Source organism: Aspergillus pseudodeflectus (genome assembly GCF_044049435.1).
Source record: "Aspergillus pseudodeflectus strain CBS 756.74 chromosome Unknown BJX68scaffold_99, whole genome shotgun sequence".
Classification (NCBI taxonomy): Eukaryota; Fungi; Ascomycota; class Eurotiomycetes; order Eurotiales; family Aspergillaceae; genus Aspergillus; species Aspergillus pseudodeflectus.
Window position 1 is genome coordinate 1 of NW_027263875.1, and position 64,259 is coordinate 64,259.

General features: G+C 40.4%; 20 protein-coding genes across 20 annotated transcripts; 11 read left to right on the forward strand and 9 right to left on the reverse strand.

Annotated features, from left to right (window-relative positions):
• Positions 1-260: 260 nt before the first annotated feature.
• BJX68DRAFT_221201 (uncharacterized protein) lies at positions 261-760 on the reverse strand. The gene is made up of 2 exons (XM_071037921.1): positions 455-760; positions 261-376 (listed from the first exon to the last, which is right to left on the reverse strand). Exons 1-2 carry the CDS (start codon positions 629-631, stop codon positions 320-322), a joined length of 234 nt encoding a protein of 77 aa, XP_070892478.1. The 5' UTR covers positions 632-760; the 3' UTR covers positions 261-319.
• Position 761: 1 nt separating this feature from the next.
• BJX68DRAFT_221195 (C2H2-type zinc finger protein) lies at positions 762-2,573 on the forward strand. The gene is made up of 4 exons (XM_071037920.1): positions 762-1,736; positions 1,797-1,850; positions 1,937-2,110; positions 2,196-2,573. Exons 1-4 carry the CDS (start codon positions 891-893, stop codon positions 2,529-2,531), a joined length of 1,410 nt encoding a protein of 469 aa, XP_070892479.1. The 5' UTR covers positions 762-890; the 3' UTR covers positions 2,532-2,573.
• Positions 2,574-2,941: 368 nt separating this feature from the next.
• Positions 2,942-4,348, reverse strand: BJX68DRAFT_221176 (putative mitochondrial folate carrier protein Flx1). Its single transcript, XM_071037919.1, has 3 exons — positions 4,037-4,348; positions 3,705-3,968; positions 2,942-3,619 (listed from the first exon to the last, which is right to left on the reverse strand). The coding sequence occupies exons 1-3, from the start codon at positions 4,152-4,154 to the stop codon at positions 3,033-3,035; spliced, it is 969 nt and encodes a 322-aa protein (XP_070892480.1). The 5' UTR covers positions 4,155-4,348; the 3' UTR covers positions 2,942-3,032.
• Positions 4,349-4,459: 111 nt separating this feature from the next.
• On the reverse strand, positions 4,460-5,272 carry BJX68DRAFT_249773 (mitochondrial import receptor subunit TOM7). Its single transcript, XM_071042170.1, has 5 exons — positions 5,157-5,272; positions 5,046-5,092; positions 4,952-4,980; positions 4,851-4,887; positions 4,460-4,796 (listed from the first exon to the last, which is right to left on the reverse strand). Exons 1-5 carry the CDS (start codon positions 5,181-5,183, stop codon positions 4,775-4,777), a joined length of 162 nt encoding a protein of 53 aa, XP_070892481.1. The 5' UTR covers positions 5,184-5,272; the 3' UTR covers positions 4,460-4,774.
• A 53-nt stretch (positions 5,273-5,325) lies between these two features.
• On the forward strand, positions 5,326-7,029 carry BJX68DRAFT_221236 (U2 snRNP complex subunit HSH49). Its single transcript, XM_071037922.1, has 3 exons — positions 5,326-5,587; positions 5,641-6,016; positions 6,074-7,029. Exons 1-3 carry the CDS (start codon positions 5,568-5,570, stop codon positions 6,752-6,754), a joined length of 1,077 nt encoding a protein of 358 aa, XP_070892482.1. The 5' UTR covers positions 5,326-5,567; the 3' UTR covers positions 6,755-7,029.
• Positions 7,009-7,992, reverse strand: BJX68DRAFT_249779 (DUF2015 domain-containing protein). The gene is made up of 2 exons (XM_071042171.1): positions 7,697-7,992; positions 7,009-7,624 (listed from the first exon to the last, which is right to left on the reverse strand). Exons 1-2 carry the CDS (start codon positions 7,746-7,748, stop codon positions 7,305-7,307), a joined length of 372 nt encoding a protein of 123 aa, XP_070892483.1. The 5' UTR covers positions 7,749-7,992; the 3' UTR covers positions 7,009-7,304.
• A 165-nt stretch (positions 7,993-8,157) lies between these two features.
• BJX68DRAFT_249781 (60S ribosomal protein L28) lies at positions 8,158-9,430 on the forward strand. The gene is made up of 5 exons (XM_071042172.1): positions 8,158-8,315; positions 8,422-8,516; positions 8,595-8,618; positions 8,680-8,804; positions 8,883-9,430. The coding sequence occupies exons 1-5, from the start codon at positions 8,264-8,266 to the stop codon at positions 9,058-9,060; spliced, it is 474 nt and encodes a 157-aa protein (XP_070892484.1). The 5' UTR covers positions 8,158-8,263; the 3' UTR covers positions 9,061-9,430.
• An 854-nt stretch (positions 9,431-10,284) lies between these two features.
• BJX68DRAFT_259622 (malate dehydrogenase) lies at positions 10,285-11,683 on the forward strand (the record flags this gene model as incomplete). The annotated part of the gene is made up of 8 exons (XM_071043732.1): positions 10,285-10,297; positions 10,357-10,388; positions 10,450-10,560; positions 10,618-10,705; positions 10,773-11,150; positions 11,199-11,283; positions 11,338-11,482; positions 11,543-11,683. 8 exons carry the CDS (start codon positions 10,285-10,287, stop codon positions 11,681-11,683), a joined length of 993 nt encoding a protein of 330 aa, XP_070892485.1.
• Positions 11,684-12,147: 464 nt separating this feature from the next.
• On the reverse strand, positions 12,148-15,371 carry BJX68DRAFT_259623 (PINIT domain-containing protein; the record flags this gene model as incomplete). Its single annotated transcript, XM_071043733.1, has 11 exons — positions 12,148-12,276; positions 12,332-12,421; positions 12,495-12,612; positions 12,742-12,948; positions 13,563-13,961; positions 14,014-14,239; positions 14,289-14,394; positions 14,448-14,764; positions 14,824-14,895; positions 14,949-15,158; positions 15,227-15,371. 11 exons carry the CDS (start codon positions 15,369-15,371, stop codon positions 12,148-12,150), a joined length of 2,019 nt encoding a protein of 672 aa, XP_070892486.1.
• A 320-nt stretch (positions 15,372-15,691) lies between these two features.
• Positions 15,692-16,729, forward strand: BJX68DRAFT_249814 (DUF2423 domain-containing protein). Its single transcript, XM_071042173.1, has 3 exons — positions 15,692-15,963; positions 16,023-16,067; positions 16,122-16,729. The coding sequence occupies exons 1-3, from the start codon at positions 15,780-15,782 to the stop codon at positions 16,265-16,267; spliced, it is 375 nt and encodes a 124-aa protein (XP_070892487.1). The 5' UTR covers positions 15,692-15,779; the 3' UTR covers positions 16,268-16,729.
• Positions 16,730-16,746: 17 nt separating this feature from the next.
• Positions 16,747-19,917, forward strand: las21 (mannose-ethanolamine phosphotransferase LAS21). The gene is made up of 7 exons (XM_071037924.1): positions 16,747-17,162; positions 17,217-17,261; positions 17,315-17,603; positions 17,654-17,781; positions 17,831-18,201; positions 18,256-19,230; positions 19,284-19,917. The coding sequence occupies exons 1-7, from the start codon at positions 16,960-16,962 to the stop codon at positions 19,841-19,843; spliced, it is 2,571 nt and encodes an 856-aa protein (XP_070892488.1). The 5' UTR covers positions 16,747-16,959; the 3' UTR covers positions 19,844-19,917.
• Positions 19,918-21,028, reverse strand: BJX68DRAFT_221658 (uncharacterized protein). Its single transcript, XM_071037925.1, has 2 exons — positions 20,474-21,028; positions 19,918-20,397 (listed from the first exon to the last, which is right to left on the reverse strand). Exons 1-2 carry the CDS (start codon positions 20,692-20,694, stop codon positions 19,992-19,994), a joined length of 627 nt encoding a protein of 208 aa, XP_070892489.1. The 5' UTR covers positions 20,695-21,028; the 3' UTR covers positions 19,918-19,991.
• Positions 21,029-21,046: 18 nt separating this feature from the next.
• BJX68DRAFT_249822 (putative meiosis protein MEI2) lies at positions 21,047-24,421 on the reverse strand. The gene is made up of 14 exons (XM_071042174.1): positions 24,026-24,421; positions 23,581-23,971; positions 23,095-23,529; positions 22,683-23,033; positions 22,596-22,631; positions 22,481-22,547; positions 22,408-22,426; positions 22,316-22,346; positions 22,245-22,262; positions 22,151-22,179; positions 22,054-22,097; positions 21,920-21,999; positions 21,765-21,870; positions 21,047-21,712 (listed from the first exon to the last, which is right to left on the reverse strand). Exons 1-14 carry the CDS (start codon positions 24,214-24,216, stop codon positions 21,480-21,482), a joined length of 2,031 nt encoding a protein of 676 aa, XP_070892490.1. The 5' UTR covers positions 24,217-24,421; the 3' UTR covers positions 21,047-21,479.
• An 892-nt stretch (positions 24,422-25,313) lies between these two features.
• BJX68DRAFT_273121 (Rab GTPase-binding exocyst subunit SEC15) lies at positions 25,314-27,946 on the forward strand (the record flags this gene model as incomplete). The annotated part of the gene is made up of 8 exons (XM_071047370.1): positions 25,314-25,364; positions 25,427-26,419; positions 26,510-26,641; positions 26,687-26,788; positions 26,839-26,945; positions 27,000-27,139; positions 27,233-27,639; positions 27,692-27,946. The coding sequence occupies 8 exons, from the start codon at positions 25,314-25,316 to the stop codon at positions 27,944-27,946; spliced, it is 2,187 nt and encodes a 728-aa protein (XP_070892491.1).
• Positions 27,947-28,225: 279 nt separating this feature from the next.
• Positions 28,226-29,481, reverse strand: hapE (CCAAT-binding factor complex subunit HapE). The gene is made up of 5 exons (XM_071037926.1): positions 29,303-29,481; positions 29,201-29,214; positions 29,077-29,133; positions 28,370-29,011; positions 28,226-28,303 (listed from the first exon to the last, which is right to left on the reverse strand). Exons 1-5 carry the CDS (start codon positions 29,385-29,387, stop codon positions 28,301-28,303), a joined length of 801 nt encoding a protein of 266 aa, XP_070892492.1. The 5' UTR covers positions 29,388-29,481; the 3' UTR covers positions 28,226-28,300.
• An 808-nt stretch (positions 29,482-30,289) lies between these two features.
• Positions 30,290-31,298, forward strand: BJX68DRAFT_259627 (Fcf2 domain-containing protein; the record flags this gene model as incomplete). The annotated part of the gene is made up of 3 exons (XM_071043734.1): positions 30,290-30,453; positions 30,524-30,683; positions 30,918-31,298. 3 exons carry the CDS (start codon positions 30,290-30,292, stop codon positions 31,296-31,298), a joined length of 705 nt encoding a protein of 234 aa, XP_070892493.1.
• Positions 31,299-31,476: 178 nt separating this feature from the next.
• BJX68DRAFT_273124 (purine-nucleoside phosphorylase) lies at positions 31,477-32,800 on the reverse strand (the record flags this gene model as incomplete). Its single annotated transcript, XM_071047371.1, has 7 exons — positions 31,477-31,521; positions 31,580-31,859; positions 31,915-32,117; positions 32,171-32,235; positions 32,312-32,391; positions 32,455-32,533; positions 32,596-32,800. 7 exons carry the CDS (start codon positions 32,798-32,800, stop codon positions 31,477-31,479), a joined length of 957 nt encoding a protein of 318 aa, XP_070892494.1.
• Positions 32,801-33,169: 369 nt separating this feature from the next.
• BJX68DRAFT_273125 (tryptophan--tRNA ligase MSW1) lies at positions 33,170-35,857 on the forward strand (the record flags this gene model as incomplete). Its single annotated transcript, XM_071047372.1, has 10 exons — positions 33,170-33,223; positions 33,277-33,374; positions 33,425-33,469; positions 33,547-33,971; positions 34,028-34,205; positions 34,573-34,852; positions 34,917-34,997; positions 35,061-35,176; positions 35,231-35,349; positions 35,412-35,857. The coding sequence occupies 10 exons, from the start codon at positions 33,170-33,172 to the stop codon at positions 35,855-35,857; spliced, it is 1,842 nt and encodes a 613-aa protein (XP_070892495.1).
• A 1,121-nt stretch (positions 35,858-36,978) lies between these two features.
• On the forward strand, positions 36,979-38,676 carry BJX68DRAFT_222000 (pepsin-like aspartic protease). Its single transcript, XM_071037927.1, has 3 exons — positions 36,979-37,262; positions 37,316-37,634; positions 37,685-38,676. The coding sequence occupies exons 1-3, from the start codon at positions 37,059-37,061 to the stop codon at positions 38,623-38,625; spliced, it is 1,464 nt and encodes a 487-aa protein (XP_070892496.1). The 5' UTR covers positions 36,979-37,058; the 3' UTR covers positions 38,626-38,676.
• Positions 38,677-38,970: 294 nt separating this feature from the next.
• Positions 38,971-40,301, forward strand: BJX68DRAFT_222050 (S-adenosyl-L-methionine-dependent methyltransferase). The gene is made up of 2 exons (XM_071037928.1): positions 38,971-39,344; positions 39,404-40,301. The coding sequence occupies exons 1-2, from the start codon at positions 39,031-39,033 to the stop codon at positions 40,164-40,166; spliced, it is 1,077 nt and encodes a 358-aa protein (XP_070892497.1). The 5' UTR covers positions 38,971-39,030; the 3' UTR covers positions 40,167-40,301.
• The last annotated feature ends 23,958 nt before the right edge of the window (positions 40,302-64,259 follow it).

Sequence of the window (64,259 nt, forward strand, 5' to 3'; positions counted from 1 at the left end):
AAAAAAAAAAAAAAAAAAAAAAAAAAAAAAAAAAAAATGAAAAAGAAAAAAAAAGTGTACATCGTACTATATCTCGTTCGAGATCGCCATTACCAAAGAGGCGTCAGGGTGCAAGGAACCAACAAAAAAGTAAACAATGTTCTTTTTTTAATCCGGATTAATTTCATTCGCTTTTCTTACCATGAGAAAATAATAAAATAAAACAAACTCAGCGGATCGTATTTGCTTATTAGCGATCCCCATTGTCGGGATCATCTTGAGATCAGTCTGAACTTGTCCGTTCACACTACTTACAGTCCCTCGTTGTTGTCACTGCCTGTCAACTTTGTAAGATCGGCCTTGCAATTCTCCTCTTTTGATTTACTCCGGACTGCCTGTGAGCATTCTTCCTCTTCTTATTCTGCTTCGGGTTCTTGCGGTGCGTTGTTGTGGCTCCGGTTTGACAGCTTTATATACTCGGGTCGACTTCCGCCAGGTAGTGGAGACCTTGGATCACTCTTTGTTTCCTCGCGACGAAGTTCATGTTTGTTTTTGAAGATACTGATCGTGCTGGATCCTGATCGTGATATTGACTCGATACCCTATATCTTATTTGCTTGTTCCCGTTCCCTTTGCTTCTTTTCTTCAGCATCAAGATACGCCTTTGTGCAAAGTATTGTCGAAAGCCACGGCCCCGGGCCCGAAAAAGCAAAGCAGGCTGAAGAACATCTCGGCTGGAAGACGATCATTCATCTTCAGCATCTCCTTCATGGTGGGAGTCTCATTGCTGATACCAAGTGCCAGATCGACTTCTTCCCTCTGCTCTCCTTGAAGTCGCATGCCACATCACCAGCGAAACAACAATCGAGATATAGCCATCGCAGCAGTAAACTTCGTATTGACCTGCCCCAATGGAGACCGCAGAGCCGGTATCATACGAGTTTCCCGGCCACCCTGTTGGTGCCGTTGCGTCTCGCCGGATGATGGGCTCCGGCCTCGGTCATAACTTTTCCTTCTATGGCAATCCAACAGCCTCGTTCCCATTGCCATTTCATCAGCCGCCCTCTTCTGCGACGTACGGATTTGGCCATCCACTCGGCAACCATCATCACCATGCCCAGCAGCAGCAGCAGCAGCAGCAACAACAACAACAGCAGCACCACCACCATCACCACCACCACCACCACCCGGGCTACCAACACTTCTTCGTCCCAAACCAGCAGCTGAACACGCAGCCCATGCGGCTCGCATCAGAGCCGCCATCTATACAGCAGGTCCCAGACATCCGACCTGCCAAAAATGCCGTAAACAGGGTGGCCAGAGAACCTGTGATGAAGGCGGAGCACAACGCTGGTCCGCAACCGGGTCTGGCAAACCCGGCATCCACCAACAATACGGCAGTTCAGACAAAGAACCCTAGTCCTGGTGATATTGAATTCTCGACCGAGGTTGATATCCTCATGAAGGCCATTCAAGCCAAGGGAGTCTCCCAGCAGCAGCAGCAGCAGCAACAACCGAACTTGCAGTCGCTACCGCCGCTGCAGCAGTTGACACATGGAGGGAGCAATGGGTATGCCCAGTCGTATGTTCCCCCGGTGGCGAATCCCCGCGCTGCTCCTGTTATTATCGAGGAGCCCCAGTCTCGATCAGGGAAGAAGCGCAAGTACGCGTGTACGGAGCCACAGTGTGGGAAGAGTTTCGCTCAAAAGACTCATCTCGACATCCACATGAGAGCCCACACTGGTGACAAACCATTTGTAAGCCCATCCCATTTTTTTTCCTTGGGCAAAGGTGGCTAACAACAGACGTCCTTGTAGGTCTGCAAAGAACCTTCATGCGGGCAGCGATTCTCGCAGCTGGGAAACCTCAAGGTAAGTCATAGATTACCTGGCACCAAAGAGAGCAGCAATATAACCCCCCAAGGAAAACATCACGGCCTAATCTCGATTTCAAACAGACTCACCAACGACGCCATACTGGAGAAAAGCCCTTTTCTTGCGAGATCTGCCAAAAACGCTTCGCCCAGCGAGGAAACGTGCGCGCCCACAAGATAACACACGAGCACAAAAAACCATTCGAATGTCTCCTGGACCAGTGCGGAAAGCAATTTACGCAGCTAGGAAATCTCAAGGTAAGCTCAAACGGTCAACCCAAGAGAGGTCCCTGTTCAGCTGGGGTAACAGATGGGGCTAACGGAGCGGAATTTAAACTTCCAGTCCCACCAAAATAAGTTCCACGCAACCACGCTCCGAAACTTAACCTTAAAATTCTCGCAAGTGATCGACGGCGAGCACATGAATCCTCATGACCGGGAACTCTGGGAATACTTCGCCAAGCTGTATAAAAACAGTAACAAGGGGATCAAGGGACGCGGCAAAGACCGCCGAATCTCCCCGTCTTCCAAATCCGAACACACTGCCGATGGCCGGCGACGGTCCGGCGTTGACGACAAGGCGCGGCGTGGGAGTTATGAGGACTCCGTTTATACCGGGGCGTCAAGTAGTGACGAAGAAGATACAGAGCCCTACTATATCGAGAGACAGGGGCAATGATGGTATTTCTTCTCCGCGCCATCTCTCCTTCTGAATGTTCTTTCTCTCTTTATGTAATTCAGTTTGGTTGTTGGATTGTTCTTGCTATTTCATTTTGTGCTTCATGCTGCGACGATACCAGGTATGTTCAAGGTGCGAAGTCTTATTTGTTGCGGTTTTCTTTTTGTCTTTTTTTTTTGTTTCCTCTATCATATCTAGCTCTGCAGCGATTACGGATATCATGGCTGCGCAGAAGGGTTGCATGGAAAAGGGCGTATCTCTTAATCTCATGCTGGGTTTGGATAACGCGTCATGATCGGTGCTTTTATATGAAAGAACGTTGAAGATGTGCGGAGTCTATGGTTAGTTTGTATATGTGGGGAGGCTAGTGGGGAGTCTCAAAGATCTAGACGGCTCTGAATAACTAATCTATAATTAATGCTTATCAGAAAAATTGAACTCAATGTTTCCCCAAGCGTCTAGAATCAATTTTGTTTTCAAGGACAAGTTCAACGCATGTCCTCAACTGCCTAACAGTCTCCTTGGTAGATACGATCTAGTATTTTCATACACCAAAAAGGTAACCCAAGTACTGGGCAGCACGCGGAACAAGTTCGGTCCAAGGCCCTTGTAAAATCCACCCAGTCCCTCCGTGACCCAAATCTGCGCAATCGCATCCTGAAGACCTCGATACGCAATGTGCGCATCATACGTCTGCAGCCGCGACCGAAGGACCTGGTACGGATATGTGATGGAGCCCGCAAAAATCTTTGAGATGCTGGACGTGACAAAGAAGTCTAGATTATTCAGCTCGCGCTTTCTCTCCGCCGCGGTAGCTCGAGAGGAAGCGGATTCTTCAGTGTCTAGTAAAGACACGCGAGTCCGATACAGCTTCAGCTTCTCATATGCCATGAATTGCAGAGCACCGTGACTGACCCCGAACAATGACGGTACTAGTCCACGATAGAAGCCCGGGAGACCCTCCGAGCGGAGGATCTGCACTGCGCCGGTGATGAAGGAAGTATATGCACCAGGTGATTTGGAGCCCGTGGCTAGCATACGGGTCTTTATTACCCAGATTGGGTTAGTCAGGACGGAGGTTAGGGCTCCTACAAAAAGTCAGACTCTGTTGACGTTCGTTTTGCAATCTCCGAATTTTGGAGAAGGCTGTTCCCAATAGACAGAAGAACGAACCTGCGGTTCCGGATGCAATAAAGTAGTCGGATGATGTGAGCTGTTGCGGCTGCGATCCACCTTTCGGGGAGTGGCGCAAGCGCCAATTGCTAATCGCATCCTTAATATCTCCATATAGCAGGAAGTAAAGTGCCCAGCTTGTCGAATTACCGATGATGTTGGGTGTCAGACCTCGGTAGAACGCGGCTAACCCGCCTTCATCATGGAAGATTTGACGTATAATTCGAAGGGAACCACCGACTCGAGAGGAATAAGTCCGGTCAACTAGATCAAATTCAATGTTAGTTGTTTGTACAACCTTTGAAACCGATTGCAGATTGGGGTACACGTACCCTGGAGTCGAGTCTTGATCAAATCCAGCGGATGCAGGCAGAGCGTCGTAGCTATTCCTGCCGTGAATCCTGCTATGGTCTCCACCACGGATGACGACCAGCCATCCTTGCCAGTCATGAACCTTTGAAGTGCCGGAGTAGTGTGGCTCACTAGGAGAGAGAGAGGGGGGTACGACGAGTTGGGAAGATGGGCAGAAATGTCGCCTTTTGATCTTCGGTCCGAACGATTTCCCTTGGCGTTCCGAACGCTTATATACGGATGACGAGAGCCAGGGCGAATTGACCGGCACTGCCATAGAGTTGATGTTGTTACCAAAAAGATTTAATTAGAGGTAGATTGGGATAATAGGCGCTGGGAGGATGTTCTTCATTGCTTTACAACGCGGCACATGGATAAATGAGGCGAAACAGACGAAGTGTAGCTCCATCATCAATGTACAAATGGCGAGTTAGAACTCACTAGAATTGTCGAGACATATTTCCTGAGACAGCAAACTGAAATGAATACTTTGATTAACCAGTACTAAAATAAAAGAGACCAATATCTAGAAATACACGTGAATGGATGCCGAGTCGCAGACTTTCACGCTGCGACGTCCACCGAACATGAAAATGCTTATACACCTAGTCGATTCGGTATCGGTGCTATCTGGAAATTAAGATTCAAGGGCGAGGTAGGTTCTCGGACGGGAAAAGGTCGTGTTCGTTATAGGTTTGCCGTAGACCTTATCGACTCGTTTATGCCAGCGGGGAAAACAGCCTGTTCGTTGGGTCAGTAGGGGGCAGAATGTGCACGACGGATCAGAATAAGTACTTGAACAGAGACGGTCTGGGCTCGCTGTAGGTGTAGCCTGTCCAGGTTGATTAGCATAACGCATCTAAGAAATTCGGGGCCGGGAGATGGGAATCCCATACCAAGGTAGAGGATCAAAGGCAGATATCCGCTAAAGTGAGGAGAAACATGTGAGCTATAGGAATGATTCGTTATCAAGCATCAAGGCTGGCTCACTAGTGAACAGCGACTCTGGAAACATCGATGACCTTGGAGATGCGCTCCTGATCAAGAAAACGAAAGTGGTTAGCAACTTGAGCAACGACAAAGTACTCGAGAAGATTGTACCTTGGTTTCTTCGGAAAACTGAACCATTTTGGCGATTAAGTTGAAACGTACGTAATGAACAGAAAATAAAGGTCTGAAATGCGAAGATGTCGAATGCTGGAGTTGAAGGAGGCGGTGGTTGCAAGAACTAAAGGCGGAGACGAGGTCTGAATCTCAAAAGTTTTCCGGAGCTACCGAAAGCCGCGGTGGCCGATAGAGCACATCAAGACTTCGCATGATCAGCAGTACTTCATTTATTGCTGTTTCTACACTTCTTTTACTTCTCAAGGCTTACTTTAGTGCTAAGTTGTAATAAAGGTCCTTGCGCTTTCTCACTTCCCAAGCCAGATCATTCTCTTATACGGGCTCTATCGCAACCCTTGAGATTCACGGACGACCCAAGTCAGTCGAATTCTCCACAAATTCCACGCAATGTCAGGCGCAAGGCATTGGTGCGTGCTTACCACTCCGTGCCCCTGTAATATCCGCCGCTGACTGTCAACAGGGAGCAGGACAAAGAGGCCACCGTCTATATTGGCAACCTTGATGAGCGGGTCACCGATAGCCTGGTATGGGAGCTCATGCTACAGGCAGGGCGCATCGTTAACGTTCACCTGCCGAAAGATCGGGTCACACAGTCACATCAAGGATATGGATTCGTCGAGTTCAACAGCGAGGAGGATGCCGAATATGCGTCTCGGATAATGAATGGTATCCGTCTATATGGGAAACCCATTCGCGTCAACAAAGCCTCCGCCGATAAGCAAAAGTCGGTTGAGATTGGCGCAGAACTTTTTGTCGGGAACCTCGACCCCATGGTCACAGAGCAAGTACTGTATGACACATTTAGCCGCTTCGGCAACCTGGTCAATTTACCAAAGGTACATACCTTCCTCTCGATCTTGCAACCTCTGTCAGGAAGCTAATACGCCTCGCAGATCGCAAGAGATGACAGTAATCTATCCAAAGGCTATGGATTTGTGTCATTCGCCGACTTTGAGTCCTCGGATGCTGCCATTGCCAACATGAATGGCCAATATCTCATGAACAAACAGGTCTCTGTGCAATACGCATACAAGAAGGATGGAAAGGGCGAGCGACACGGAGACCAGGCAGAGCGAATGTTGGCCGCACAAGCTCGTAAACACAACGTACGACCGCCGACGCAAAGTATCCCACCGCCATACGCAGCCCCCGCCACACCTATCGTACCCGGCGCAATGCCCAACGGCGATGCTTCAAGACCAATGAGCGCAGGACCACCAGATCAGGGTATGGGAAGGGGCCCAATCCCTCCACCGCCAAATGTTGGTTTCCCACCGAATATGGCACCCCCATCACAGCCACAGAGTCGGCCAGTACCTCCTCCAGCTTCACTAGCGACTCCTCCCCCAGGTCTCCCAGCGCGACCCCCTCCTTCGCAGGCTGGGTACGGAGGCCCGCAAACTTTCCTCCCTCCCGGTTTCAGCAACCCTGGCCAAGGACCACATTTCCCTGCTCAGACTGCACCTCCACCAGGTTTTGCACCTCCGGGTTTCGGGCCGCCGTCTGGTAATGCGGGTCCTCCGCCTCCATTGCCGCCTGGATTCCAACAGCTAGGGTATGGCCGGGGGCGCTGATTTTAGGGTCTAAAGCGTACTTGGCTAGCTTGTGTATCAGGAGAGAACGACGCCTATGGGGGAATGCATCCCAATACGAGGCCTGCCTGCCGTTTATTCGCGAAACAAAGCGTCTGTATTAAGCCAAGATGCGAAATGCACAGGCTCGAAGGGCTCATCACTGACATACCGCGATATGCATCCCTCGTTCTACCAGAGCAAGGAAACTTGTATTATAAGTTATAACCTATTACACGCAACCTATATCCTAATGCACCGAGAGTAACAAAATGGCCATTTCCGGAGCACTTAGTACGCCAAGTATAGCAATATACATTCAATCAAGTTAGCACCAGATCGAAATCAAATGCGGCTTTCTGGGGGGCTGTGGCCATCATATGCTAGAGTACATAAACAACCTTCAGCTACGATGCATTTCTCAACCCCTACATAAAGGCTAATTAGAGTGAACGTCAAAAGTCTTGGATACTGGCTTGCTTCAGGATTAAGGAAAGAGGATAACCAGAGTACTGAATAAGGAGAGAGAGAATTCAGGTGCACAAGCACAACATCACGAAAACGACACGAATTTCGGGTCCCTGGGCCGGCCATCAGGACCGATGTTGTTTTTGGCGAATCGCTGCTCAGTGTAGATCCGACGTGCTTCATCAAAGTCGACCTTTTGGCGTCTCATGATATTCAAGACCTCGCGTTTTCCCCGAGCATCCAGTCCCGCCCTCTGATCACCGCTCTCGATATTAGCGTTAAGATCGAACGCGGACGATGTTAAGCCAGCGTCTAGATCCCCAGTGAAGCTGGATGGAAGGCGCTGGTATATATGATCAGGGACAGGGAGTAGCGGCAGCCATCGGGTCCGAGTGAGGTACAGCGCTGTCATTGAATTTATCAGAACCATGATTGTCCCAAAGTTTAGTAGCAAAACGATGGGCCCAGGAAGCATACCGGTTCCGCAGACGCCGACAAATAGCGCCAGGAAGTAGAGAAAATAGGCCATTTCGCTTCTTTGAGATGACGTTTGTCTGATTAACTGATGGTCGTGATGTCGGGTAAAGAATGAGATAATCGCAAAGAAGCAGGAGAGAAAGACAGGCTGCCGCCTCTTATGATAAAAGGACGATCAGTGGCTGCTTATAGAGTAAGTGAGACTGTTCAGGCAGAATTCTGCCACAACGAGCGATTCCTAGCACATCTAGTTGGAGAAGAGATGGAAGCTGACCTGTCGAGAACGATGACCCTCAAGCAGTAAGCCACTACGTAGTACTACGGGAAAGCCGCGGAAGAGGCAGGTGGATCGTGCGTACCTGTTTGCTGCCTGTACATTCAGGCTGCAGTATCAGGCATAAGGCACTATTCCTAAAACAGCCCGTTTAGCGAGACTGGCGGCATGGTCACTCTTGGCATTGGCGCACACAATTATCCACGGAATTCAGTGGCCCCAAGCGAGGAAACCGGACTTGCGACGAATTCGACCTCTGCTTTCATATCTCTCAATTCGAGACAGACATCACAATGGCCGCCGAAAGATCAAACGTTTCCAGCGACCTCATCTGGCAGCTCACCCGTATGTGAAGATGATTTCCCACGCAATGGCAGTACCGACGACACCAAATATTGCTCTAACGAATCCGGGATTGATCATGGCAGCTAATTCGATGGACTCTCTACAGGCAACCAGAATGCTTATCTGGTCAAGCGCAACAGCGGCGGTGGTGTCCAGTTCTCGCGGGATCCTCTCAACGTGCTGAACAAGCACTCCTTCAAGGTATGAATTTGACATCCGGGGAGAATCAAACGGAGCGCCTGGCAGGAGCAATTGTTAATCTATATTTTTTTTTTCTAGTACGCCGGTTACTCCAACACCAAGGTAAAATTTGCCAGCCGCCTTTCGATGCCTACGTGAATAGATCGTTGACAGACAGCAATAGGCCGTCGGTGTGCAGGCCACTGAGAACGGTGGCATTGTCGTCATCACCAAGAAGCCCGGTACTGCCCAGAAGCCCGCTCAGAGCCTGGCCACCGTTACCTACGGCCCTAACGCCTCCAACCGCAAGTAAGCAGACACCAGCTGGCTTTGACAGAATGCATCGGAGGGAGTGGATTTGCTGACTGGGTGGTCTCTCCCTATTAGGGTCTACAAGGGTGTTGCCGACCGCACCGCTAAGAACAACTACCGTGCTGATCTCCGTGAGGAGGCTGTCGCCCGTGTCAGCGCTCTCCGCCGCGCCCAGAAGCCCAAGAAGGATACCCCTGCCCGCAAGCCTCGCGGTGCTCAGGCCAGGAAGGCCGCTGAGCAGGAGTCTGCTTAAAAGGTTGCGTATGGGAGCGAGGGACTAGAGATATGATACCGTACATTCGATACAGTGGCTCAGCGCCGCCCAGCGGGAAGTGACGTCCATGTACTTAGCAAAATATATTTGCTATCGATTCACTCCGCGACAATTGGTCGTCCCGTAGTTGGGATCGGGGACGAAACGAGAGACAAAAAAAATCAAGGAAATTGCTTCTCGAAACATAAAACACGAAAAACTCCAGTGCCTCGGGTGGTCGGGAAAATAATCAGCCTCCCTGGGCGTAGATGTAGTCACTTTTGATGGATATTCATCATCTAGAAACACATGGCCCTGGGTGATTAGATGCTTTCACAGCCGGTCGTCGGGCCGAATTGATTGACAGGACTGGGACCACAAGCGCGATGCCGCCATCCATTTGCCGTAGAGGGATTTCGATACCCGCCTTTTCCCGATTTTGCCATGGTCGATGGGTGAATCCGGCAGCTTCACTGTCGGCGGTTATCCAGAAATTGACGAAAACCGCCGGAATCTGGGGAGGAACCGTCTGGTCTTGTCATCGCGGATTCAACTCGCAGCGATTCTCTCTGGCGGATGTCGGCATAAGAAGTCAACTAGTAGTACAATTATTGCTGCTCTGCGTATACCGGCTTTCTTTGAACTATCATGTCGGTGAAGATACAATTGGCCAAGAGCTACATGATAGTAGTATACAGTATATATAGACACTACTGCTAGTGGCAGCATATTGATGTCGTCGAATTGAGGATCCATTCATTATTGATTCAAGAGCTCCTTTTGCAGCCGGAGAGACGGACGGAGAAGGAACCCCCCCACATGTGATTCTCCAGTCCCTCGTCGCTGCTGGTTATCGATATAAATAGAGAGCAGCCATCAGCAAAGTGTCTTTGCTTGTGCTCTTCGTCTTCCGAGTCCTTTCTGTTACGTCCCAGAATCTCCGAACCCTGTCTGTCATTAGTCCAAACACTCACCGACGTAAGTAGCAGGAATAGTCTGGACTTTGTCTCCTTGCTTGTCCCACTCAAATTTACCCCTCAATTTACCCCTCCACCCCTAGCTCCGATCTGATCTTTCCAACCTTTCCTCCACCTCCCCTCATCCCCATTCCCCCCTTCGACTGAAAAGCACTCTGCTTCCAGAATCCAGATACACCTTCTTCTCAGAATCTCACCATACTGATTTCTTCGGCATCCAGCCAAGTCGAATAACCGATCTTACATCATGGTCAAGGCCGGTAAGACAAGCCGAACCCTCTTCTCGCGCAATCCTCCGCCTCTAATAAACCACCTTTAGCTGTTCTCGGAGCCTCTGGTGGCATTGGACAGGTCTGCATAGCTACACCCCGCCGCTCTAAAAGCTTCAATCGCGCCTCTAACCAACGAATAGCCCCTCTCCCTTCTACTCAAGACATCTCCTCTCGTTGATGAGCTCGCCCTCTACGATGTTGTCAACACACCCGGCGTGGCTGCCGACCTGTCTCACATCTCCTCCGTTGCTGTGAGTGGTTCTAGTATGAGAACTACATTAGGCCCGGTTAACTGACACGGACCCCAGAAAATCTCCGGATACCTTCCCAAGGACGATGGTTTGAAGAACGCCCTGACCGGTACCGATATTGTCGTGATCCCTGCCGGAATCCCCCGTTAGTCATCCCGGCCGATTGAGAAACCATATACTGGTATCTGTTAACATGTTCGTCTTGTTTATAGGCAAGCCTGGCATGACCCGTGATGACCTTTTCAAGATCAATGCTGGCATTGTCCGTGATCTGGTCAAGGGTATTGCCGAATTCAGCCCCAAAGCTTTCATCCTCATCATCTCCAACCCCGTTAACTCCACCGTCCCCATTGCCGCCGAGGTCCTCAAAGCCGCTGGAGTCTTCGATCCCCAGCGTCTGTTCGGTGTTACTACGTTGGACGTTGTTCGCGCAGAGACTTTTACCCAGGAGTTCTCTGGACAGAAGGACCCCTCGACAGTGACAATCCCTGTTGTTGGAGGACACTCTGGCGAGACCATTGTCCCTCTCTTCAGCAAAGCTTCTCCCGCGTTCCAGGTCCCTGGGGACAAATACGCCGCTCTTGTTAACCGTGGGTAATCCTGGAACATCGAAAAGTATTATCACTGATGTTTTTAAGGCGTCCAATTCGGCGGTGACGAGGTCGTGAAAGCCAAGGATGGCGCTGGCTCCGCTACCCTGTCCATGGCTTTCGCTGGCTTCAGGTCTGACCCTCAATTAGCATGGAAAAGCGGTATCTAGAACTAACTTAACTCTAGGTTCGCCGAAAAGGTTATCAAAGCCGCCAAGGGCGAGACTGGAATCGTCGAGCCCACCTATGTTTACCTGCCCGGTGTTCCCGGTGGTGAGGAAATCTCCAAGGCTACTGGTGTCGACTTTTTCTCAACACCTGTCGAGCTCGGAGTGAGTATAACCCATGAAAAAGTCTATGATTTTGAACCGCAGCGCTAATTCTAGAAATAGCCCAATGGTGTGCAAAAGGCCATCAACATTCTGGATGGTGTCTCCCAGGATGAGAAGACGCTCCTTGAGGCTGCCGTCAAGGGTCTCAAGGGCAACATCGAAAAGGGCGTCGAGTTTGTCAAGGGCACCGAAGCAAAGTAAACGCGCCCAACCCCGTCCATCAACCCCAGGACTTCATGCATTGATCGATCATTGTCACATGCCGCAACTCCTGCTCCCACCAAAGACATATTGTCTGCGGTACAAAGCCCATCGCCATGGAAAGAGCTCCGCTAATCAATGATATCACGGGAAGATAGGCTCTGAACTGTTTGAAAAGAAAATACTGGTTGCGGGTGGGGGCGGCAATGAAGCGCTTCGATTAGATTTGCTGCTGAGGGGATCAAGACGCAATGCAGACAGAACAAATATGACCCATGTCCTTCTTTCCACCTGCATCCATGCCATAGAACGAGATCGGACTTGGGAGGAAATCGTAGAGTAAAACTCCGGGTGTTTTTACCGATGCAAACCTCACAGGTTGCCCTGCTGTGAGGTTTTGGCGTAGACGGTGTAGATAGTTAGTGGGTGCGTTCTGACGACTAGCGTGTGCATGCGGGGGCCTCTTAGGTCTTGTTTATCGTCTTGATCTGGAATGTCGCTCCAGCCAATTCCGTTGTTTCAGCCTGGACAGTCGTGTTGATACCTAAATTTGACAGCGCACCACGAATAACACCACAAGGAAACCAAAGATACTGAGCCTTGGTTAGATTCAGGAATGGGATGTAGAGGCGAGCAGGTCCGACTTACAGCTTGAGCCATAGCGACAGCTTCGCTTCTTACTGCCATACTCATTCTCGCAAATGGTCTAAAAGAGCTGTCCGTCAAGACATAGACACCCTATTTACCAGGTACCATTAGTTGTGATCTCATTCTGAGGGCAGCGATCCGCCGCGATCAAGCAGGCACGCACGCGATGATTCGTTTTCAAGTTGTCGACTTGCTTCTTAAACAATATTTGCCATAGATCTTTGCAAAGAAATTTGATGACGTCTAGGTTATCTGTGAACCGCGGCCTGTCTCGAGAAAACCTGCAAGGGACAGATGGCTATTAGAACGTGGCTGTTTACCCCCGACCCCCCAACACCGTCGTCCTCCCAGAAAGCACCAAGCTCAACGAGATCCTAGTGGACACAGTCCAGAGTAGGCATATGACTTACCTCTCTGCGAGTCCCTGTCCAACCCTGTAACCCAGTGTTTCTAGCCGAAAAAAGGCCGTTTCCTTCACCTCCTCATCATCAAGGACTCTATCATCCGCTGCGAGTTCTTTCGCTAGCCGCTCAGCCATCGGTACCAACTCAATGAGGAGGAAATCTAGACAAGAGGCGCTGAGGAGGGGATCGGAGGCATTGAGGTGTGAGCTGGAGCTGTCGAACGACATTATTGGGAATGCGAGGTCTGTTGACTGTCTGGAGTGGGTGATGATAGAGCGATATATTCAAGAGCTGTGACGACTAATTTAATGAAATCATGTCCCGCTGGATCTGTAGTTTAGATAATATTATCTTGCGTGGAAATTGAATTGTTGTGGTTATGGAGAATTGCGGAGCGGCTGCATCATGATAAACACTTGCTGGGGCCGCTCGGCCCGCCACAGAACCCAGGCACAGCCTAAAGGAATCATGATATGTGGATCTATCGATTCAAATATATGGATTATACCATGTGGTCACTCACGGGTTGAATTTAAATTATATGTTTTTGAATACTTGAAGCAATTGGGATTATACAAGGTAAGATGATTTATGCCCCTCAACTGTGGCAATTGCCGCTGAACCTGAACCACCTCCAGTTCCCCAAGGGCTTTCGCTCTCTCAATGCAAATACACCCCAAAAAGCAGAACCCAATCACGCCATAACACCCGTAATCATGCCTCGCTAGATAAATCGCATACAGCCACCATTTGTCTTGAGGAAAGTCACGATAAGCCGTCGTCAGAACGTGGGAAGAGAGCCTTGTTCAATGTAAGGGCTGGCGTACGCGTTCCGAGAATCCTGTCGGGGTGGCACATTGATAGCCGGTCTTTTTGGCGGTCGTACTGGAGAATCATCGTCTTCATCGTCGCTTCCAGTGAGGTCAATCACTGGAGCCGGGCGCTTATTAGTGGCTGTAGACCATGTAGATGACTGTTCACGCGACCTAGCTGGCGTTTGTTGGCTTTGTTGTAAGGAGTCTAGAATGGAAAGAGAAAGAGGTTCTTGTTTTACAGGAGTTACCCCGGGTTCCTTGATCTCAATCAAATCATCGTCGTCGGTCGCGGGAGTGATGCTTCGAGGCCCTGCCGCTACTTCGTCCTTGGGATTTGACCATGTTCCATCGGGTTCTATAATCACTTGCTCGACATCTGACGGTGTGGAGCGAAGTATGTCGTCCACGTACCTAGCTTTGTTGTCAATAAAGGGCGCGAGGGCAGGTTTGAGTGTAGGCTTACTGGTCAACATTTAGAGATTCGTAGCTGGTTGCTTTGGCGCAAACAGGGCAGGTCCATGTGGGTGCCTGCTCTTGCAACTGCAAGAACGAGGACGCATCGAAGCACTGGTTATGCGTACATATTACTGAGCGACATGGCACTTCTATGCGTCGCGTGGACAGAGGACACTTTAGCGACATAACGGTCGAAGTGGCGACGATGTCGGCATCCTCCGCTTTGCTTTTCACTAATATTTGTTTAGAAGAATATATATTTCAGGTTTGCGAGATACTTACTTTCTTGGAGCACTTGCTCTTTCGTGATTGTCTTTCTTTGCTTTAGCTTGTTTACAAGCTCTTCAATTGGGGTACATTCAACCAGATTAGCAAGAACGAAGAACCTCTAATATTGATTAGCAATGAAATCCACTCAATGAAACAGTATTTTATTCTTACCTTCTGAGTCAAAGCATAGGTCATCACAACGTGATTTGTATATCCCGCTCTCTTCCGAATAAAGTTAGTTATATCAGCCGGTCGTGTTGTGCCAGGCTTGTTCTTGAGACCTCTAAGGTTAGCCTTGACCTCATCAAGGTTGGCTTTGAGCTCAACTTGATGGGGGAAAGCGATGTCGGACTTGGTGAACTGGTTAAGGCCAGTATCCGCCGCGCAGAAAACCATGACGCGTAGCTTTGGATCAGACTGCAGTCTAGACGCTATCTCCGCACTGAGGAGAACTTTGAGTTCTACACTATCTCTGGTGTGTTCGCGTGCTGCTTTGAACGATTAGACGGTGCTCAAAGCCGACCTGAAAGGGACGAATGCCACTCACCCTTGCATTCTGTAGTAGGGGTGAGTTGGGCCAAGATCTTGTAAAATGGACTTTCCTTGAAGCTAAGCAGACCTGGAAGAAATATGAGAATCTTGTAGCATGACCTATATCAGAGGGGAGCATACCAGGTCCCGATCCCCGTAAAGGTACCGACATCCCTACGGGTGATGGCCTTTGTTGTGGTTGCAGTGATTGATTTGCTGAAGTTTGTGGGTAGTGTGAAGCTGGCGGTACCGATAGAGATGGAGGCAATGAACGCTGCGCGGTTCCATACACAAGCTTTCGGAGACTATCGTAACGCTCAAGTTGACCCGACTGAAAGATTCTCTCCATATCTAAAGTGAGGTGAATTTAGCATGCTTGTGTTTAGAGGAAGACAGGTTGTCAGCAAAGATAGACGAACACTCAATGATTCGCATTTGAAGCGCAGCTTTTACTCCGGAAACTGGTAACCTCTCAACCCTCAAAATTTCCTTGAGCTGCGCATTAGTTAGCGTCTTGATCAAAGCGATCACGCTCTGTAGCTCTTGTGCCTGGCCGGAGGCCATTGTGAAGACTGAGGTTCCTCCAAAGTATGTGTTAATAGCTCGATATATGGGAGCGCGGAGAATCTCGAAGAGTGCAGCTCAACAAGCGAGGTTTCGACGAATTGAATCCATTAACAGACATCTCAAAGTTTGAGTTTTGGAATAGAAAGAAAGGGAAATCAAGAATGAAAGTGCGGCGGCAATATCACTTTGACTCTCTAGCAATCGATTTCATGGCTAGACTCAACAACTGAGGGAGTGCGGAGGTGATCGAGGCGGCTCCGAGCGGATGACATAAGATTTCTTGAGTGGAGTGGAAAACTTTTTTGAATCGACCAACCTGCCTTGGAGGCGAAATCACAACCATTGCCCAACAAGCTTGTTTGATTTTCACTTAAGCGGATAAGATCGGTACTCCCAAGAGCGATAATGGCAAAGAGTGTTCGAGCAAGCGTCCAAAAGCGCAACAAAGCCAAACTTCGCGCTACAGTCTTTGGCCCCGTTGTGGATGCACGTACGGAGCGATTGTCTGCAAAACTGCAAGAGCTTGCTTCCCAACCCAAACCGAATGATCAGGACAAGTCAAAATCGAACGCGGAAGCCATAGAGATTGGTATGTGCTGATTCTCCGCGCCTTCGGGCTTGGTGTAATTTGCTGCTAACAGTATCTAGATATGCAAGACGGAAACCCAGCAATCAACACTGAAAGCAATGAAGGTTGGCAAACTCAAGTCATGCATGTTAAAGCATATGCTCATTTTGGCTTCACAGCGATGGACATCGATACCTCGAAGACAAGCGGCAACGGCTCTTCACGACGGTCAGGACGAATTCAGAAACGTCAGCGCAAAAACCGTTCTTCCATTGTTTTCAAACCGCACCCGTCAAAGACCCGCAAAATCTCAAAAAAGAAATAAGCCAAGAACATCGACTTTTCATTTTGCGATGCTTGAAAAGGCTTCTTGAAACAAGCGCTATTAGATCCCGGCGGCCGCCTCCCTCGGAACTGGATTACTCATTAGAAAGATCGTCATCATAATCCTATTTACGAACCGAACTGTCCATCAGAAACATATTTGCTTGCTTGGAGATAAGTCGAACTTCTAGGCAATTGATGGAACCCAGCGTGCGCAATGAAGAGCCGCTACAGGCCATTGCATATGAATTCTTTATGACAGCATATATCTGAGCGGACGAAAACCGGACTTTCCTACATTGTTAAGAAGGAACTTATGTGACCGAGGCTGCGGGAAATGTTCTTTGACCCAACTACGTTTATGCCACCATGTCAAGTGTCATTCGCACAGATTACGGGGCCTTCCAAGGCCCTGCTACAAGATACCCCTTATAATGTAGCAATTACATCGTATATACTTGATCTTTCTTCAGTTGACATCTCGTCGACAAAAAGTTTCCAGTTTCCATGTTCAGAAGGCGGTAATGTCACGACCGCCTTTTTCGACTTCCGAGGTCTGGGCCCGGTGGAATATTTGACAAAACAATAAGCCGCTCAGTTGTAAATAAATATCGACTTAGGGATGATCTTATAAGAAAGCGTCAACATCTTGTACAGCTTTGCTACCCGTCACCTACTCATCCACGGGGGGAGATGGTAAGGGTGGCGGTCATCTCAGCCAATTGGCTGGTATTTGTGGCCAATCTTCTCATTCCAATTGCCATTCTGGTCTTTTCTCTGGGGTTCTTCCCATATAAACCGCTTCTTTCCGGCCTTGCAACATTTGAAGAGCCTCATAATGCGCCTCCCAAGATCTTCAATAAGGTTGTTTTCATGGTGGTGGATGCTCTACGGAGGTGAGTGTATCTCAACCCCTTATCCCATGTACTTTAGCTAAATGAATTACCAAGCGACTTTGTTTATTCGAACAATTCCGGCTTCTTGTTTACTCAAAGGTTTGCCGCTACCAAAACAACCTTCTGTATAGAGTTGACTTTTGCTCAATTAGCCTCATTCGATCCGGTGCCGCTGTTCCCTTTACTGCCTATGCAGGCTCCCCAACTGTCACGATGCCTCGTCTGAAGGCTATAACGACGGGATCAGTACCGTCTTTCCTTGATGTAATCCTGAATATTGCCGAGTCTGATACCTCGTCAACTCTGGCGCATCAGGATACCTGGTTGGCTCAAATAAAGGCAAAAAATGAGCGGCTTATAATGTATGGGGACGATACTTGGCTGAAGCTGTTCCCTGGGATGTTTAGTAGAGCAGATGGGACAACAAGCTTCTTTGTATCCGTCAGTACTACCCGTATTATCAGAGGTATATCGATATTAACCCTTGCAAGGACTTTACTGAAGTAGACGCGAACGTCACTCGACATGTTCCCAGTGAACTTGCTCGAAATGACTGGTCGGCACTAATAATGCATTACTTGGGTCTAGATCACATTGGGCACAAAGCTGGACCGCAGAGGTAATGTAAGTCGAGGTAACTGACTATGCTACCGTCTGACTGTTCACAGTTCATACATGATACCAAAGCAGCATGAAATGGACTCGATAGTCACGCAAGTATACCAAGCCATGGAGCAAGAGGCTCATTTGCAAACAACTCTCTTTGTCTTATGCGGCGATCATGGAATGAACGATGCTGGGAATCACGGTGGCTCCTCTGCCGGCGAAACCTCACCAGCCCTGCTTTTCATATCACCAAGATTTCAAGGCCTAGGTACCGGTAGACGGAGCCCCGTGGATGCTTCGCGTGACCTCCAGTACTATCGTGTTGTGGATCAAACTGACATCACGCCGACCCTGGCTGGCCTTCTTGGTTTACCAATACCTCTGAACAGTCTTGGCGTGTTCATCCCCGAGTTCTTGGATATGTGGCATCTTGGTAGGAAACCCCGGCGACAAGATGGAGATCAATGTGCTGATGCCCCCTGTACAGGTTCCGATAGGTTAAATTTGCTCCTTGAGAATTCAAAGCAGTTGCTGAGGACGCTCAAGCAAACCTATCCGAACTACAGCTTCGAAGACAATACATGTCATTTGAAGCCACAAAATAGCCTTGGAAAAGCCCACTGTGCGTGGAGTCAGGCTCGAGAGCTGCTCGACCGGCACGATGAAGCCAATGGTAGTGCTCACCAGACTGAGCTTGAGACCACCTTGTTGCGGTTCCTCTGGGCTTCCCAGGACGTAATGAGCAGCGCTGCCAGCAACTATGATCTCAGGTATCTTTGCCTAGCCATATGCATCGCCGGCCTCGCCATTTTGTTATTACTGCCTGCCAGTTACGAGGCCTTGCGGCGATACCAACAGCCCGGGTTGTTTCTGGTGGCAAGCATCTTCAGCTACGGCGCCATGATGTTTGCTAGCAGCTACGTGGAAGAGGAGCAGCAGTTTTGGTACTGGTCATTCACGGGTTGGGCGTTTTACCTCCATGTTAGATCGTGTCAATTCCGACGGGGCTCTTCACCAGCTGGGAGCCAACGGATATCCCATTCTTTACTCAGGATATATGGTGCGGCTGCTCTCACAATATGTCACCGTATCTTGCGACGGTGGAACCAAACTGGCCAAAAATTTGCTGCTGAGCCTGACATTGCTCGCACATACTTTCCGAAGCATCAAGGAGCACTATGGGCGCTCGTGATGGTGGCATATGCGGACATTTACTTGTTCCTCATTCAAAGCTCGTCTCCTTCACCTTTATGGTATCTGACTTGCCTGGTAGTCACAGTTGTGGCTTTCACGTACAAATTGGCTTTTGCTGCGATCGAATCTCCTGAGCTTATCACTGAGTTCGTTCCTAGTCGTATAGCCACTGCCCTCAAGGGAGTACCGTTGGTCCTATACGCGCGACTCGTCATGTTTGGTATTCTCATTCTTTGGGCCATTGGCGCAAAGTTTAGAAGGAAAGGAGGTAAGCATCCACCATCACCTTGAAGACGCAATCGCCATACTGACTTATTATAGCGTCGCCGGGTACAGTGGCCCACGAGGCTCTGACTCTGTTCCTCGTGACTCAGTCGAGAGTCCCAAATATTCCAATGTTCCTTGCTCTCAGACTGCAATTCCGGATTCTGGCGTCATTCAACTTGACTTCAGTTGAAATCACCGTGACATCCCTGTTCATGCAGTACGTCACTTTTTTCGCATTTGGTGGCTCGAATGCTATATCTTCTATCGACCTCTCCAACGCATACAACGGCGTCGGCAACTATAACATCATTCTAGTTGGTATCTTGACGTATGTCGGCAATTGGGCTGGTCCCATATGGTGGGTGTCGGCATCCAAGCTCCTCAGATCTAGGAGGCCCTGGGACGAACGCCAATCGCACATACCCCTTCTATCTTTTTGTGTCGCATGTACACTGCTGTCTGTTATGGTTGCGTGCACCGTCTTGCGGACGCATCTATTCATTTGGACAGTCTTTTCACCCAAATATCTTTACACCATATCTTGGGCCATTATACACCACTTTGCAGTGAATCTTCTTTGGGAAATTGATCTATTTTTCGCTGATGCTTCATAGCAGCACCGCGGATCAGTCAAAATATGCTGGTTTCATATTGTATATTGCTTTATATAGACTGGTGATACCTTCGCCGCTGGATATCATTTGCACATACTTCCTGAATAGGCAGACATTAGCGGCCAAATGCCTGTTCACGTATGATTAATTACAGCAATCCGTCAAAGAGATCGTCGATTGCATTCTTCTGCTTCTTCTTTTTCTTTGTCTTTGTCTTCTCCTGTTTTGAGGTGTCTGATTTCTTTGCCAAACTTGGCTTGCTCGAAGCGGCAAGCCCAGGATCAACCGAGATGGGATGAGGCGCATGCTGTGGACCAGAGCCTGGGCAAATATCTATACCAGCGGCACTCCGCGATAAGGCTTGTCCCACGTCTTCCTTCCCTTTGGATGTCGCCTTATGAGATAAGGGGCGGTGTATCGAAGCCATTTCTGTTGAGCGACGCGATTTGAAATCCTTATCAATTTCGAGTGAATTTGATAGGCGTGCAAGTGTAGCGAGAAGTACGGTACCGAGCGGCGAAAATTGAACATCCGCTACAACTCCCGTAAACGCCCTAATAATAAAGGGGTTTAGTTACTGAGAATCCCTGTTGTATAATATATTCTTTGCTCTCCAGCTTCCAGACTTACACGTAGCACTTCGGTACAATCCACTCCGCGAGATACTTTCTGTAGGACTCGGCAGGACGGAAACCCCCTTGGCCACTGCCCCGAGTCTGTGCTAGATTCCAAACGGTTCGTTTCAGGATCGAAAGCCATTTCCACCATTTTGTCCGGCCATGCTGGTTTCGATTTCGGTGGAATATCAGGTGCAGTAAGTGATGCACGTGTAGAATCTCGTCTTCTTCCATGGTATTTCAAGTATTTTTATTCGAGGAGGCTGCGAGGGATATTCTATCGTATGTATTCTTCACCGGCCACCTCGAGGTGGAAGCCAGCTCATGGATTGTTCCAAGCTCGGAGAAAGGATATAGTGCGGGTATGTTCGATGCGTGCCCCATGAGGTGCGGTCGGGACTCGGGGGAGGTTGTTGGCAATTATATCTACCGAGGGAAGCTGTGAGATACACTTGATAATTGACCCAGAAGAGAAAGAAAGCTTGATGCACTAAGGCTTAAAATGGTTTAGCTGATTGGTGCTTTAAGGGCACTATCCACTCATACTCTGTACTTTGAAGTAACATCCAAATGAACAATGCGAGGCCCGTTAACAGACTTGGTTCGATTTTTAAATTGTTCATAAACAAGATACTAGAAATCGCCAATGCGGTGTTTGCCTTTGATCTTTTCTTTTCCGGTTACTCCTCCATTAGATTTCGACAGCAACCTTCACACATCATGAATTCCAAACGAAGAGGAGCCCAACATATAGACTCAGCCCGAGACACCACAACAAGGCCAACCTGAGCGTAGAGAGCCGTCTTTTATGACTCAAAAAGGAATTGTTGGTAGGGCCTCTTCAAGCCGGCGATCACCCGGAACAAAAACAATGCAAGAAGAATAACATGCAAGAAATCAAGGCACACGTAGATGAAAAGAAAAAAAATCCCCAGCACGGAGCAGAGAGGATATTTTGTTACACAAACAAGCTCATTCGTCGTTTCGACGAAGGGGAAATGGTCATTCCAGACAGAGCATTAGGAAGTCTTGGGACCTTGATCAGGGATCGAATCGTACCACAATTTCATCGCAGGATAAGTGCAGGGTGCGCTTTTCAAACCAGTGCTCGCGGAGCCGAACGGGCGTCTCGGGGCAAGGGTTCGGACGTACACTATCTCCTGCTCCGCTGCAGTAGTCCCACGGTCAAACTGAGACCGACGGCGTCGTTGCTCGTCCCGGTATTGCTGTCCAACCCGTGGCGCGAAAAGCCCTACAGATTCATTACTATGCATGCTACAGATGTGCTTAGGAGCATCACTCACCAATATGTTCTGCGTTCTCTATGCTGCGGCGCATTTTCGAGGGATTGTCTGGTCCGGGGAAACGGTCCTCTGTTCCTGCAAGAGGCCCAGTGCCGGTATGAAAGATCTGCCAATGTAAGCTTTGAAGCACCCCTCTAGGAGACTACTACTCCTACCTTTGGACGAAAAGATGGGTGTTCGAGCATCACCGAGCTATTGCGAAACTTTTGTACCAGGCAATCTTTACCCTGAATGGCTGGTGAACGTCAGAAGAAGGAACCACAATCCGGGGTTCAATGAGCACACTAACTTGCGTATGATACTTCGGCAACTTTATCGCTGTTGAAGCAATTCCTGTGACCAGAGGTCAGTGGTATGATACACTGGGTTATGTTGGTGGATCCTACCAGGTGCGCCCTGCTCGCGCTTTGACAAACTTTTACATAGACGTGAGATTACGCTCATGGAGACTCGTACAGAGAAAAATTAGGGAGAACTGACATCAATTATATCGATTGGCTAGAGTGATCCTGTTAGAACATATACGAGAAGAAAGGGCGAACATTGCTCACATCCTCAAAGTTTATGAAAGCATAGCCAACGCTGAGACATGATGGTCAGAAAGAATGGTAACTGGGGGCTGTAGACAGGTGGAATATCGTACTTGCAATTGTTTGCAAAATCTAGATCCAACGGGTCAGCCAATGAGTTTATTTCCAGTTCGAGTGCGGACTCACCAATGCGCAAATACATGAAATCATATTTTCCGTGGCTTGTCTCATCAACAATGGCCTTGAGCATGGTCTACAGAATTAGTACCAAGGAATCCCGTTATTGGGTTCCGGTGCGTACCTGATCAATCTTGTTGGGAATATTGCGCAGCATAATCTTGTATTTCAAGTCAGATCGGGTGAGGATACCAAGTGCAAAAAGGCGTACCGTGGTGCGGACATCCAATCCGAGGCGGATACGCTCAGTATCCACAGCGTTTTGATTGCTCAAGCGCAAATCGGGGTAGCGAGTAACTTCGCGCCGCGGAGAATGAATGATATTCTCTCCCGCTCTTGTCATCCAATCCATTAGCCCTGCATGCTCACCAGATGGGATCGTAGAGCGGCCTGTAGGGCTTAGTTCCATATACGGAGCACGGCTATGACGAGGCGAAGCAAAAGGTGCGTTTAGCGCATCAAAGCACGAGCCACTAGCCTTCGCAGAGCATGGGCTCCGGGGAGAGGGATATGTTTCACTCTCCACATCTGGCTTGAAGAACGAGACCTCAACAACACAGTCCTAGCAAACGTTTGTCAGCTTCGCTCAGCCGAGGAACTATTTTATCGAGGGCATTACTCACGTCTACAGAAGTGCCATTTAGGGTTGTCATGACATTTTCGGCGTCACGTGTGTTGAAATATTCGATATGAAATTCAGCGACATTTTCCTGGCCAGAGAGTAATGGAGTGAACGTCTTGATGTCCCCAAACGTCATCGCAAGTGTCTCGAGAGAACGTGCCACTGTATGCTGATTCAGACCTGGGTTTCGGCTGTCGTAGTATACAGTAGCGAGCAGCTGGCCTTCGTAATATGAGGTCTGGGGAAGAAGGGCAGGATCCAGTTGTTGCACGTACTCTTTCGGGCTGAGAGGAAAGACTCGCCATTCGGGCCGAAGAAGGCGAACCTTTTCGATCGCCTTTTTCGCTTCGCGGCAATCGGTGAAGGAGACATACACCTTGCCCATGGAGCTCAATCCGGACAGTACGGGACCTTTGAGCGAAGTGAATTCGCGGCGCTTTTCCAGAAAGGTTAGTCAATTTCTAGAGAATGCAGTGTGAAGTCTTACATTGAAAAAAGCAGCCAATGACATATAAGTCAGGTTTGTGGGGACGTTCTCGATGAGCAAAGCTCGAGTATATCCCTCTGGTTCTGGTTTTCTATGGGCAGGGCTAGAGGGAAGGCAATCCCTCAGGTTTCGATCACTCCCAATAGGGCCATAGGCTAGAAGAGGTCTCTCTATGCGGTTCGCTGGTCGAGCTCCTGGTGCACAGGGCTCTGCGTTGGAGTTGGCAGCCAGGAAACTGATATTGCTTGTGGAGAGATCTTTGGCCATGAAATGAGCGCGATTAGCGCTGGCAGAATCTGTTATACCAATGGGCGTAAAGCTCGCTGCCGTGGGAGACAGCTGAGGACGATTCGACACGCTCGTCGAGACGAGAAACGGGTCAGAAGAAGATCTGCAGGTTGTCAATATATTATCATGGGGCGATATCAGTTGTATGTTTACTGACGTCGAGTAGAATTGTCTGAAACCAGTTCTGTCCAGCGGACCGCATGCACTCGAATGCGAGAGACATTTAGTTCGCACGTCCTCTGGTGACAATGCCGTGAGTTTTGTATCTGGAGATCCGTTTGGAGAAGCTGCTCCATCAGTGGAGCTCGGGCTGCTCAATCCACGAGAAGAGGAGTTAGTTCCCCTCATGTCGAGGGTCAGGGTAAGCGATCTGTTAGTGGGTTGAGCTGGGTCCTCTCTGAAACTGTTACTTCAGGCCGTAGATGCAGTTAATTCTGGGTGGTGGCTAAATCTCAATATCAAAGAGAAGGTGGCTTGAAGTATTCAAAGAGCGTGATGCTAGATTAAACACAAGCTTTCTTGACCTGTTGAATTCCACAGAGATAGAATCCTTAGTGAGGTGAGAGAAGAAAGGACGGCTTTTTTCAAAACAAAAGGCGACGCCGAGAGAAGTGAAGACAGGTTGGATATTATGCCTAATACCCACTATAATCACATCACAGTAAATTTCCTGTATAATTAATACCTCTCGTACTTTGATTAATCCTTTAGGTTAGTAAAGAACATCACCGTAGTCTATATATACCTCACAGACTGCTGTACTATAAATCAGGTCAAGGCCCATGTCTCTGGATATTATCATGCGCTGGGGCATACAACCTAGAGAGACCAGCTATAAGAGGTGAACAAGATACGGAGAGCTTTTGAAAGCTATGGAACCTAATGAATGCATGTCGCGTTCCTGGTCCACGTTCCTATCGCCGCTGGCCGTGTCACCGTCACCGGCTCGAGGTGTTGAATAGTCAGAGCGGACCCACAAATTTCACAAACAATGTAGTGGCAGGGTATATCGCGATATTTGCATCAATAGGCACAGAGCCTAGCATATGACGAAGCATAAATGAAATGGATATATTTCTACTCAGGGGAGCAGGCAAGAAGACATTTGGAACATTCATAGAAAAAGAGGAAAAGGAAGTGGACTCGACGCCGCCGCCACGCACCCCAGGCACAGACAGCCGGGCCAGGCTTATCGCTGGTAGGTATGGGTTGCCATAGGTGGGGAGCTACGCCAATCGTTCTTGGCAAGCGCGGAGCTCGCTGTTCCCGGTTGCGGGCTTCTCGGCGTCTTTGCCAGCGTTCCAGTTTATCGCCAGGCATTTTGAACCCACTTCTTCGGACACCTAATGAGCAGCCGAACCTTGACTCAGTCAGACCTATCTTAACTTAACTGCCCTGTCCTGGATCAGCTTTCCCAGGGCCGTTCAGACCTAGACGCTGACGCGATGCCGTCAATGGTCCCGTCGCGGAGCGAATCTTCCTATGTTCTGAACCAAGTCAGTTGAATTCTGTGCTCAGGAAAGGCGAAACACATGTGCTAAGCCATCAATTCCTGCAGATAATCATATCCCCTTCCGATACCGACTATCTAGACCAATTGATACCTTCGATCAAGGAATACAGCGTTGGTAACAAGACTTCCGAGCTATTGGGCTCTCTTTCGAGGTTTGCTAGCGACAAGGAGGCCGAGATTGAGACCATCTGCAACACAAATCATCAGGAATTCGTCTCATCTGTCAATCAGCTTCTGCACATCAGAGAGGGTACAGTCAGCCTAACGGCGGAGATCTTGGACCTGAATCAATCCATTCAAGCGAGCACAGAGAAACTAGCCGAGCAAAAAAAGGCCTTGGTAGACTCAAGGCGGCATCGTCAAAACATTGATGAGACGTCCCGTGCCATACAAGATTGCCTAGAAGTCCTTCGACTCGCAAACCAAGTCCACGATCTCCTGGCGAAAAAGAACCACTATGCTGCGCTTCGTGCCCTGGAAGAGCTTCAGAATGTTCACCTTAAGGGGGTGACGCAATATCAAATTGCTGAAATGATTCAGCGCTCCGTTCCAGCAACTCAGAAGGCTATAGCTGAAGCTGTCATGTCGGATCTAAACACCTGGCTATACAGGATTCGAGAAATGTCCCAATATCTCGGAGAGATAGCACTGTACCATACAGACTTGCGCAAAACGAGACAAAGGGAGAGAGCCACCAAAATGCCGTACCTTGAGCACTTCAAGTTGAATTCCGCGATCGAGCTAGTTTCGGATGAGCACGAGGAATATGATCTGCTTCAGAACGAGGAACTCCAGGTTGATTTTACCCCACTCTTCGAATGCCTACATATCCACCAGTCGCTAGGGCAAATCGAAAAGTTTCGGGTTGAATATGCAAACACCCGCAGTCGACAAAAGGAACTTTTGATTCCAACCTCCATTACCCTAGTCGATGATGATGGGGCAAGTCTACATAATCTTCTCGAAGAAATGGCCGGCTTCGCCATTGTTGAGCGGGCCACGATGAAGAAGGTCCCAGATATGAGGTATCCGGTTGATGTGAGGCTTCCACACCCCCACCACCCCCAAAAAACCCCACCACCAAGTCATTTCGCATTGGGATACTAAGCTTATAATGTATAATCGCAGGTTGATGAATTATGGGAGTCTATGTGCAAGACAGCCGTGACTTTGATATCAAAGGCTCTGTACGAGGTTGACAATGCTGAAAGTCTACTAAAAATAAAAAACCTCATCGCTCTGTTCATGCAGACAATGAACGTAGGTTGTCGCGGATTCCTTTTCGGATCATCGCTGACTTGGTAGACTTGGGATTTTGCTGTGGGGGCTTTCGATAGCCTATTTCTGACTTTATTCAAGAAATATGCCGAGCTTCTCAAAAGGAGATTCAGTGACGACTTCCAAGAAGTAAGGGAACTTTGCTCCTTCACCTGCCTACTGTACTGATCTGTATCAAGATTGTTTCCACAGACGACTACATGCCCATGCCGATCCAAACCCCTGAGGAGTTTGACAAAGTCCTCAATGTTAGCTGGTATAACCCCGATAAGCCGCAAGATCAAGTGTACGCTGTCCGAATCTCGGTGTCACATCAGACAAGCACTGACCTGATCATCAGTTTCCCTTGCGTTCTGCCCTTCTCGCAGATGTACCCATTGTGCTGCATCGACATCCGAAATTTCCTCAATCAATTCTATTTCTTCGCCAATGACGACTTTTCGAACCCAGATATAATCGACGAAACCCTCAAGGATGCAAGTCTTCGCAATCCTTCATCAATAGAATCTAGACCGTACTAACCGCGTTAGGCACTGGACGAACTTCTTTCTGACAAAGTATGCGACACACTAGTAGAGCGCCTTAACTCCCAGTACCTTGGGCAGATCGTCCAGATTCTTATCAATTTGGAACATTTCGAGCATGCGTGTCATGAGCTTGAGCTATTACTTGCGGCGGCTAGGTCACAGAGTTCCTCCAGCGACCCAGTGTGTTTGAGAGCGACGGGGAAGTTCAGAGATAACAAAAAAGCAGCGGAGAAACGAATATTCGAGGTTGTGAATTCCAAAATTGATGACCTTATTGAGACCGCAGAATACGACTGGATGTCTCCTGTTGCGCCCACAGAACCCAGCAGCTACATGCAAACTCTGACCCGGTTCCTTTCAAATATCATGAATTCGACGCTTCTTGGACTTCCAAAGGAAATCAAAGAACTTATTTACTTCGATGCTCTCAGTCATGCCTCCACCATGATCTTGGTATGTGAGCAAGCACCTTTTTTGAGCTTGTCCAGGCTAACCAACAATCCAGGCTCTCCCACTTTCACCGGAAGTGAAACGTATCAACCCCAACGGGGTGTTGGCCCTTGCCAAAGATGTCGAGTACTTGTATCTCTTCGTTGACAGTCTCAATAACCCTATCCTTCGGGAGAATTTGGATGAGCTGCAGCAGACGGTGCAGTTGATGCAAGCAGATAATGCCGATGAGTTCTACGATATCTCAATGCGGAACAAGAAATATGGGCGTGTGGACGCCATCAACGGCCCAACTTTATTGGAAAAGTAAGGCATTCCCAACATACTCTTCTGGTTGACCGTATATTTACCATTACAGACTTACGCACACAGTCCAGAGTCCTGTAAAGCTGGACAAGTTTTCTACACTTTCGTCGAGATTTGGAAAGAAATCTTAGTCGTAACCTCTAGTCGGGCAACATGTATACTCGCGGTGACAGAGGCGCTTTTCCATACCGCGTGCACAGGACCTTAATGCCAGGCAAATCAATAAATTGGGTATGTTCAAGCATGACTGGAATTTAGAGCACAACTAGCAACATCTTCCCTGAAGTCGCACACCTCCTAACCACACGGGTACAACTGCTCAAAACCGCACGAGTACAACTCCTCGCTATGGCTTCATTCACTGAGACGATGGAATTAGCTTACCGGGTAAGGGCTTGCGGGGCTACGGAGATCAAGGTGGACATACCTGCTGGGGAGGAAGGTGAGGATACGCAGTATACATTCCCTCAAACATCTGAGATTGAGGCTGCGCATACGCGGCTGTCGGATCTGACTGCACAGCTCCCCCGTATATAGCTTGCTGTCGGTACTCCGGATCCTGAAGAGGGTGTTGTGTCAAGGAGCCATAGTCCGGCGGTGCCATGTGGTGAGGATGATGCTGGACGCCATGCTGGGCTGGCGGCAATTGACCCGCAGGGGTAGGCCCAGCAGCCCCGGCCGGCGCACCTGCTGTTTGGCTTGACCGCTTTGCATGTGACGTAGCTTCCTCTCGCGGTACTATATCAATCAGGAAATCAAACATATCGGATTTGGATAAAGCGGCTGCGATATCCGATCTTTGTAGTGTCCGCCGCTTGTTGTCTTCGGCGTGAATCCATGCCCGCATGGTCAACTCGGTGATGAAGACGTCGCAGCCTTTGGCAAACAGGATAGGAGCTTCCGCAGAGATCATCTTCACCTCCGGATCGGCCTTCATGACCTTTTTGATCCGGGCAAGCGGGAGTTGATGGATTTTATAATCATGGTTGTCGGATTCCAGATGGTTGATTACGTGCTGCCAGTACGTTGTCAAGATATCACGGGCAGTCCCTTGTAAGCCTTGGTTGACCTTGCCATCACAAGAGTACTTTTAGCAAAGACAGTGCGGGATAAGGGGAGCAGATATTAACCCACATTTGCCCATGTACCTGTATAGAGCTCGGCGACCGGTGCGAATCCTTGTGCGGCGAGCTAAGTAAAAGAACGTCAGCTCAGGGAGCAGGGAGTGCCACATCAAGGGCAGTGTGAAAAGCCATACCGCCGCACTAGCGCCTAAGATTCAATATCAGATTCATGCAACGGCCACGGAGGTTGCGTCAAATGCGCAAAGTATAGGTCCATGGAAAAGAGGAGTAAATACCATAGTGCCCACCATTCCTCGTGTCGTATATGGGCGGCGGCTGCCTGCCCGGCTGTTGTCCAGAACTTTGGGGTGCTTGATCCATTCTCTCGAATTTGGCTGTTCCGTTTGAGGCTAAAATTTTGTGAGAAGAGCTCGAGTCGATTCAACGGTTCACGAATCCAAGGCAGACGATTCAAGACGGGTGTGACAGCCAGGTGCACTTCAGCGTGCGGTATCCTCCCGTTACAAAGCGTGATAAATCGTTGATTAAATAAGTGTAACTTCTTGAGGTCAGGCGCGAACACGATGCAGTGAAGGTTCAGGCAGTACCTGAATCGGGTTATCAAACGAGGCGTCGCTCTGGGTAGCATTTGAGGAGTCAGCGACCCGGCGCAACAAAAGCGCGCCAAGGATCGGGAACTGGTCCTCGGTGACGTTCGCGGCAGAGGTAGCGGAAGTCATCACAGTGGCACTGATCCAAGGCAGACAACAAACTCGCACCTACAACAGCGTAGTATAACTCCCTGGGAGAAGTTTACCCATAATCCTTGCTTCAATTCCAGGTAATTGTTCTTACTGATTGGTGAATCATGAGAGGTGCAAGCGACTGGAGCCTAAAATGTCAGGCTTTCAAGCAACTCGAAATATCACATGCCTCGCCTCATCGGGTCTTACGAGGTTGTTTTACAAAGGCCTGCCTGGTAGTAAAGGGGGTATTTATCTCCGGACCAGCAGGTATTTCAAGACAGTGTCTTTAGATATCAAGATGTGAAGCATTGTGTATAGGTGGCACATTAACTAACAGTCAATAATTAGTAATCAGAATAATTCCTTGAGTGCTCCTACCGTACTCTCCATCTGAGCCCCACAAAGAAAATTTCTCGCGCAAGAAGCTTCCCAGCCAACGAAGCTAGTCGGACTATAAATCACCCTTACCCTTCTTTTTTTTTTCTTCTTTTTCTTCCTTTCCTGGACTTGAAAACTCATCACCGAACGGACTCCGTAATGTCTGGGCCGATTGATGCTCATTCTCAGAATAACAATGTCAACCAGCTAGACGACGACATTATCAAGCTTCTTGCTGAGGCGGAGGAACGGCTGCGCGATAACTCGATCAAACCAGCTGATGATTCGATCGCAGCCTTTCAAGTTCAGCACACTCTTCCTCAGTATGTACACCCTTGCTAAAACGGGAACCTTTCACCATCGCAAATTCCCCTAAACTAACTTGAACCACAGCATTCCAAAAATATCCTCGGGGTCTTCCTTGAAGCCGTACCTTGACCATCAGAACGACCTCGCAGTGATCGATACCGCACGGATAATTGACCCGGTTCTCCGCACCAGTTCTCAGTCAGCGGCTATTGAACGGACGGTCCCCAGAACCATATCTAAGAAGGTGAGCCAGCACCATCAATCTCTTTCGACCTTTTTCTGTTTCTATTGCTATGAGGAAGAAAAACCCCATCGCGTAAGCGCTTGATACAGTCTCAACAGTCCGTCTTGGGCTGCGCTGTTCCAATGAGAGCACTTTTGTTTCATAGTTACTCTGAGCATCACTCTTCAAGCACTCTGTCTTCGGCTCATTTTTTTATTCATGACAAGACGTTGCTTACAAATAATCTTGTCTTAGGAGAAGCCTACGGCAGGAAGCGACTGGTTTGACCTCCCCAAAACAGAGTTGACGCCGGAGCTGAAGAGGGACTTGCAACTTTTGCGAATGCGTTCCATCTTAGACCCGAAACGGCACTACAAGAAAGAAAGTGGCAAGGCGCAACCGCCAAAATATTCACAGGTGGGCACGATCATTGAAGGTCCAACCGAATTCTTTAGTGGTCGCATCGTAAAGCGGGATCGCAAGAAGACCTTTGTGGAGGAGGCTCTGGCCCTGGAACAAAGCACCAAACGCTTCGAATCCAGGTACAACGATGTACAGGACAAGAAGAAAAGTGGCAAGAAAGCTTTCTATAACAGCTTACGAGCTAAAAGAAAGGGCGGCAAGAGCCGACGCTGATTCGCCTTGGTATTGGGATCTTCTAACAGGACAAAAACGATCCATAGAGCGCGAACAGGGCAGCCGACGACGAGATACGACTGACTCCTGTCGCCCTCGAATGGGGATTTCTCATCGGCATCTTGGCATGAAGCTGCTAAGATTTGCTCGCCCAAACTGGCAACAATCCAGGCTTGCTTCAGGTGCTCCTGAAAATATCCGTAACGGTATGGACAACTAGCTTCTGTGGTGACTTTAGTATCCATTCGCGCAGTGGGGCAAAGGCACTTCGAAAGTCCTACCTGCATATCTTGAGCTGCAAGTCGGCCCGCCTCAAGCACTTCTTCGTGGTTGGCTTTCCCTTCCTGCAGAATTGCGTCCAGCTCTTTCACGTCCCTGCCTTGGATGAGATGGTCATCTCCGCGAGGGACAGGTGAAAGAACAGCGTTGTTTGTCACCAGGCTGAATGCAATAATCCGGAGACCGCAGTGTCTGGCGACAATGATTTCGGGTACAGTCGACATGCCAACCACATCAGCCCCGAGTTGGCGGAGCATCCGGCACTCTGCTCTGGTTTCGTAACTAAAGCTGCATGTCAACTCGACTTGAAGCGTTCCGGAGAAGGATTCACACTTACCTTGGTCCGCCGACGAAGGCATACACACCCTCGTGTAATCTTCGTTTGCTTTCCGCGTCAATGACCTTTCCCCAAGCTTCATGTACCTGTCGACGCAGATCGAGGTCATAAGCATCCGACAGAGGTGGGAATCGAGGGCCAAATTCTTCGTCGTTGGGCCCTCGCAACGGATGTGTTCCGGCTAAACCAGCGAGGAAGATATGCTTTTATGTACGTCAGAGCAATCAAATGTCGGCAGGAATCGGGGTTGGCGTACGTCGTTTAGAAGTACAATGTCGCCTACCACATACTCGGGGTTGAGACCTCCAGCGGCATTTGTTACTATCATACGCATCGTCGTTAGTCTTGGAATTGACCAGTTCGCACTGGCGAATGCGAATGATCAGATTTAGCTCACAAATCACCGTATCAACTCCCAACAATTTGAAGACTCGAATAGGAAACGTGACTTGGTCTATTCCATGACCCTCATAATAGCTGGCGCATAAAATTTTAGCAAGAATTCTACCCGGCTCTTTGTCAACGTCGACAGTTTCTTACTGGGCGCGGCCAACCATGAGAACTGCCGGAACTTGCTTGTCAAGAAGCCCAAAAACAAGCTTACCCGCATGACCAGCAACTTTTTGCGTGAGCCAATAGTCCGCCTGTAGTGTAAGATGCAGGGCCAGCTGGGAAACTTACCCGTCAAGCGGGGGAAGTGTGGAATATCAGCATAATCGATTTCTACTCGAAGTTCACTATCGATCGTGTTTGCAAGACCACCTAATCCAGAGCCACAAACGATGGCTACACGAGGAGCTCGCAATTGTGCCGGCAATGACTTCTTGAGAAAAGCAAAAGCTTCGTTGGTCTTTTCAGACGATGAGAGGTTTGTGGTTGTCGCCATAATAGTCGCGATCGTCGTCGTTTGAACTTCAATGGCGGGGCTGGCTGATTGATGTACCTGAAGATGCTGCGATCTGACACAAGAGTAAGCCGTTGGCCCTATGTTAGAAGAGCGGATAGTCCGTGCTAATTGGTATCTCCGAAGCACTGTCAACCTCTCAATCAATAATGCGTTTTTCGCCAGGAAAGATTTGTACTTGGTGGGACCCATAGATTGAGAACAGAGGACGCTGAAGGTCACGGGTTGCTTAGTAAGGAAATTTTCAGGGACGGCCGCATGTAGCGACAGCAGACCAACCCCATTCACTTGATATATTCGAGCAAGAAGCCAGTGAGTGGTCTTAGTGGGGATCAACCCTCTGGCGAAAGCATGTCCTTCATTTCGCCTCATAGCTGTTTGCTTCGAGTGACCAGGTCTTTCCAGGTACTGTTGCTCCATTTTTTTTTTACCCAAGCGCACTAGTTAACATCAACCAGTTTACGGCGACCTCTCGTGCGCTCAGCTCCTCAAGCCGATGGATGAATGCCGCAGATACAAAATTGCCTGTGGCCGAACCGAGTGATAAACTGCAGTCGTCAGTGTCTTTCCAGTATTTCAAGTCTTTGCTGTTGCTAACGGGAGCAGCTTACCGCAATCCCAGCTGCCCGTTGAATCGCCCGTCAAGGAATGGTCCGTCTTTTGCCCTCAACCCAATTCTCAACTCGCTTTTGTACCGTCGGGGAGGGTATCACTAACCGCCACTGTAGGGGCGAACGTCTGGCAGATATCAACTCCAACACCCGATTACCAAGAAGTGTCCAAGCCTTGTACTTGCGGCCGCTCCGGAGAAAACCTGAATACGGTCTTCCAGTGTGCGATCTTCAATTACGATCTTATAGTGTGCGCAATCTGGAGTTTTTTGCAGACTTCGCTATCCGAGCTGCTTATTACCTGAAGCTCCCCGTTTCCGGGCCGGTTCCCTTACCAAAAATTACCGAACGGTGGACCTTTATTCGGTCAAACTTCGTGCATAAAAAGAGCAAGGAGAATTTTGAACGAATAACCACCCGCCGATTGATTCAAATCAAGGATGGAAACCCTCAGGCAGTTCAGACATGGCTGGCTTTTCTACGAAAGCACGCTTTCTACGGTGTTGGAATGAAGGCCAATGTCTGGGAACATGAAAGCCTAGGTAGTCTTCCCATTCTTGCTATCTTTATGCCGTCAGCTAACAAACTTCACATGTAGATATCGCGAAGAATATGGACCAGGCCCTTCCCGCGATCGAAAAGAACCTCGAACCTCACCTTTCACGATTTGGTCGTCAACAAACTGAAACATCTACTGCACAAGAGTCATTATCTGAATTCTTGGGAAATGAGCGCCTATCATTGAAGAAGGGACCTTTGGTCCAAGCTCGCAGCGGGTAAAACAATTCCCTGTGTTGATTGCGAGCCATTTCTCTATCTATGGATTGGCGTGTAATATAGTCTTCATTACTTTGTTGTCCGTATATGTATTAGAACATTATATCCTCTTTCATCGCTTATCACAGCATTTGCACTCTGAAACGACAATGCTATTTTTCGCGCGCCATCATTCAGGTCACGTGGATAGAGAAAAAGTCGCGGATGCTGAACATCGACTTGAACACCTCACTCCTCTCGCCAGCCCTTGTATTTTAGGTAAGATATGCATGCTGTAAGCAGGCGTTGCACCCAATGCCTTGCTGCTTCCAGGGCAGTCAAAAGCACTGGTCCGAAAGCAACGTATTGTTCTAAGAGATGGGAAAGTTCGCAGCCTGCGCAATCTTTCCGCACCACTATTTTCTCTGGAATTCAGCCAACAGGTATACCGCATCTTGGAAATTACCTGGGCGCTTTACGTGAATGGGTCAAACTTCAAGACACCGCCGCCGAAGATGTCAAGCTAATCTTTTCTATCGTCGATTTACATGCCTTGACAGTGCCTCAGGAACGTCGTCAGTTGAGGACATGGAGGAAGGAGGCCTTTGCGACATTGATAGCTGTTGGTCTAGATCCAAATCGCTCGACATTGTTCTACCAGTCTTCTGTATGTCTTGTCTTCACTTGGCCTCTAGTACTTCAACGCTGGCACTCGGCTGATCACATCACAGGTTCACCAACATGCTGAATTGTTCTGGCTTCTCAGTACCGTAGCTTCTATGGGCTACTTGTCTCGTATGACTCAATGGAAGGTGAGTACTTGCCACGGGGTCTAGCAGTGCAGCCCTACGGGAAAAGAGGCTGATTCCGGCTAGAGTAAACTTCAGCTGCCCGAAGACTCGAATCTGGACAATGCAGATGTACGGTCGAAACTACGATTGGGCCTTTTCTCGTATCCAGTTCTTCAAGCTGCCGATATCTTGGTCCATAGGTTGGCTACTGTCCATTCCCAAATCTTCCCGGTGATACTGATTTTTCACGCCAGGGCTACCCATGTCCCAGTTGGGGAAGACCAGAGGCAACATCTAGAGTTCTCGAGATACACTGCAAATAGCTTCAACCATCTATACGGATCAATATTCCCGTCCCCTGAAGCACTCATATGTGAGCATTCCCCCCATAAGAAACCGAAGAGAAGACTATCGCTGACAAGGGTACGCCATCAGCACCTGCAAAGCGCGTGATGTCTCTAAAAGAACCAACACTCAAAATGTCCAAGTCTCATATCGATGGACGTTCGAGGATTATTCTCACCGACAGCCCTGGCGAGATTCGTCGAAAGGTCAAAGTCGCGCTCACAGATTCGGAGGCAGGAATAAGTTATGACCCTGTACGCAGGCCAGGAGTGTCCAACCTCATAGAGATCATAAGCCACTTGGACGGGAAATCGTGCCACGAAGTCGCCCAGTCCTACGAGTCAGCTAGCCTAAGGGCTCTTAAAAGTGAGGTGGCGGATCGGATTAGCGACGTTCTAGCTCCCATCAGGGAAAAGTACCACTCACTAATGGCAGACAGCGCCCAGTTAGATGCTATCGCTGAACAAGGGGCACATAATGCGCGCGCAAATGCTGAAATCACCATGAACATGGTTAGAACAGCTATGGGCTTGTGAGATCTGGTCGCCTGGAGGTCACCTGGCGCTACCTGTATACTACATCCGTACCTTCATACTGTACTATTAACATGCCACACCCTACTCCGGACTTCGATGGACTATTGAAAGCATACTGCGCTCTAAAGTAGGCATCTTGTTGTTTGAAGTCGGTTGATAAGCCTTTTCAGACAAAGGACGCCTGTGTGATCGCGCGCGGCCCGTGGGGCCACAATGCCATTCTTCCGCATGCGCTTTCTCTTTGTGGCCATCGATACCAATCTAGTCGAGAAAGCCTTAGATGGTTCTCTTGCAAAGCGGTCAGTATAGTTTCTATTTTCAGAAACAGCATCTACTTAGTGTGGTATTGTGATTGCAACTGATGATGCCTCAATACCCAATCCCTATGTATGCGTAACTATCAGAAAGAATTAAGTCAACAATGATGCCAGCGATCCGCGGGTTGCAGAGCAAGATTAAAGTTGTTGCCTGAACACGCCGCACGCGCCTGCTCAGGTGATGTCCGCAATCCGCAGGAGGATGACGAAAACGGCGGTGGCGGGTCGCGAATTAAGGTTTCCGACGGCTCCGGCTTGGCAGAGCTTACGTTGCTTACGTCTTGTTGCGGAAGAAGCCAGTGACCCACTTGACTAGGTCCTCTTAATTCTTAATTGGCAAACGTGATTAAGAAATACTAATAATATCTACATGTTGGCTCTGCTTTCTGCTCTACTATTCTGTGTCGGAGGCACGTCCCAGCGTTTCCCTATTCCACGAAATACCCGAGAACTATCCGCTCGTTATCAGGTAATTCCTCCATCTCATCACAACCTTTTCCAAGAACGAATACGAATGAAGTGTAAGATCTAATGGATTACGATTGTTTATGTGAGCCCCATGATGACGACAGCAACAGAATACTGCATAGATCCATTGGGTCGCGCACCCCGGTCCAGCCCATCCCATCCAACCCGATCATCAAAGCGAATGCATACAAAAAGCTCACTATGCCCCAGTCAACGGCTGGCCGGAAGTCTACTACTTATAAACAAAGACGGTTAAGGCCGCTGAAAAACCTTTCCATTTCTTCATTGCACTGCCCAATCACACGCGGAAACTGTATTCAAAGCTTGACTTTAGCAGTCCCAAACTTAACAATCTTTCCAATCAAGGACTCTGGTCGCGGAGGTCAAGTACGCAGTGGCGTAGAGCCCAGGGCACAATGTGGAGAGTTCTGGCTCTTCTGGTATTCCTTATATCTTCTCAATGCTCACGGGGAGCTCTGATGCTGCAACAAAAAAGAGATGGTGCGGCTGCTGCTGTGGTTACCTTGGGTATCCAACGCAATGAGATACCTGATCCCGTGGCGAGGGACCGGTTAAGGCGAAAGAGAGATCGGATTGTCTCGCAATCAATCGACAATGAGGTTCGTTGGCAAGGACAGCCTTCCACATAGGCAATTCACTTACAGCTCTGCAGGAGACCCTTTACTTTTGCAACGTAACGATCGGCACGCCGGAGCAAAACTTGCGATTAGTTCTCGACACCGGAAGCAGCGATCTCTGGTGTAACGCGGCTAATTCAACTCTCTGTTCATCACGTCAAAATCCGTGTCTCACTTCCGGCTCCTATGATCCTGATTCATCGTCATCATACACTTATGTATCATCTGACTTCAATATTAGTTATGCGGATGGTTCAGGTGCAGCTGGAGAGTACGCAGCCGACACCCTCCATATTGGCGGCGTAACGATTCGCGACTTTCAGTTCGGAGTAGGGTACACATCCAGCTCTGCAGGTATGTGCAGCTATAATAGCGTATACTCTGGATACTAACGGCGAAGTTAGAGGGCGTACTAGGCATTGGTTACCCCTCAAACGAGGTCCAGGTTGGGCGGTTTGGGGACGAACCTTACCCTAATCTCCCTCGTGCATTGGTGCAAAATGGTGTAATTCAGTCAAGTGCCTACAGCCTTTGGCTGAATGATCTGGAGGCAAACACCGGCTCAATACTCTTTGGGGGGGTGGATACTGAAAAGTATCATGGCGATTTGCAGACCCTTCCAATACAGAGTGTTAATGGGGGATACTCGGAGCTCATCATAGCTCTCACCGGGGTTTCGCTTGAGACGGATTCCAGGAGTCGTGAACTTTCTTCAGGCGCACTCCCTGCAGCGGTCCTCCTGGATTCCGGCAGTTCGCTGTCATATCTACCCGATTCTATTGTGGAGGATATCTACAACGATATTGGTGTTACGTACGAACCATCCACTGGGGCGGGGTACGCACCGTGCAGCTTGGCTCATGAGAACATTGATCTAACATTCACGTTCTCGTCCCCTGCGATTACGGTGGGTATTGATGAGCTAATCATCGATGCTGGCGATCTTAGATTCTGGAACGGCGAACGCGCTTGTGTCTTCGGTATTGTTCCTGCGGGCGAGAGCAGTAATGTCCTTGGGGATACGTTCTTGCGCAGCGCATATGTGGTATACGACTTGGCGAATAATGAAATCTCAATCGCGAATACCAGATTCAATTCGACTGACAGTAACATCCTGGAGATTGGGACCGGCGATGATGCTGTTCCAAGCGCCACAAAAGTATCTGACCCCGTCACATCCGTTGTGGCCGATGGCTCGGGTGCAAGGATTGGGGGACCAACCGAGACCGGGTTCACTGTGACTTCAACTAGTACAGGCGCAGCAACGGCGCTGGGAGGGCCTACAGACGTTCCGGGTCAGCTCGCTTTTGGGGCTGCAGTTATGGGGTACATGTTAGCTTTATAATTTTTCGTTTTAGATGAGCACGTTCTCCATGTGCAGCCAACTCGAAGGTTGCAAATGATGTTTTGACGCCGTTATAGTATAGTTGCTAATGTAAAAAAGACCCTAGCCGCGATGACATTGACAGGGTAATTTATCCACTATCAGCACTTTAGTGAGAAGAAAATCAGAGGCATATGGTTGTGTGTTGGAACGCAGCAAGCAGTCGTCGTGTCAAATAATTGTATAATAATCTTGGGTCTACAATCTATATTAGGGCGCTGCGACGGCTGCGTCCTTCTGCGACGCTTGGGCCAAGCACAATTTTCTTAGAGAGACAAAAGTCTCAGCCTAATCTGTAACCAATCAAGATCCACTAATAAATATTACAACATGGCACTGAGCTCCTTTATAACAAATGCAGTCTAAATGCCTCGCATCCCTACACGGTTAATCCTCCAGGCATACCAACATGATACCATCCTACCACTGCTGTTAAGGGAGTGTCGCACCCTTGAATCAGCAAAAAATGAGTTGCGATGGTTACGTGAACACGCATTGCGTGTATCCGAATCAACGACGACAGAACGAGTACCGACGAAAGCTCCGGTTCCCTACTCCAGGGCCCTTCTGAGAACAATGTGCGCGGCTCGGTCGAGAGGGGTGCCTCTCCAGTACATACTGGGAGATCAACCATTTGGTGACTTGGATATTAAGTGTAAAAGAGGGGTTCTAATTCCGAGGTAATTTGATCTCGCTTCACTGAACTTCCATCTCTCTCTCTGATCAGGTACCAAACCAGACATGAAACAGAAACGATTACCTACCACGCCGCAAATCTGATACTCCAAGATATGGCCAACGGTCTCTTTGGGGACAACAACGAAAAGACACCGCTCCGTATCCTTGATCTTTGTACCGGATCCGGCTGTATACCACTGCTACTGCATTCTCTGCTCGCGCCGCATATCAAAAATCTCTCTATCACCGGGATCGACATCAGCAGTGCGGCTGTTAGACTGGCAGAAGAGAACCATGAGCGGAATGTGCACCTTGGATTATTGTCAGATCGCGCCCTGGAAGAAATCAGCTTTCGACAAGGCAACGTGCTCGATTACGCTCATGATTTATCTGCGTTGGCAAATGTACTCCACATGCCTGCTGGGCGCACTCCAGATCTTGAGCTCGGGTGCGATGTCATCATCTCGAATCCGCCTTATATTTCCCCGGTGGATTATCGAAATGGAACTACGTCGCGGAGTGTCCGCATGTTTGAGCCAAAACCTGCATTAGTTCCCCCAGAGTCTTACTCGGGGCCAATGCTACATGTTGATGATTTTCGAATCGAGGACCTTTTTTATCACCACATTGCCGCAATAGTGGCTAGTTCGAGGGCCAGACTGGCAGTCCTTGAGTGTGGGGACCGCTTGCAGGCCATGCGGGTTGCCTCACTATGCACAAAGATCCTCCAGGGGAGTGGCGAACCCTCTCGGGCTGCAGTTGATATTTGGTCCGTGAGTGGCATTGATACACATCCGTGCGCGGTTTTCATACACCTGTCGTAGGCTTTACCTGCCTCATAGCCTTATATGACTTCTATATCTACTCATCTTGACTCGGACCAATTTATGTAGGTGTTGGCACTGTCAAGGGTGGTTACCCTTGTCCTGGTGTAAGGCCCTCGCGAATGTACATAGAAATTTGCAACCTATAGTCCTTTAGTCATCATATGGGCTAACTAACGTAATTCCCGGGCGATCGGCGCATCCCGGTCGGTCGGCGCACCTTCAAAATTTCCCACGCGTTTTCCACCCACATTACTTTCAGCAACCACCATGCCTCCAAAAGCGCGTCAATCGAAGCGAAACTTGGTGGAGCAAGAGGGCAGAATCCAACTCGCGATACAAGCCCTAAAACGTCGCGAAATCTCTAGTGGTCGTCGAGCTGCAGAGGTTTTTAATGTGCCAGAAAGTACACTCCGGGCGCGCTTGAAGGGACGGCCATTTCAACCAGAACTTCGCAACCCAAGCCTCTGACTTACTAAGGCTCAGGAAGAAGCTTTAATTGAATAGATTATATCAAGAGATACGCGTGGAACTCCGCCTAGGCACTCCCATATGCATGAAATGGCTAATATTCTCCTCCAAGAAGACAGCAAGACCCCTATCAAACCAGTTGGGAAGAACTGGGTCACCCAGTTTATTAAACGTCATGAACCAATTCAAAGCCGCTTTACTCGTCGATATAACTACCAAAGGGCTCTTTGCGAAGATCCCAAGGTCATTGATGATTAGTTCAAGATGTTGAAAGCTATCCAAAACAACAACGGCATTCTAGATGAAGATATCTATAATTTCAATAAAACTGGCTTCGCTATGGGCCTAATTACAACTGCAAAGGTGGTTACTAGGAGCGAGATCCTAGGAAGACCTAAATTACTTCAGCCAGGCCAGCGAGAATGGGTTACTGCTATCGAATGCATTAATTCAACGGGATTTGCTGTTCCTCCATGCATTATCTTCAAAGGGAAGGTCCATATACAAGGATGGTACGAAGAACTTGACTTACCAGGCAACTAGCGCCTTGAGGTCTCTCCAAATGGCTGGACGACTAATGAAATCACTTATCAATGGCTTGAACACTGTTTTATACCTTCAACAAGTACACGTACTCGATCAAAGCGATTACTTATATTGGACGGTCATGGCAGTCATCTTACGCCTCAATTCGACAAGCTTTACAAGGATAACAATGTTTTTTGTATCTGTATGCCTGCTCATTCGTCTCACCTGCTTCAACCACTAGATGTTGGTTGTTTTGGGCCATTAAAACGAGTATATGGGGGTCTAATTAAGGCAAAGCAACGCCTTGGCTTTCACTATATTGACAAGCATGACTTCTTGAAGGCTTATCCTAGCGCTCGACAGCAAGTTTTCACCATACAGAATATTCAGAGTGGCTTTCGCGCAGCTGGGGCCGTTCCATTTAGTCCCCAAGAAGTCCTTGATTACTTTAATTACACTGTTAGGGCGCCTAATATGGAAGGAACCCCCCCCCCATGAAGGCTCAGGTTCAGGGACCTCCTCCATACTTGCAACACCAAAAAACCCCCGACAGCTATATCGAAAAGCTTCCTCAGTCAAGAAGCTTATAAATGAAGGCTCTTACAGTCCTACAACACCATCAAAGCACGCGCTAGATGAACTTATAAAGGGCTGTGAACTAGCAATCTACAACGCTGCGATAGATCTAAAGGAATTGACCGATTTACGCGCAGAGAGTCAAGTTCAGAAGCTAAAAGCAAGTCGATCTAAACGATATATGTCTCCTAATCAAGGCCTTCAAGTATCAGAAGCGCGGGACCTTATTACATTAAGAAATAATGCTTTAAATGTGCTAGGGGAGGGTCCAAGTACATCTACTTCGCAACCTTTGGTGGCCCGAAAACGTGCTCCACCAACATGCTCTGAATGTCGAATTCAGGGGTATATTAGAAGTCAATGTCCTAATCGCCGTAAAACTTAGTTTATTTAAAAATATTAAGGATTGCGTTGTTAGGGATAGCTTCAAGTTCATCAAGTATTGTATATTTTTTGAAGGTGCGCCGACCGACCGGGATGCGCCGATCGCCCGGGAATTACGTTAACTAACCTAAGCCTATAACGTAATTACCGGTCGATCCGCTCAACCTGGTTGATCCGATCACCCACCAAAATATATATCTACCCATTAAACTTGAAGCTATTCCTAATAACTTAGTTCTTAATTAAATATAGTAAACCAAGTGTAAGGCCTTGGAAGATCCCACGTGGTGGTTGATCTCAGGCTTACAAGGTCCTAGTGCGCTACTTAATGGGTTCCAGGGGAATCGCGAGGTATATCGCGATTCATGTTGGTCTTTTGGTAAGACTTTGGAAGGACATGTGACCTGGCACACTTTACACCAAGTCACGTGACAATTAGGATATCTAGTTCTAGTATACCCCTAAATATTATATTTAGAATAGGTTAGTAGGGCGTGTTTTAAGTTCTAAAGGTCATAGAGCAATTTAATTAGCTACTTTATTACTACTATCTTCCTAATTTAATTACTTATTTCTTAATAAAATTAAGTGTCTTACTTCTTAAACTTATAGACCCTATATAGGAGCTATTTAATATTTAGGTTAACTCTTTTTAAGGACTTAAACTTAACTTTCTATATAGAGATTATTTAATTCCTTTAGGGTAAAGGTAGTATTATAAATAATAAGTTTATAACCACTTATAAGTTTATCTAAAGTATATGTAAAAGGATTAGAAGAACTTTAGGACATATTAGTAAGTATCTTCTTAATAAAGGAAGCTTCCTTATACAGCAATTAAACTATATAAGGTATAGTAAGTACAGAGGATACTATTAAAGCTCTATAGCTTAGGGTGGGATAGAGGTTAATAATAAATAATTAATGCACTTTAGGACTCTTTAGGATTATAAGATTCTATCCTAGTTGTAAGGCCATCATGAATGTAAGGCACTTGTAATACACAGTCCTCAGTCAGCCCATGGGCTGACTAAGCCTATAGAGAACTTCCTCTACTTATAAGATATTAATTCTAATCTTTAGTATTAATCTACTATTAGATCCTTATTCTTAAGTTATCATAATAAGCCATCTATCTTTATTACTATCTTTTATACTACTTATAAACCTTAGAAAGGCTAAGCTTAGATCTTTATAATTTTAATACTTATTATTGTAAGTAGCCTATTAGAAGTAATAATAGTTAATATATAAGTAGAATTATAATATAGCTAGAACCTTTATAATAAAATATATTATAATAGTAAACTAGGCCCCTCTAGAACCTAGAATATAATTTATTTCTTATAAAAAGAGATAATCTCCTTGATTAGTAAGACTTAGAATCTTTATAATTTAAGAGCAATTATTAAGATATCTAGCTATTAAATCTTGTATAAGAATAATTAAAATAAAATTAAAGACTTTATAAGCCTTATTACTAAAGAATTATAATATTAAGTTAATAAAATATAATATATGAAATATATTATAATTCTTTAAAAATAAACTATTATGATACTCTTTTATAAGTATATTTATACAAAGTTATTATTTTATATTCTACTTTTAAAGAGACCTCTACTTTTATAACTACTAATAAAGAATAAGTAATATAATACTACTATATATATAAACTATTATAAATTTATATAAAAGATATACCTTTTCAAATATTAATAGTTATATTAAAAAAATTTAGTATATTTTATAGTTTTATATCTTAATTTAATACTCTAATGGCTATAGAGTATAAAGTTATCTTTAATATATTCTTTAATTTAAAATAATCTTTATAAATTTCCTTTTAAATAGCTAGAAGACCCTATAAACTATTTATATATTATATAGAGCAAGGCCCTTTATATATAAAGTCTAGATAGTAAGAGTAATTATACTTATTTATAGTAATAATATAAATAATAGTTAAAATTAAGTAAAGAAAATTAAAATCTTAATCCTCTTTTTTTTATAAATCTTCTTTAAATAATTTTAATTACTCTTGTAAATCTTATCTTACTAATTATAAAATTATAAAGTATTTTAATACTAACTATAAAACTACCCCTAGTAAAGAGAGATAATAATGGTTAAGAAAATAAAAGATAATCTAGATTATCTTTATTTTATAAAGATTATAATAGGGGTTACTTTAATTATAAAAAAATAAGCTAATACTAAATTAGATACCTGTTATAATAATAATCCTTTATGAAAAATACTTTTACTATAGAAAACTAGGTTATTATAAGCCTAATTATCTAGATTTTATAAAGGATAATAATAAGAGCTAGGCCTAATATAAGATACTTATAATTATAATAGCTATATCTATATAACTAACTCTTATTAATAGAGAGTAGCTTGTTATAAAGAAGATTTTCCTCTTTATAAAAATATATATCTAGTAAAGCTACTATAGATTATAAAATATAAATAATAAAAGTAAAATTAATATAATTTTCATCCTACTTAGAAAGTAAGTAGAATAGAATCTTCTCCTTTATTAAATCTTTATATAGACTATAAATAAAGGATAACTATATAATAAAAGAGATATAACTAAATTTCTAATTTTAAGACTTATAGAGTACCTATAAAAAGATTAAATTCTTATAATAATATCTCTAGATATCTTATAAATAACCTTTGAAATATTATAATTAAAAAATTATAATTCTAAAACTTACTAGAGTAAAGAAAAATATATCTTTTACAAAGACTTTTTTAAAACTAGAAAATATGTCTATTAAGAATTTCTTAAAATAATATTTATAAAAACCCTAGATACCTAAGGTATTCTAGATTAATTAGTATAATAAATGTAAAAAAGATAATTATAAATAACAATCTACTATTATAATATTAAGATCTTATAGGAGTATTCTTTAAGAAGAAAATAAATAAGCTCTCTTCTTATTATAAAGAAGTAGTCTTTAAGATTAATTAAAAACTAGATAAAGAGTCTTTATTTAAGCCTTTTATTACTACTCTCTATAGAAATTAGCTATAATTTCTAAATATATCTAAATTATATTTATAAAGGGGTAGATAAGATCTTTAAAGTTCTTTATAAATATACTTCTACTATATATACCTAAGAAGGATAGAGGAATCTATATATATTAATTATTATGAATTAAATATAATATCTTTTTAAAATTATTATCCTCTATTATTAATTAATAAGATAATTACTTCTTTAAGTAATATAAAGATCTTTATATAGCTTATAAGATCTTTATAATACTTACTATAAGATATATATTATAAAGTATTATAAGTAGAAAATAGTCTTTTATATAAAGTATAATCTATTCAAATAGTAATCTTATTTAGGCTTACTAATATATTTATAATATTCTATATATAAATCAGGTATTTTATAATCTATTAAATATTACTATAATAATTTATTTAAATAATAATATTATATTCTTATAGAATATAAGATTATACTAGGATTATATTTAAAATATTAAAAAGACTAAGAGGTAGGCCTTTATTATAAGTAAATTAAATATATCTTTATAATATAATATAATATAATAGATTAAAATATATCTTTATAATATAATATAATATAATAGATTAACTTTAGGATATATTATACTTTAAAAAGTTAGAATAAAATTATTATAAGTAGCTATTATTTATAACTAGTTAATACTAGAGATAGTTCATAATATTGTTATCCTAGAATTTATAAACTAGTACTACTAATTTATATACTTCTACATAAGTATTACTAGTATTAATAGATCTTCTTTATAAGCCTAAAGATAGGCTAGTATAAATTATTAAGAATAAAAAAGTATAATTTTGAAGACATAAAGCTATAAAAACCCTAAAGAAGTTTATAAAGATAACTTACTTGAACTATTTTATAAAGGATCTACTAATAAGATCAGAAATAAATATTTTAAATAAAAAGCTCTATAGAGTCCTTAATTATATTTAGATAAAATATAAAGGCTAGTAGACTTTTTCTTATAAAAGCTATCTTAAGTAGAGAGAAATTATAAAATAAGTAAATAAGAGTTACTTATAATTATAAAATCTTTTAAAGAATAGAGATATTATCTATGAAATAACTACTATAAAATTAAGATTATTATTAATTATAAAATACTAAGTATATTTTAATTATTAATAAAAGTATTATTATAAATATAAATTTACTAGTTCTAGTTCCTAGTAGGATTTAGATTCTAGATTATTTATTATATAGATAAGCTAAACCCTATAAATAGTCTCTTATAAAGAGTTGACTACCTAAAAGAGGATTAATATAAGAAAAACTAAAATAGTTATATAAAATAGGCTAAGAGTAAGCTACTTATATAATTAGAATTTATAAATATATAAGAAACCCTAGAGATATTCTCTTATAGAATAAATACTATTTGTATTATAATAGTCTAGGCTTTATAATAGTTTATATATAATTAAAAGCTAGTAATATTATAATTATAAAAGATCATAAATCTTAGATGTTAAAATAAGAATAGCTTATAATTATAATTATAATTATTATAGAGAACCCCCTAGAGATAAAAATTATATATAAAGAGGTATAATAGATTTATAAGAAGAGCTATTTTAAAATAATTCTTTATAATATTTAATTAAAAGTATCTTTATTCTCTTATTATAAAATAATGTTATAGAGAAGGTTATAAGTATCAAATAATTATAAAGTTATAAGAAGGATTATCGGCATGGAAGCCGTGGGAGAAAGGAGACACCATGGGATGTGTGTGTGTGTGTCGATTGTAGGAGCTAGCTAGTGGAAGACGAAGCTATCTAAGAAGCAGGCACGTGATCGGTAGCCTCAGGCCGTCACGCCCATGAGGATCCTAACTAAAAGAAAAATAAATCTTAATCTCAAGTTAAATAGAAATTATAAAATAAATTTCTTTATTATTAAGAAAATCTCTATATTCTAGATTATTATTAGCTATAAATAAAGATTCTTATAAAGCTATATAATAATCTAATAATAGATTATTTTATAGAGGAATAAATTTATAAGCTAGTCTTATAAAGATTCTTTTAGCCAGATATATAAGGATTTATAATAAATTATTATAAAACTTATAGTATCTACCAGAACTTGTATATTATCTATAATAAGTAATAAGACTTTAATCCTTATCTATCCCGTATAAGGTATAGGAATAGATTAGTATAGACTTTACTATTAATCTACTTATAAGTATTAAATTTAAGGAATTAAGCAGCTTATAAGAGATATAAAATAATATTTTTATTATTATAGAATAAGCAAGATAATATATATACTTTATATAAAAAATTAGTACTAGTAAGGAGCTTATATTTTTAGTTATAAAATATTTTACCTCTATAAGATCTATAAATATAGTTACTAACTAGGGAAGTATCTTTATAAAGAGCTTCTAGTTAAATTTTATCTATTACTTATAAATTAAATAACAAGTATTATATACTATCCTTAGATAGATAGCTAGAGAAAGAGATTAAACAGTATTCTTAAGTAGTATTTATAAGGCTATATTAACTTCTTATATGATAATTAGGTAGACTATATCCCCCTTATAAAGTTTATATATAATAATTTATAATGAGTATTAGTCCTTACTATTTTAGATTCCTTAAAAAATAGATTTATAAGTAATTATACTTAATCTTTATATAAAAGAAGAGATAAGCTATAAAGTTAAAACTTATACTACTTATATCTAGGAAATCTATAAAATTATATATAAAAATATTATAAAGACCTCGGAATAATAAGCTAAGTAATATAATATAAAATAAAAAAAGAAGGCCTTTAAGATTAATAAATATATTGATTATTAATAAGAATTAGTTATGAAAATATCTAAATAAAAAGCTTAATTAATTATAAGCTAGCCTGGGCCTTAGTAGATAGTTAAATATATGTAAGAATATCTATAAAGTTACTTATAAGACTAAAAATCTATAATATCTTTTATATTTTATTACTTTATAAGTACTAGGAAATAGAAGATATAAATATTTATAAATAGTTTAGAATATAATTATAAGTAAGAATAATTATAAATATAGAATTAAGAAGATCCTAGGTCTAGTAAAGAATTCTATAAACATTATTATTAAGTGGTTAGATTATAAGGAGATTATTAAAGAACCTCTTATAAATCTATAATACTTGTAAGCCTATAAAGGATATCTTATAAATAAAAAATCCTAGGGTATTATCAATAAAAAAGAAAAAAGAAGATAGAAAAATAAAACTATAAAAAGGGAAAAAATTATATTTATAATAAATATAAAAGATTCTACTATATAAGTCTTATATACCTAATAATAATAACTATCTTATTCTCTATTATAAGCTAGATTACTACTTATAAAAGTTAGAAGGCTTACTATAATCTTTTAGATATATTTACTAGTATAAAGAATAGTTTATATATTTATAAAAGAGATAGTTATTATATCTCTTTACTAATTCCTTTAAAGATATATAAAAGCCTAAGATTAATCTAGGTTCTAGTACTCTCTATACTCCTAGATAATAAATAAAAGTTATCTTATATAAGTAATTATAATAATCTTTTATAGCTAGGTATATATAGCTAATTACCCTAGATCTCTCTATTTATACTAAAGGATAGGATAGAGTACTAATACAAGAACTTACTATCTCCTATAAGTTAATAGGGTCTAATTTCCTATCTAAAGAAATAGTCCTAGAATAGTAATAATAAGTATTCTATAAATATAGTATAAACTATATTATAGGTAGTAAGTTAATAAACTATATAGTAGTTATCTAGTTCTTGTATATTATAAGTACTAGAGGTGCCCTATTCTATACCTTCTAAGAAGTACCTATAGGATATAAAGAGGATTAAGAAATATTTAGGCTATAAGTAGCTAGTACTATCTATATATTTATTATAATAGCTATAAAGTTTCTATAAGAAATAGAGTAAGGAAGTAGTAAAACCATAGGAGACTAAATAGGGGGTATAATAATAGATATAGAAGTAGGCATAGTAGTAAAGGTAGGAGTAGATATAAATACAAGTATAGATATAGATATAGAGAAAGGCTAAATTACTTTTATAAATATAAGAGAAATATTAACTAGAGCTTTAAAGAACAATATATTACCTTAAAAGAAAATAATACTAGAATAAAAAACTATTATAAAATAATCAAAGAGACTAAGATCTATGTAAAAATAAAAGAAAAGTATATACTTAGGAACTTTTATAAAGAAGAAAGATAAAAAAGGCTTACTATAAAAAATTAAATAATTTAAAAGAGGATTTTTTTTATTTTAAGACCTAGTAATAAAGCTAGTATAAATTAAAGTAAATATATTTATAGTAATATTTATTATTTATAGTAAATAATATAATTATCTTATAGAGAAAAGATTTACTTTTTATAAAAAAGATAGACTTTTAGCTAAATAAAAAATACTTTAGTCTTTTATAAAATAGAAACTTTATAATAGAGGAGAAACTGAGAATCTTACATAATAAAAAGCTTTATAAGCTATTAAAAAGAGTATACTTATTAAAAAGAAGATAAAGAAAACTTTTATAAAGTAATTTTTCTAAGAGTAAGTAAGTTAAATCTAAGGAGCCTTTAATATAAGGAATTAGACTCTATAAAAGATTCTTTTAATATTTAATATAAAAGAAGGGAGACTCTATACTTATAAAAGGTAATACTATATAATAAAGAAAATAAGCAATAAGTATTATAGAGATCCTAATACTATAAAATAAAAAAAGAATCTTATAAAGGACCTATATATAGCTAATTCTTAGGGAAGCTATTATAGAGAGTTAAAATAGGGTAGGAGTATCTTTTCTTTTTATAGGATTTTTTTTACCTATATATAGTTTTATTTACTATTATAATATAGTTTTTAATAGCTACCTATTATATAATATTTATATTAATAGGTTAGTCTTCTATAAAGATATTATATATAGCCTTAATAGACCTTATAAGGCCTTAGGAAGAAGAAAGTAGTTATAAAACCCTTATAAATATACTTAGATACTTATAATATATAGTCCTTAGTTAGCCTATAGGCTAACTAAGCTTATAGAGAACTTCCTCTACCTATAAGAGATTAATTCTAATCTTTAGTATTAATCTACCCTAGATGCTTATTATCAAGATTAAATTAATATAATAAGCTATCTACCTTTATTACTTACTACATTTATACTACTCGCAAACCTTAGAAAGGCCAAGGACCTTTATACTAGTTATATAAAAGCTACTCTAAGTATTCTAAATATTAAATACCTTATTACAAGCCTCTTGATAGGCCTATAGAAAGTTATATTTATTAATATAATAGAAGCCTAGGTGTATATTTACTTTAACTAGGCCTCTACAAGCTTACTTTAATAGCCTAAAGTAACTAATATCTAGTAGTTAAAGTAGGTGTAATAAATATATAAGTATATAGATATTGTCGGCCGGAGCCCCTGGCTCCGGACCCCGCGCAAGCATTCCTCTCACCATTCCATCGAACATTCCTCTCAGGACTCACGAGATACAGCGATTGGAGCAGTAATATTGGATAGCCCCTGTTTCCTTATTTAGTTTAGTCGATCCTTGTGCTTAAATAGTGTCGTTTCCCCAGTTATTCAGAAGGGCAGACCTCTCAACTTTTCCAGATCCTCCACCTAGATCAACGGCCCGGCTAACAGATATAGATAATCTTATTATCTCTATATATCTTAAATTAAGGAGTTAGATAACTCTTATAACTATCTAGGATAAGTAATTAATAACTTCTAACTATATACTTAGTTATATACGGAATAAATTAGTATTAAAGCTACTAGAGCATTATTTAATTAGTCTATTTATTAGTACTTAATTTAATCCTCTAGTTATCTAGAAGATCTAGCTCTTTAAACTATCCCTTAATATAAACCTTCCCTTTAAAGATTATAGAAGATAGAATAATATATCCTATTACCCTAGTATATTTAATTATAGTAATGTATTCTTACTAGCCCAGCTAAATAAGATAAGGCTTTTAAAGTATCTTAGCTCTTATAATAACCTATGATATTATAATTAGGCCTATAGCAAAGCCAGTTTTATTAAAGTTATAGATATCTTAATACTAGATACTATTCTTCTTATATAAGGCCTCTAAGGTCTTAAATTACTATTTTATAGCCTTAGAATTCTTATAGAGGGTATACTAATAGTTTTACTTATAAATAAATCAACTTTTAATACCTTTATAGCGTTTAATAAAGCCAGTAACCCAGTTCTTCCTAAAGGGGGTTATTAAATCTATTTAAAGAAGAAGATATATTATTTATTATATATATAAGTCCCTGGGAGCAACTCCTTATTAATCTCTAGATAATATCTACTTAACTAAAGCCTCTTCCTAAGTTTTAGAAAGTTAGAATATTTAGTTATAATATTCTACCTTAAATTTATATCCCTTAATATAATTATAAAGTATTAAGTAAGGTACTTTAAAAATCTCTATGGCTTAATAAATACTTTAAACTTTATATTTATTAAAAGCTTGTATTATAAGTTAGATCCTCCCCTCTTACTTAGCTAAATTTAGACGAGGTTAACGCAGTTTTTATGGCATGGTTAGTAGTTAAATAACTAGGCGTTGGGCTCGCAATGATTTTTTTGGTAGGTGATTAGATTAACTGGGGTAAGTGGATCGACTGGGAATTACGTTGGAGGAGTTCCTTTACTTATAAAAGGTTAAAATTTCTTTTTCTAAGTAAAGGAAATATAAAGGTCCTTAACCTTTGTAAGGTTCCAAATGTCAGGAAGCCACGCTAAGACACGGGATGCTGTCAGCCAATGGATCTGCCTTGTAAGATTATAGAGAAACAGGACATCATATTCTAATAAGTTATTATATTAGGAATACAATCTTAGGATATTCTAACTAAACTAATAATACTAATCTAAAATAGGACTATGGTTATAGCTATCTAAGTTACAGACTATAAGAACTATAATAAGTAATTATAGCTATCTAAGCTAATAGCTATAATAGATATAATAGACTTAGTATTTAAGGATACTTCTCAAATACTTATAATTTATCTTAGTTACTATTAATTACTTTTAGAATTAAAGCTACCTTATTTTTTAGAACCTAGTTTACCTTCTTAGTTTATTAAGAAGGAGTCTTTTTTAATATTAGAATAACCTTAAGCCCCTCTAGGCCTTAAGTAGGATTAGTTAGGCTTATCTAATACTAATAAACTCTTATTTTAATTAAAAAAACATGTCTACTATTAACATAAGTAATAATAAAGGTAAAGCTATTTAGTAAGTTACCTTAGCTTTAAAGAAAAGTATTATATAAACCCCTACCCTTAAGAAATAACTTATAGCTACAATTAAGAAGATTAAAAGCTTAAAAAGTTAGTAGTTACCTTTTAAATAAAATAACTTTACTTAAAATATTTAAAGGTATTAAAGTAAATAAAGCTAAACCTTCTAATAGTAGGTAATCTTCCTTAAGGCAATATCTAACCTTTATAAATATACAAATTAAAATCAATAACCTATCTAGTATAAGTAAGAGTAATAAAGTACTTTTTACTAGAATCTACCTAAATAAAAGCTACCTTTAACTAGTTTAAGCTATTTATATAAAATTTTCTGGAAAAACCCTAACTATAATAATAGAAAGGATAGTACCGATCTTATTTTTAACTTTTATATAGGCTTTAAAGAATAAATTATTAAAGCCTTTAGGGATCCTAGTACTAAAAAATAGCTAAATAATATATATATATATACTATACTAAGGACTATATATAAGCATTAAAGAACTTATTTTAAAGTTTTACTAAATTATATTAAACCTTAATTAGAAAAATAAAGTATACTATTTTTAGTATTATAATATTTTTAAATCTAAAATATAATTTTTTAAAAAATTAATAAAATTAGGTAAAGAATAATTATTAAAACTAATACTAGACTTAGGGCCTAAAATAAAATAAGAATAAAAATATAAAAATAAATATAGCTATTATTACTAGAGAATAAAAGGATAAACTATATATGAAATAATACTTTAGAAATTATCAAATATATAAAAAAATTAAATACATTAAAAATGGTTATTAATGAAAATAGAAAAAGAATAAACTAGCTACTTATAGTTTATAAATTAATCCTACGTTTATAATAACTAACCTAATTACTATGGAAGATAAGGAGATAGTTAAAATTATAAAAAAGTTACCTGACTAGTTTATATAGTCCTAAAAAAGTAAGTAATATATAATACCATAAGAGACCTTGCCTAAGAGTTTAATAATAAGTATAACTTTAATACAATAGAAATAATTATCTAATAAAATATTTACATATAGATTAAACAATATAATTAATAACTTTAATAAATAAAATAAAATACTAATAACTCTAAAAGCATGAATAAATTACTCTAGGAAGTATATAAGAAGAAGCTTACTCTACTTATAGTACTTAAAAAAAGTATAAAATAAAGTACTTATTAATATAGGGGTAAGAAGATATAATTTATATAATGCTTAAGTATACTATCTAACCCTATAACAATATCAATAACTAGATTATAAAATGTAATAAAGCTACTAATATATAGAAAAATGGTGAAAAACTATCAAAAAAATTAAGCTAAAGTATAATAAAAGATATTTTATGTTTTAATAAAGAACACAGCTTAGTATTAATATGAAAAAGTCTTCTTCTTATATAATAAAATTATAGAGTAGTATAATTAGTAGTAGATTATAAAATTCTAATTTTTTTAAAAAATTTACTAAGATCTTTTAATAGTTTAAATTAGTAATAAAAATAGTTTTAGGCTATTATAAGACATAAACTTAAACTAAAACCCTGCTTAGTAGTAATATCAAGAATAAAAAATCTTATAATTATAAACTAGTATAAGTAACTTACTAGAAAGACTTTTTTAAAAAATATAGTAAAATTATATTTTAAAATATAATGTAAAGATTAAATTATTCTTAGAATACCTTAAATATAAGAGTTAATAGTAAATTTACTAAAGAATATAAAAGAGTACTAAATAAATAAGGAACTAGTCTATATAGTAGGATTCTAGGTTATATATACTAATACTATTATAGATACTACCCATAGTTAAGTAAAAAGGTATACTAAAAAGTTTATTAAAAAAATACTATAATAAAAATTATACTTAATACTAAAACTTTAAATTTAAATACTATTACATTCTATAGCTATTAAATGTATTATTAAAAACTAACTTTATATATTCTCTTAGAAAACATAACTATAACTATATAAAGAAAAAATAATAAATAGGTATAAGGCAAGAATCTTACTAGATTTAGAATATTTAAAATAATTTTTATGTAAAAGATTTATTAGTATTAATAGTATACTAATAAAACTAGCTTGGTATAATTAGAGAATTTTTAGATTTAAAGGGATACTATTATATAATATACTAGTACTTATTATAAAGGAAGTATAGTTTAATAGTAAAAAAAAAATTTAGAAAATCTACAATTTGAAGTAATCCTAACTAGAAAGTAAGAATTTTATAAGATCATTATTAGAATAATATAGCTATATATATGAAACCTAAGTAATAATTAAATAACTATAAATATTTAGATTAAGAAATAATAGTTAACTAGAATATATATATATATATATCGTTACTATAAAAGTATTATGGAAAACTTTACTAGAATCTACTAGAAAAAATAAAGTAATAGCTTTAGGGTCTAAAACCTATAAGATAAAAATAATATAGAAAGATATAGCTATATAACTAAAACAAGAAAAAAATTATAAAAAGAAACTATAAAGTCTTAACAAATTATTAAACAAATACTATAAGTTTTTTTAAAACTATTTATTAAAGAAGAATACTAACTATTATAATAAAATAAGTATTATAAAGTAAAAATACTACTAGTTATAGGAGCTAAGAATAAGCTTAAGTAAGTATAATAGTTTAGAAAATTAGTAGAAAAGTTAAAATAAGATTAAGAATTTATTATTAAGTTTCTAAGAGCTATATATATTTAAAAATCTAATTTACTACATTTTTTTATAACTAATATTTATACCTAAGAAAGATAGAAGTAACTAACTAGTTATTAACTTTAAATAATTAAATAAACTTATGATTAATAATATAAACTAAGTACTATATATAGGATAAAAATAAGATTTACTATAAAAAGTATAATTATGATTTGCTAGAAGGGAGCCAATAACGGCCGTATCCTAGTAGTCACGTGGAACTACCACCAAAGCTACCATGACGGATGGTAGGAGGGATGGTAGTCGAGGGACTACCACGGGGACTACCACGAAGGATGGTAGTTAGGATGGTAGTTAGGATGGTAGTTAGGATGGTAGTTAGGATGGTAGTTAGGATGGTAGTTAGGATGGTAGTCAGGTATGAAGGATATCTAAGGATGTTTATTACCTACCTGTAGTTTAGTCTTACTTGTTCTTCGTGATTAATACTATTGTTATTCTAAGTGCTACATTCAGATCATTCTGATTCAAGACTCTTGTGATAATACTTCGTCTAGTACTACTTAACAGGCTTCATTATACGTGGTGAAGACGGGCCTTGCTTCGTTCCACCTTAGCCAACCCCCAACCGTGACTAGTCTCCATACTAGTTGGACGTTGAGCAAACCGTGTAAGTCAATCCATTGTCAGGGCCTAGGTCAAGACGATCCCAAGGTTTAGGAAGGCTTGAGAGGTGAACCTTCCGTAACAAAGAGAATCTAATATTTTGTGGCCTTATTTAACCACTCCTTCTTAATATAATTAACTAGTAGAGTAAAGATATTATTACTATACTTATCTTTAAAGTTCTTCTATTTATCCGTAGCTTCTATAGGTGTAGTAGCTTTTAGAACCTTCTACCACTCTACTAGTATTAAATACTAGTGATTCTAAACCTCCTTGTAAAACTCATTCATTGCCTTTTTATCCTTAGGATCTAGTGCCTCTTCTAAGTGATCTAGAAGGTCCTTGCGTAGGAATAGGCAAGCTTTAGAGAGAATATTCTAGTTAACGTCCTAGAGACATATAAGAATATCTATTATAGGGAAAATATTAGCGTAGGTGTTCATTAGTGCAGGCTCTTTATTAGTAAGAATTATAGAGGTTAAAGTCCTAGCTAACTATATATATTAATTAGGCTTTAAGCCACGAAGTTATATAATGATTACTATTTATTATATAGAAAGGTAAACCCAGCGTAGAAAGAGTTACCTATTATAGTGGCTCCATTAATATCTAGACGTGGTATCTTGTACTTATTAGTCTTGTACGTATAGTCTATAATAAGGACGTACGGGCTCCTCTGGAGTAGCTCAAGGTAAGTTTTAGAGGTATAAAGAGGCCTCGCTATTAGTTATATAGTTAAATAACCATTGACCTTCCTTTAGAAGAACCGTTGGTAGAGCTTGTATTAGTAGGTGGCTATTAAGAAACTCATGATATAGCTTCTAGTGGAGGTTATAGATATCACGCGGGAGAAGTATATTTAAATCATTCTGCCTAGTAGTCTTAAGGATCTAGTAAGGACTAGTCCTAGTAGTAAGCTACGAGGTAATTATTTAATATAAAGTCTTTACTTGCAAGGCTAAGAGGGTTAGATGCGTGTGTATAGGAGATCCCTCATGGTTATACTTAGGCTTTTAAGACTTTAATTCCCTATATAGATGACTTCATATCATAATAAAGAATAATCTCAAAAGGACAGTTCTCATGGCGTATAGTTATTTTATGCTTCTACTTACCCTCTTCTACCTCATCCTTGTATGTGCCACCACGATTATAGTAGAGATATTATACTTTAATCTCGCCATTCTTATTAGTCTTTAAATTCTTCGTAGCGCAGGCATAGCTATGTTATGTGGTAAAGCTATTAAAGCTTCGTGCTTCTTGGAAGGCTTAGTTAGTTAGAGGAGGAGGCATCTAATTAATAGGATTATTTAGCGCTAGTTTAGAGGAGGACTCTATTAAATACTCTACTAAGCACTTAGCTAGAGCTTCTATAATAGCTTTAGTAAAAGGATTAGGGGAAGGCTCTATACTAGATTTGTTAAGGAGCGCGGGATTAATTAGTATTAGGAGGTTAAAAAGGTGTAAGAGAGGTAGGTTCTAGATTAATAAGTAGAAGGTTATATTTATAGTCATGATCAGCGTCCACGAAGGCCTGTATAAAGTCAGGATCTTTCTCCATGATGGCACTATGATTAGGTGCGGAGTTGAAGCCATATAACACCCTATATTCAACGTGGTGGTCAGGAACATGGTGGTAAGGAAGGTAGTAAAGCCCCACGCTACTTTAAATAATTCCTTATCTTATCTACATGTGACCATAGATTTCCTGATAGGTTTAGTAGGTCTGCGACTAGCGGACCCGGGTGTGTGTGGAGCGGAGGGGGTGGTGTGTAGCGGACCACTAAATATAAAGAGAATAATAATCTTATAAATGCTAACTCTTATAAATATAGGAGAAATACTAGATAACTAGAGCTACGAAGAGCTACTATATAAAGAGACAATAATACTAGAATAAGGAAACTATTATAAAATAATAAAGGGGACTAAGATCCATAAAAAAATAAAGAAAAGAATATACTTAGGAACCTTTATAAAAAAAAAGTAAAAGAAGGCTTATTACTAAGGAAGCTAAGTAATCTAGAAAAGAGAAAAAAAAAGAAATTTAAAAAAGAAGATTTCTTTTATTTTTAGGCCTAGTAATTGAGCTAGTATAAATTAGGATAAATATATTTAGTATTATTATATATAGTAAATAATATAAGCTCTACTTATAAAGAAGAAAGAATTTACCTTTTATAAATTATTTTACCTTAAGGAAGAAAAGCCAGCCTAACTAATTATAAAATAGAGACTCTATAATAGTAAGAGCTTTATAAGGTCTTTACAAAAGGAACCTTATAAAGAGTTAAAAGTATAATACCTTATAATAAAAAATATAATGATAAAAACTTTTTATAAAATAACCTTAGGGATAAGTAAGTAATACTTAAAAGGACCCTTATAAAGAACTTAGACCCTATAAGAGAATATCCTAATACTTAATATAAGAAAAGGGAAACCCTATACTTATAAAAGCTAATACTATATAGTAGAGAAGATAAGTAATAGATACTATAAGGGGTCTAAAATCTATTATAAAGGTCCTATAAGAGAACCTCCTACTACTTACTATAGGAGATGGGGGACTATATTTATAAAAGTTAATACTATATAGTAAAGAATATAAGTAATAAATATTATAAAGGTCCTAATACTATAGGATAGAGAAAGGACCTTATAAAGGGCTTATATAGCATTCCCTGGAGAAGCTATTATAAAGAGTTAAGATAGACTAGGAGTACCTTTTCCTATTATAGGGATTTTTTTATCTATATCTAGTTTTATTTACTACTATAATATAGATTTTAATAGCTATTTATTATATAAGATATATTATAAGAGTGCTTTAGTCTTTTATAAAGATATTATATAGAGCCTTAAGAGACTAAGGCCTAAAAATAGGGGGGTAGTTATAAGGCCCTTATAAAATATACTTAGATATAATCTATAGTTCTTTATTAGCCTATAGGCTAGCTAAGCCTATAGAGAACTTCCTCTATTTATAAAGGGTTAATTTTAACCTTTAGTATTACTCTATAATCTACTCCTTACTCTTAGAATTAGGCTATTATAATAAGCTATCTACCTTAATGACTACCTTTCACACTGCTCGCAAACCTCAGAAAGGCCAAGGACCTTTATACTATCTATACTTTAAATATACTTAATATTAATATCCTTATTGCCTATCTTATTGTATAATATACTACTGAGGGAGATATATTTTATACTAGTTTAGATTATACCACCCCCTTTATAAGGATAAGGTAAGTATATAAGATAATATAAATATTCTTATTCTATATAAATACCTTAATCAGCACTTTAAGTAGCTTAGTACTTAGGGTAATATATCCTACCTATATATTTACTACACCTATCTTATAGTCTATAAGATAATTAATACTTTTAAGGACCTTTTTACTAATATATCTTTTATTTTTATACCTTAATATTAGTACTCTTCCCTTTTTTATCCTTTCTTTATTTCCTAGGCTAATATACTATTTTATTAAAGGTGCTATCTAGAGTATTATCCTCCCTTTTCTTTATTTTTACTCTATCCATGGACTCTAGGTTATAGTATTTTATTATATTTATTTTATAAATTTTTAGTTACTTAGTATGGGCCTTTTATTATAGTAGAAGGGTTAACTAGGTAGTATAACTACTAGGTCTTTATATATCCTCTCTTAATCTATTTCTTCTTTGGGATTTATTTAACCAGGTACTCTTTTTCTCCCTCTACTAGGATTACTAGGGGTCTAGTTTTAATATTAGTTAGTATTTATAGGGTGTAATAGGTTAATATAGAAAATATTCTAGATCTTATCAGGAATATTAAGGTATACTATATACATGCTAATAGTCTCTAATATATAGTACTTTGTATTCGTCTAGTTAAGCTTCTTATCAGAAGTCTATCTTAATATTTTATAGATTTCGCTATATAAGGTTATCCTTCTTATATACTAGTATAGGGGAATATTATCTATTTACTTATTATTCTATTTCTTACTAGATATGCTAAAGCAGCTTTAGCCTAGTTATAGGCCTCTTAGAGTATTTTTATAATACTTTCTCCTACTTAAAGCGGGCTTTAAGCTAGACCTTTATAAAGTAAATTAATATTTTTAGTAAGTTTAAATAGGGATAGGTTAGACCTATAAAATAAAAAAATAGTAATAATCTTATTAATACTAGAGTTTCGGTATTTAATATAAGTTCTACTATTATTAAATGAAGTCTTTTCTAGTTAGATTAGTTATAGTATATATACATATAAAGGTATTATTTAATAATAGTATTTACTTATTTAGTAGTACTATTAGTTTATAGGTAAAGGACTATTAATAGTATTTATATAATATTAGTTAGGTTATAGACTTATTTTTATATATTATTAATAAACTAGGTTCTATAGTTAAAAATAATAATCTAAGGGAACCTATAGTAATAGATTAATAAGTTAATAATAGCCTATATTAATCCTTTACATATAATTATTTCTATTAGGTAGAGAGGGTTATACTCTTAGTAACATAGTTAGTAATAATAAGCAGCTTTATATGCTTTTTATTATTGGGTAGGTTAGTAATAAGTCCATGCTAGCAAGTATCTTACTAGGGGTAATTAGGTATAAATAAAGGTTTAAAGAGTCCTTTCTTTTACTTATACTAGGCCTTAATCCTTTTATAGGTAGTTCCTTGTATATTATCTTATATCCTAGGCTATGTTTAGCTAAAGTACATGAGTTATAGCTTATAGTAAAATATATTTATTTATATCTAGGGTGCCTAGTTATAGGGGATTTATATATATACATAAAATTAGTATATAGAAATTTATAGTCTAGTACCTAGTATTATTTCTAGTAGATTAGGTATTCCTTATTATTTATAGTATACCTTATAAGGCTTAATTTAAGCTCTAGCTTAGGTAGGAACTATCAAAGCCCTTATTTTAATACTTTAATTATACCTAGGTACTAGGGGTTATTTCCTTTACTCCTACCTATATTATAGGCTCTATTATAATAAGGATAGGTTTAAAGTTTATAGGTACTAGGGCTAGTCTAGTTATAGGTAATAAGGTCTCTTTATAGCTAGCTCTATTTATATCAAAGTAATTAAAATGTTTATAATATGATTTATTTTTTAGTCTATAGACGTGTCCTAGTCTTAGTAGTATAGTATATTTATATAGCTACTTTTAAGCCTTTCTAGTAGGTAAAAAGAGTTAAATTTACTAAAAAAAGGCTCCAGTATACATATTATTTAGTACGCTTATAAAAGCAGTAGAAATACTTTAAGTTTTTATAGTTAGTTAGAATCTTAAACTTTTAAGTAAAGTATAATTCTATATTCTATACTTTTATATATTAGACTACTATAAGGAGTTCCTTATTATATAGATTTTATAGTTATACTTTACTAGTAATAGCTTCTTTACAAAATATATAGGTATATAAAAGCCTATCCTTATAATATTAGTAGAGATATTTACTAATATTATACCCTAATAACTCTATTTCTATAATAGATTATAGGTCTAGGTTAAATAGTATAAGTAATAATTTAGTTAAAAAAAGTTTTTAAGGTATTTAAAGGACTTTTAGTACTCTTTTATTTACTAGAACTTAGTATTTCTTATTAAGTTATATGGTAGTCTTAGAATACCTAAAAAGTTAGGGATAAATTCTTAATAAATGTTTATAAAGCTAATAAATTTATATACTCTTTTAATAATTATGAAAGTTTTATTTTTTAATGGTATATATCTTTTTAGGGTCTATAGATATACCCTCTCTACTCTAATAATAAATATAAGGTATTTAGTTCTTATACAACTGAACTTATACTTACTAATATTTAAGTAGAGCCCTATAGCTTTTAATGTATAGAATATTTTATATATATTACTAATATTATTTTAGTAATATATATATATATATATGTTAGTAAAGTATATAGAGTAGAGTTTATCTAGATATTTTTATAATACCTAGTTTATATACTTCTAGAAGGTATTTAGAGTATTTACTAACCTAAACAGTATAACTTGCTATTTATATAGGCTAAATTATATATAAAAGACTATAAGCTACTTTTATTTTTTAGTAATTTAAATTTTATAAAAGGCTATTAATATGTCTAGTTTTATAAACCACTTAGCCTTTCTAATATTATTTAGTATTTTATAGATTGAGAGGAGGGGCTATTAGTCCTTTGTTATAAACTATCTAGTATCTAATATATATTAATTAATATAAAAGTATAACCTTTTTCTAGGCTTTCATATAAATAATACTAGGGTAGTAGTAAATAAGTTACTTAAATAACCCCTTTTTTTTAAAAAAAAATTGTAAGTTTCTTTAAAGAACTATAAGTTTTTTTTAATATATTATAAAGTAGCCCCTATAAAATCATAGGAATCCTTTTATTCTAGTCTAGAATTAATCAAGTTTTTAACTTTACTCTTAGTATAGTAAAAGATAGCTTATATTCTTTAGATTAAATAAAAGAAGAAAATTAATGTACTTTTAGGATAATATCTTTTTTAGATTTTAGTTTTCCTTTTTCTTTTCAAGTACTTCTTCTAATATATTTATAGTAACTATAAAATCTCTATTTCTAATAAACCTAAATACTAAATATAGCTATAAAGATTTTAGTAAGGTAAAGGGGGTATATATAAGTATATATATCTCAGCTAGGTCCTTATAGTATATAAACATATAAACATATATAATTTTTAAATATATTAATTTATTTTTTTATAATAGTTTACCTATAGTAGGCCTAGAATATGATTATATCCTAATATATTGTAAGACCCTCACCACATGTATATAGGATAGTTAGAACTTCGCGGGCTGAGTCAGCCAGGGGCTGACTTAGTACACGAAAGGATGGATATCCTCCCTTCGCGAAGGAGAGACTTCGCACTCAGCGTTAATCTATGATATTAACCTAATTATTAATTTATACATGGATTCTACCTTTCATATCTCTTATTAAGTACCTTTATACCCATTTATACTTATTATAATCCCTTTAGGCCTTAGGTCCTTATAATTTTAATACTTAAACTTCATGATTTATCTATTAGGAGTAAAGGATACTTATTACTATAAGATAATCTAAGTAAATACCTAGACCTTATAAGATCATGTAATATAACTATCTAACTAGAATTATCTTATAATATAGCTAAGTTAATCTACCTAGCTTATAAAAAGATAATAATCCTAGAGAATATAAAAGTAATCTTACCCTTAGCTTCTAGTATTTCTATAAATAGGGGTAACTAAATAACTAATATTATAGATATAATACCCTAAGAAGATCTTAAGAATATATCTCTTAAGAAACTTTATAAATAAGCTAAAGCTATTAAGAATCTTTATAAATAAGTAGAATATATTATAATTATTAAAGAGGACTATTAGTTACCCCTTTATAAGTATAACTAATTAGAATTATAAGTATAGTAACTACCTCCTCTTAAAAGACCTCTTCTATTATAATTATTTACTAAAGATGAGTAGTATTATATAATAATCTATATAAATTACTATAAATTCACGTAAAAGATAAGGGCCTTTAGGGAAATAAATTACTACTTAGGGGAGGACTATCTAAATCTTATAATCCTATACCTTAACTTAATACTCTAAGGGTTATAGGAGCTTAAGGATATTCTATATACTTTATAAATATAGGATAACTTCTACTAGTTTCTCCTTTATTAGCTAGGAGATCTTATAGACTATTATTATATAGCCTAGAGTAAGGCTATTTATATAAAGCCCTATAAGAGTAAGGATAACTATACCTACTTAAGCTACTAGCGTGACTAGTAGGTAGAAATTAGTAATAAAGGTTGCTTTATAGATACTATTATTCTAAGGCTATTCTATAAGTCTTTCTTATTTATAATATACTAGAAGATTTATAAATAAAACTAATTTCTAAAGATACTAGTAGAATTAGTATTCCTTATTATAAAACTCTAATTAAGCATCTAGTTAAATACCTTATAAAATAATTAATCTAATAAGGAAAGAAGAATAATAGATAAGTGAATAGAGTAAAATTAGAAGACTCTCTATAACTAAGATCTAATTATAGAGGATAATAATTACTATAGGGCTAGATAGGTAACTATTAGGTTTATAGAATAGGTTAATACTAGAATAACTATAAGGGTAGTACATAATACTACCTATATAGGAAATTAGATTATATTAAACTAGATTACTCTAACCTTATAAAGGAGAGGGAGTAGAAGAAGTAGGAATAATATAAGGTACCTATAACTATAGTAGTTATAGTAACTAAGGAATTACTACTAAAGAGAGAATAGCTAGTTAGAGAGAGGATAATCCTTCCTATA

What these genes read in the sequence shown, in the direction of transcription:
- BJX68DRAFT_221201 (XM_071037921.1), bottom strand. Translation starts at nt 631, where the DNA reads ATGCTGAAGAAAAGAAGCAAAGGGAACGGGAACAAGCAAATAAGATAT. An exon ending in TGGCGGAAGTCGACCCGAGT is followed by an intron (nt 377 to 454) that starts ATATAAAGCTGT and finishes AAGAATGCTCAC; the next exon opens with AGGCAGTCCGGAGTAAATCA.
- BJX68DRAFT_221195 (XM_071037920.1), top strand. Translation starts at nt 891, where the DNA reads ATGGAGACCGCAGAGCCGGTATCATACGAGTTTCCCGGCCACCCTGTT. An exon ending in ACACTGGTGACAAACCATTT is followed by an intron (nt 1,737 to 1,796) that starts GTAAGCCCATCC and finishes ACGTCCTTGTAG; the next exon opens with GTCTGCAAAGAACCTTCATG. An exon ending in CGCAGCTGGGAAACCTCAAG is followed by an intron (nt 1,851 to 1,936) that starts GTAAGTCATAGA and finishes GATTTCAAACAG; the next exon opens with ACTCACCAACGACGCCATAC.
- BJX68DRAFT_221176 (XM_071037919.1), bottom strand. Translation starts at nt 4,154, where the DNA reads ATGACTGGCAAGGATGGCTGGTCGTCATCCGTGGTGGAGACCATAGCA. An exon ending in GATCAAGACTCGACTCCAGG is followed by an intron (nt 3,969 to 4,036) that starts GTACGTGTACCC and finishes AATTTGATCTAG; the next exon opens with TTGACCGGACTTATTCCTCT. An exon ending in TATTGCATCCGGAACCGCAG is followed by an intron (nt 3,620 to 3,704) that starts GTTCGTTCTTCT and finishes GACTTTTTGTAG; the next exon opens with GAGCCCTAACCTCCGTCCTG.
- BJX68DRAFT_249773 (XM_071042170.1), bottom strand. Translation starts at nt 5,183, where the DNA reads ATGGTTCAGTTTTCCGAAGAAACCAAG. An exon ending in GCCTTTGATCCTCTACCTTG is followed by an intron (nt 4,888 to 4,951) that starts GTATGGGATTCC and finishes CAACCTGGACAG; the next exon opens with GCTACACCTACAGCGAGCCC. An exon ending in CCCAGACCGTCTCTGTTCAA is followed by an intron (nt 4,797 to 4,850) that starts GTACTTATTCTG and finishes CCCAACGAACAG; the next exon opens with GCTGTTTTCCCCGCTGGCAT.
- BJX68DRAFT_221236 (XM_071037922.1), top strand. Translation starts at nt 5,568, where the DNA reads ATGTCAGGCGCAAGGCATTG. An exon ending in ATGTCAGGCGCAAGGCATTG is followed by an intron (nt 5,588 to 5,640) that starts GTGCGTGCTTAC and finishes GACTGTCAACAG; the next exon opens with GGAGCAGGACAAAGAGGCCA. An exon ending in ACCTGGTCAATTTACCAAAG is followed by an intron (nt 6,017 to 6,073) that starts GTACATACCTTC and finishes TACGCCTCGCAG; the next exon opens with ATCGCAAGAGATGACAGTAA.
- BJX68DRAFT_249779 (XM_071042171.1), bottom strand. Translation starts at nt 7,748, where the DNA reads ATGGCCTATTTTCTCTACTTCCTGGCGCTATTTGTCGGCGTCTGCGGA. An exon ending in TGTCGGCGTCTGCGGAACCG is followed by an intron (nt 7,625 to 7,696) that starts GTATGCTTCCTG and finishes ATTCAATGACAG; the next exon opens with CGCTGTACCTCACTCGGACC.
- BJX68DRAFT_249781 (XM_071042172.1), top strand. Translation starts at nt 8,264, where the DNA reads ATGGCCGCCGAAAGATCAAACGTTTCCAGCGACCTCATCTGGCAGCTC. An exon ending in CCTCATCTGGCAGCTCACCC is followed by an intron (nt 8,316 to 8,421) that starts GTATGTGAAGAT and finishes GACTCTCTACAG; the next exon opens with GCAACCAGAATGCTTATCTG. An exon ending in TGAACAAGCACTCCTTCAAG is followed by an intron (nt 8,517 to 8,594) that starts GTATGAATTTGA and finishes TTTTTTTTCTAG; the next exon opens with TACGCCGGTTACTCCAACAC.
- BJX68DRAFT_249814 (XM_071042173.1), top strand. Translation starts at nt 15,780, where the DNA reads ATGGCAAAGAGTGTTCGAGCAAGCGTCCAAAAGCGCAACAAAGCCAAA. An exon ending in CGCGGAAGCCATAGAGATTG is followed by an intron (nt 15,964 to 16,022) that starts GTATGTGCTGAT and finishes AACAGTATCTAG; the next exon opens with ATATGCAAGACGGAAACCCA. An exon ending in CAACACTGAAAGCAATGAAG is followed by an intron (nt 16,068 to 16,121) that starts GTTGGCAAACTC and finishes TTGGCTTCACAG; the next exon opens with CGATGGACATCGATACCTCG.
- las21 (XM_071037924.1), top strand. Translation starts at nt 16,960, where the DNA reads ATGGTAAGGGTGGCGGTCATCTCAGCCAATTGGCTGGTATTTGTGGCC. An exon ending in CTTGGATATGTGGCATCTTG is followed by an intron (nt 18,202 to 18,255) that starts GTAGGAAACCCC and finishes CCCCCTGTACAG; the next exon opens with GTTCCGATAGGTTAAATTTG. An exon ending in AAAGTTTAGAAGGAAAGGAG is followed by an intron (nt 19,231 to 19,283) that starts GTAAGCATCCAC and finishes GACTTATTATAG; the next exon opens with CGTCGCCGGGTACAGTGGCC.
- BJX68DRAFT_221658 (XM_071037925.1), bottom strand. Translation starts at nt 20,694, where the DNA reads ATGGAAGAAGACGAGATTCTACACGTGCATCACTTACTGCACCTGATA. An exon ending in ATTGTACCGAAGTGCTACGT is followed by an intron (nt 20,398 to 20,473) that starts GTAAGTCTGGAA and finishes CTTTATTATTAG; the next exon opens with GGCGTTTACGGGAGTTGTAG.
- BJX68DRAFT_249822 (XM_071042174.1), bottom strand. Translation starts at nt 24,216, where the DNA reads ATGAGGGGAACTAACTCCTCTTCTCGTGGATTGAGCAGCCCGAGCTCC. An exon ending in TAAATGGCACTTCTGTAGAC is followed by an intron (nt 23,034 to 23,094) that starts GTGAGTAATGCC and finishes AACGTTTGCTAG; the next exon opens with GACTGTGTTGTTGAGGTCTC. An exon ending in TGCCGAAGTATCATACGCAA is followed by an intron (nt 22,000 to 22,053) that starts GTTAGTGTGCTC and finishes GACGTTCACCAG; the next exon opens with CCATTCAGGGTAAAGATTGC.
- hapE (XM_071037926.1), bottom strand. Translation starts at nt 29,387, where the DNA reads ATGGATCAAGCACCCCAAAGTTCTGGACAACAGCCGGGCAGGCAGCCG. An exon ending in ATACAGGTACATGGGCAAAT is followed by an intron (nt 29,012 to 29,076) that starts GTGGGTTAATAT and finishes TGTGATGGCAAG; the next exon opens with GTCAACCAAGGCTTACAAGG.
- BJX68DRAFT_222000 (XM_071037927.1), top strand. Translation starts at nt 37,059, where the DNA reads ATGTGGAGAGTTCTGGCTCTTCTGGTATTCCTTATATCTTCTCAATGC. An exon ending in CGCAATCAATCGACAATGAG is followed by an intron (nt 37,263 to 37,315) that starts GTTCGTTGGCAA and finishes ACAGCTCTGCAG; the next exon opens with GAGACCCTTTACTTTTGCAA. An exon ending in GTACACATCCAGCTCTGCAG is followed by an intron (nt 37,635 to 37,684) that starts GTATGTGCAGCT and finishes CGGCGAAGTTAG; the next exon opens with AGGGCGTACTAGGCATTGGT.
- BJX68DRAFT_222050 (XM_071037928.1), top strand. Translation starts at nt 39,031, where the DNA reads ATGCCTCGCATCCCTACACGGTTAATCCTCCAGGCATACCAACATGAT. An exon ending in AGAGGGGTTCTAATTCCGAG is followed by an intron (nt 39,345 to 39,403) that starts GTAATTTGATCT and finishes GTACCAAACCAG; the next exon opens with ACATGAAACAGAAACGATTA.